The following is a 72089-nucleotide window of genomic DNA, read 5'->3' as shown; positions in this document are numbered from 1 at the left end:
AAGGAACATGCATTTCTACGATTGACAGCGCTAGGCATATTTTATTCCATCCTAATAATCATGATTTTTAGTTATCATAAAATGCTCAAACATTTTAACCAAAACTATATAATGTGAGACAAGTAGATCAACGCAATGACAATGTATCTCCATTTCTGTATTATAATTTTTTTTGTCGTTTAATTTGTTTGCCATATACACGGAAATTGTTTTGGTTTTGCCTCATTCTTTTAATATATATGTAAACACATGCACGTTTTTGGAATATTTTGGAATATTATATTTCCTACTTTCGTTATGACAGCAAATTATTTTTTATCATTCTTATGTCTATTTATCATGCTTTGTCACTGCATAGCCTTATTTTGTGAGCTTAACGAGTAACTCTTATGCTTTAGTTGATGTCCGTATTAGCAAAACATTACTCATAACAATGAATTACCACATGGAGTATGTCTTACATATCTGTCTTTTAATTACAGTGAACCATGAATTATACAACAAAGAAATATAAAATATTACTCATTTCTTAAGGCAATAATAACAAAAATCAGTTACAAATATCCCCGGAAATAAATAGATGTTCGTTAAGTGGCTAGTCCAAACTAAGCCACGATAAAAGCTTTTGTAAAATTTCAGTTTGTTTGTTCCGAAATGCCAAAAAATTAAACGAAACGAATGAAAGTTCGTTGTTATTACAATACCAAACTTTCTATATTCGGAGCCAAGTTTTTTATCGAACAACTCAATAGGTCATCCTGCTTTATTGCGTTTCAATAAATTTCTACTCTTATGTTGAAACGCAAACATAAGAAATGGGTTGCAAAAGTTATGATAGAAACATTTTTTTTTGTTTAACAAAGAAACATAAGTGTTAAGTCTAGCTTTGTTAATAGTCTTAAATGAAAAACAAATGTCGACAGGAAATCTAATCAATGCCTATCAAAATATTGTCCTAAGTTCACACTGGGTTAAACACTCATGTGCTTCCTACTTTGGTCTAACTGTAAAGCTCTTCTGTTCCCTTGTTTCACAACCTGAAAAACTCACGTTTTGACTACAAAAAAAGGAGAATAGAAAATCACACGGAACACTAAACGTGATAATGAAAGCTTAGATATAACTAAACTTTGAACGTCTACCATAATGTTACGATGTGAACTGAAGGAACCTAGTTGCAAAGAAAAGAGAATGTGTCTATTAAAAAAATCAGTAATTGCAAACAGCAGGCGCCTGTAATGTTAACTGATAATCACTTATAATTTTTAAGCTTCAGTAAAATGAGATTTTTCTTGTTTGGTGCTATAGTTAGTAAGGAATGTTCAACATCTGCTATGGAGTGATTTAGTGTATAATAATAATTTTCTAAGCTTTGTTATTTATACTAAATTCTTCCTTATTGGTCGTCTTTAGAGATGTCACGAAAATACCGTTTTGTTTCCGTGATGTATTATTTGTTTGTTTGTTTTTTAAATTTCGCGCAAAGCTACACAAGAGTTATCTGCGCAAGCCGTCCCTAATTTCGCAGCGTAAGACTAGAGGAAAAGCAGCTAGTCATCACCACCCATCGCAAACTCTTGAGGTACTCTGTTACCAACTAATAGTGGAATTGACTGTCACATTATAACGTTCCCATGGCTGAAAGGGTGAGCATGTTTGGTGCGACCGGGACTCGAACCCTTGACCCTTTGATTACGAGTCGAACGCCCTTAACCCACCTGGCCATGCCGGGCCTCCGTGATGTAATATCATAATTAACACTACTATGATAACAAAGCATTTGCTGACGGTTACTACGTTACAAATCTAGCTTCAACTAAGGGTTAATTAATATATGGAAGGACAGTCTGCCTCATGTTTCTGACATTCATGAAAGGCATTTTAGTGAAAGTGGAATACAAGAGATAAATAATATTTCTTATTAGCAACTCCTAATTGACAAATAAGTTGGATGTAATTAACATAATTAGCATTTAAAAATAACACATTTATCACTGACTAAAACACCAAAATTTATTATCAGACCTAAACATGTCGGTTGCTTTGTTGCATAGATACGTTTTCTTTTTTGAAGAAAAGGTTTTAAAAACATATGTTTAAATAGAAAGTAATCAGTTATGCTTATGTTTATAATATTAGAATTAATATATCCCCGCAACAAAAACATAAATACTGGAACATCTATCAAAGAAAATAGAGAATATACAAAATTATTGCACAAAATATTAAAATATTTGGTTGATCGTGTAATATTGATGTTATTATTTTTCGAAAGATTAAAAAACATTAGATTTTGTTCACTAAAACTAAATGTCTTCAACTGTTGGATATGGAAACAGAAATCACAGCCTTTAAAGGCAAAACCCTGAATTTTAAAAAATGAAATTGCAATCACTTACATTATAATTTATAAGCGTTTTGTATTAGTTTACAGTGATTATTTATATCACTATTTATAGAAATTTATGTAAATATATTTTATAAATTGATATTTGTTAGGTGTGTGCTTTATAACAGAGCATTGTTATATTTTGCCCTCTGTTTAATGTGGGATTTATAGCTTGAATTTTAGCGACGCAAGTCTGTAAAATTAACCGTAACCTAAAATGAGAATAATTTGTTAAGAAATTAAACAAAGTTCAATGAATTACAAATTTCCAACGTATAAGTATTAATTTTTTGTTTTCACTGAGAGGCAATTTATACATACTTGATACCAATAGCCAAAAATGAGCAAAAATTATATCTTTATTTGTTTAAAATTTTCACACAAAAAAAAACATCAAAGGGCAATTCTTGCGTAACAGTCACTAATTTTGTATTGATGGAAGGCAGCTAGTCAACAGTACCTGTCACCGATTCTTGGACGCTCTTATTAGACCGAACAGTGAAATCCGATTGTCACTCTTTTAAAACAACCACAGGCCCGAAGTGTGAAAACACGATCGAAGTCAAGAACCCTCAATTCATAGTCAAGGGTTTTTAAAATTCAGTCAAGCCTTGCGTAAATGACAAACTACTGAACAGAATAAGAATAACGCACCGTCTGTATAAACAGTCACATCAACATGAATTTATAATGACGTTAAGTGCTTTTTAAGTAATATATATTACCAAACCATTTTTCTGTCTTGGTTTGCGTTTAGGAGTGAGCTATTCAGATATATTAATAACATTGTCAGAACAAACAAAAAAGAAGTTTTTTTATAATTTAGACATTAAAGGATAAATATATGATATTTTATATTTAGATAACAAGAAAGGCCCGCCTTTCCAAAGTACTTTAGTTAGAGCGTGTCGTATCTTTATGATGAATTGATTTCTTGAATCAATGTATTTTTTCAAGCGTCATGGAGGTAAACGATAAATATTTTTCTTTTTAAATATTCATATCTGCATATTCTGAGTTTTTGAGAAGATATTTTAATGGCAGTAAAATAAACAACCTACGATTGAAGCAGCAATTTTTATATAATGATTTTGTTCACCCTAATGATTTCTACATACACCTTTAAAACAATTGAGCGTAAATATTATGACCCATCCAAAATGTTTCAACATTTATATATAGAACATCTACTAACTAATACAAAGATTGAGTGGATATTAGTGTATTATGTATTTGACCGAAATTGAGCCCAAAGTCAGTACTGGAATCAGCTTCCAATAAACATGACATTGATTCCTTTGAAAATAACACAGAAACGTAGAGCCGAATCATAACTGAATATATCTTTGATAAAATGTATTATAATTTAATATAAGAAAACTCATTATAAATGTTAGTTTTCTATTTTTATAATATAATGTCATGCGTAAGTAAAAGAATCGCAAATATTCAATGCTAAGTCTTATTAAGAAGTGAACGCATATATTTTTATCGAAAATAAATTATTATAAAATGTTTTATTCTTTTGTACCTATTTATATCCGTTATTGTTCTAAACTACGAGTTCTAATAATAATTATTTACACACTATATGTTTATATGCACTATTTCATAACTTTTAAGTCCAATGCATTCGTATTTATATTTACAGCAAAGATATTAAGATTATGTGCTGATGTCATTAATTTTAAATTACCGATCACAATTCACGCAGTAATATGAATTGACTGCTACTGTTAAAACGCCTCCAAAGCTGGAGTGTGAATAATATTTTGAGGTATTAAAATAATAACAAAACGGAATGAATAAATAAAGAATATTATAAAGTTAAATAAATGATGGTGTGTTATTAATTTTTTAATTATAACTCTAATTTGTAAATAGCTTAAATAAATTTATAATTATTGCAAACTGACTTGCTTAACCTAGTTCAGGCAATAATAGTTGTTTTTCATGAGAATGTATTATATATTTAAATAATGCCTAGACCACTATTATATCTATCATATTCCTGATAATTCTTGGTATTGAGAAAAAAAAAATCTTTTTCGGAACCGTATGTAGCAAATGTATTGTGGATGACATACCATAACGCATATCAATTTGCTTTCACTCAGTTTTGTTTTCTGTTTTACTTTAAGCACAACACTACACAATGTGTTATCTGTGTTCTTGTTTATAGCGAGTATCAAAACCAACATCTTTATCAATGAACCACCAAGTGTATTCTTAGAAATACTATTCTAGGCTTCCCCCTGTTGTTGTACAACTCACTCAGGTAACAATAACTCTTTTTCTTTATTTGTTTCACGCAAATTGAATTCCATATAAAATAATAATATTTAATTAATAATTTAATAATCAATGTTAAAAGGCTAAAATGGAATAAACAATATTATGCTCTTAATTCTCAAGCTAAAAATGTGACAAGTAAATAGCTTCAGCAAGTTTATAAATAAATACAGTTTATTTGTTTAATCTGCATCATGCATTAACAGGTATTGTTTTTACGTGTTACGTTTTAACTTGGACGAGTCTACGATTTATTATGTTATGTACGTTGCGTATTATGATTTAAATTACCGAAAATTTTAATTTTAATTTAGAAGTTAATTGAATTTCGATATGCATCATATTTATGATATTTGCCAACAAGATTGATACACACAATTTTCTTTATTAAAACAAATATATTTAAATGTACAAACAACAGTATAATTTATAATAATGGTTATTACAAAAAGTGGTTTATATACAAGAGATTCAAAAACTTACAAACTATACTGAGTTTTCTATTTGGCCTAGAACTGAATATTTTATCGATGGTCCACGACGAGCAAATTAATTCTAAGTTGATGTGTTTACATCGCGTTTAAGCTAACTCACTGTCTTTCCTTGGTTGACCTCACACAGCTTACAAGCTGACTTTTTACCGATGAGGATATTTAATATCCTCGTAGAAATACTAACTTCTGAAGTTAATTCACTGAAGTTTGTAATGTTCGAAATCTATAAACGTTCCTGGTCAAATTCTGTAGCTTTCCGATTTATAAGCGTTAACCACAAACAGAACTTTGAGGCTTGTAGTATGCTGATTGTAGCTAACCAAAAAATATTGTTGTGTCTCTCAGCACGTCGATTTATATACTTTAAGGCGAAATTCTCGTATATTCAACTATGTTCAAAGTCACGCTAGTGTTTTAGTAAATCATATATTGTAAATTCTTGCTCTCGAGAATCTTCTACAAATTTAGAGAACAAGCGGGACTTATGCAATAAATATTTAACAATATACGCCACATGCATCAATAGTGAAACAAAGGTTATGCATTAAAATAAATGTATAGCAGTAAATGTGTTGAATTATCATAAAAATCGAAGATATATGTAGTGTCTAGATCGTTTCAATGTCTACTGTACTCGAGCTATCTTGATAAATCTTGATTTAATCAAAAGGCTTTCATGACACAGTGTATGGCACCTGTGGTGTGGATGACATGTTAAAATACATTCATCTTTGATTTTACTCACTGGTTTTTAGAATTGGATATAATCATTAAATCAGTACTTTAGAACATTTCCCCCTCTATATATTTATATATATACATATATATCTGTCTCTGTGTGTTATTTTTACTTCTTAGTTCACAAACGTTTGGTTCAAATGCCAAAACCTTTGAGAAATGTGTGTGTGTGTTTTCTTATAGCAAAGTCACATTGGGATATCTTCTGTATCTACCGAGGAGAATCGAACCTGTGATTTTAGCGTCTTAAATCGTAGACTTACCGCTGTTCCAGCGGAGGACATTGAGAAATGAATTTAGTGCAATACCATTTGGAAGCTTCTTCTAGGAATGTCATACAATATTAGATAGTTGAAGTTGCCAAAGAAACAAAACCACTTAAACTTTCTTTAGTATGCAATACTGATTGAACAAAATTTTGGCACAGTGACTGCGAACTAAGAATTAAATTGCAGTAAGGCAATAGAAGGCCTGGCATGGCTAAGCGCGTAAGGCGTGCGACTCGTAATCCGAGGGTCGCGGGTTCGCATACCCGTTGCGTCAAACATGCTCGCTCTCCCAGCCATGGGGGCGTTATAATGTGACGGTTAATCTCACTATTCGTTGGTACATGAGTAGCCCAAGAGTTGGCGGGGGGTGGTGATGACTAGCTGCCTTCCCTTTGGTCTTACACTACTAAATTAGGGACGTCTCGGTGCAGTGGGCTAACAACCTACTCACTTAAATACCTGTTGAAGAATCCGCAAGCGATTGCGGCCTCATGTTTTTTGATGGAATCTAATGGTGATAACTAACTAAGGCAATAGAAATAAAGAGTATTTAAAATAAAAGTTGAGATATCTAATTATATTAATTAATTATTTTTAACAATTTGGTCAGAAAGTCAGATTAATAAGAATATTAGAAAATTAATCGGATAAATTTAGATCCTTGTTATATTCAACTCAAACTATTATTTCCTTTCCAGAGGGTAATAAACGAAAGTGGAGAGGTTAACGTAAAAACTGGCCCATCAGTGAGACTGAAAATAAAAAAGGATAACATTTGGGAAATTTAGGACGAGTTATTAAGTTAAATACTTTTTTTTCTTATTATGGAACAGTTAGCCGAAAGATAGTTCTAAGTGAGAAGCTTAAAAGTTTCCTTAAAATGTATTGGATGTGGAAATTAAATGCTTTCTTTTGTATTATTAATTTTAAACATGATTATTTACAATAAATTTCTGTTTGTTTTCAAGGAATTACCTAGAAAAGTACAGGAAATTAAAATGCGTGTTTTTCTTTGAAAAGAAACATTTTTAATCCGTTTGTTTTCGACCATTTTGTAGCTATATCTATCTTTATTTTGTGTATGATTGAACGGCAATTATGTAAAAACGCTGTATTATCTTACAACTAATAAAAATATTGTCAAATTTATGCACCGTAAAATTAAAAGGGAAATATTACATTTACTTCATAAAATTAGTACAACAACATAAAGTCCAAAAATAGTTTCAGGTCAAGCTCACAAATAAATTTTTCACACGTAATATAACTTCTAGGAAGATTGCTAGTTTATATTTATTTGTATCTTGTAATATTGCCTATAAAAAACTTAAATGGCGATATATGCAATATTTTATGACTCCATTTGTTCCAATACGTGTCTCATGTGAACAACAAATATTCATCTTGAACATATTCTATTGAACAAAAGCCTGTACTGAAAAATTTTATTCTAGATATGTATTTACGTTTCTGATATCCTGTTTCCCAGAGGATGCACGTATTATTTCCTGAAATTCTTAGTATATAAAATGTTGTTGAAAAGGTTTCTTAAAAGCGTTTTTTTAAGTTAAGAATGTATAGTAGCTCTTACCTCTTCTAGAACGTTAATATGAATCATATATTGTTTTATTCCCCTGCTCAGACGATTTACATTTCATATACTTTCTCCGAGGCTTGCGATTGGAAATTTTTACATCGAAATTTTACCAGGCGTTTGTACAAGAGACACACAGCTTTGTGTGGCTGGATGAGTTAAAATAATAAAACAACAGCAACATCGAAATAATGTACAGTACAGCAACAGTCAGATCATAGTTAAAGTAGTCAAATTGATCAAAAGGAGATTTGTGAATTGTTGTTATGTGAACATGGATAGTTGGCATTTTAATATTATTAAGTATTTTCTGATACAGGGTCAAACTCAACGTGTCCTTCGTGGTAGTTCATCCTTACCCCGTTTTGTTGGCAGTAGGCAACTTATGAAACTTTACTAAAATGCATTCTGCTTGCAAGTAACTTTGACTATTTACAACCTGATTTATGTTTAATTATATCCAAAGCATAATATAAATAACTAAACAAGTTGTTTTTATATTGCGCTTATTAATAAAACAACAATAATGACAGATCAGGTAATGTGTAACTTTTATAGAAATACTACTTTTGTCCATTCCAATCCTGCTTTTTCCCCAGAAGCTTAGCAGTAAGTCTGAAAGATTATGACCCTAAATAATGGGTTTCGATACTCGTGGTGACCAGCGCACAGATTAACTTTTCATTATGGCCAGCATAGTTGTATCATTAGTCCAGTAATTTTAAAGCTAAACCATTAAATGTGTCTCATATACAAAAGTATATCTATATTACAAATGTCTGTTCAGTTATTTAAACCTGAAAACTTCAACTATATATTACATTAGCACATTTAACTGTCTAACATACCACAATATCGGCCTGATTACAAAATAAGGAAGACATCAACTGATTTCTAAAAAAAAACTACCTTGATAACATTTGGCAATAATATCTATATTAAACATCCTCTGATCTCTTATGAGTGAGTTTCTTCCCACAATAGTCACTTTAGTGGTATTTTCCAACAGCTACAGTAGGTTGCTTTAGAGTTTTTGTTTTGCATCAACAGAGAATTAGTTCTCGTTAGGCCTTGAATGCTACAGGACAAGTTAACCACACAGATTCCCACACTGTGCTACGTGCTTTCCTCTGTAGGAGGTTCGATAGCACTTCCTTAGCAAGCAAACAACTACCTCTTTCTCTTGTTGACTTCCATAAACCAACACTAAGAACTTATTCAAAATAACTCTACACTCGGTTGTGATGTCCAGTAAGTTTCTTAGCGTAAACGTTGTTTTGACTATATTTTTAAATAACGCTAATTTCACAATGTTGCCCGTTTTATACTTCACATAATTTGTTGTTATTATTAGGTACTTATCGCCCAATTTACAATTTAGCTTTTAACTACCAATCTTTTACTGTAACCAATAATATCCATAACCAAAACCTTATTGAAGATACTAAACAAATAACTGTAATAGGTGGGACTGTTGTACGGTGTAAAAATTAATAATGTTTTCCTTTTTCAGGTAACTAGTCTGACTTGTGCTATAAATCAGATTGTTACATGGTAAAATGGTTACTTCCAATTTTATGAAACTAGGAAAACGAACTGGGACAAAAGCGTTTATAATTCGTTATTCATAGGCTTGATAAAACAGAAAGCAAGACGAAAGCACTGATGAACCATGAAGCTAGTTAACCCAAAAGATGTTATGATACAATAAACAAAACTAAAAAGTTTCTTTGTGAAAAACAATTGTTAGACTAATAAAGAAGGTGCAACAGATGGAAATTACCGGAAGGCTTTGGTATGAATTGTGGATTCTGTGTTGTTGTCCTCTCATTGGAAGTATAAGTAAAATAAAGCTAAGGTAACTGTAGTTGGATTTTGGAACTTTAAAATTCTTCTGATAATTGTCAGTTAATAATCTGGCATCATTCTTCAAGTTCCTATCACAAGTACTCTCTTTACCTATTCTCCTTTTCCCCATGTAAGATATCGTATTAATATCAGCCAAAAAGAAATGCTCACTGCTTGGAATAACATGAAATCCTACCCATGAGTAAAAGAGATTTTCATTGCAACTTTTCTTACTGATATAAACAGGACATATAAAATTTGTTTTGATCCCATTGATTTAAAAAAAATGAATTAAATTATATCAAAGTCATTAGTAATGATAGAGATTATACTATTGATATAATTAAACATTTAATAGAAAAAAACAATTCAAATTTAATTAAGCAATGTACTATATTTAACACTTTATGTGAAAAAAGGAAATAGTATAGTGATATTAACATATGTAAACTATATAACTAGTCAAGTGATATTAACATATGTAAACTATATAACTAGTCACGTGATATTAAAATATGTAAACTATATACCTGGTCAAATTACCAACTTATGTAGGAAACTTTTTTTCGATTTTTAAACTATTTCAAAAAATTAAAACAATACTTCCTGTCACTATATGTAAAAGCATATATATCACATTATATGTGAATGTGACAAAAATGTATTTGCCAAACTAATTGTAATTTGACAAACTGCATCATAAGATATAAATATTATATAAGTGATAAAAATATGTTAATTTATCCGAACACATTATAAAAAACAAGTAATTGATAAAGTAGTATAAAACAATAATTTTAAATGAATCCAACACAGTAAATGAGTTTGATATCAAAAAATATACTGAAATTTTGTATTTTAAATGTAAATTAAATACTTATGTGTCAAAATACAGATGAATGATTGGCTGGCGATAGTGATCAATTTTGGATGGAAATATTTACTTCATATGTGCAGTATTCATGTCACAGTGAGACCAACCATTCTTTTATAAAAACCAGCTGTTCACGTAGATTTTTACTGGTGGTGTCGGAAGTAACTAAAACACGAACAGCTCTTGTTAATGTAGAAAAAGTAGTGTGAAGTGTAAACTTTGTTTTGCCTGTTTATTAAAATTAATTATGTTTTAATTATAAATTAGGCTTAGTTGATTTAATGAGGCACGAATTGTGCACGGATGAATCATTAGATGACATAATATAAGAGTAAGCTAACCACAAATATCTCCTTCGTTACATAAGTTGGACAGCAAATTAGTCTGCCCTGATTTAAGCTCAGTCAGAAATTTTAAAACTACTACTTCACCACACAACAAGTTGAATTACATGAACTACTACAGCTAGTAGCAATCTGATTTACCACAAGTGTCTGCTAAATTATAAACCATCAACCGTTACAACACATGATTAACTACGCACATCTGCTTAACCTCTTAAAATTAAAAATAGTGTAAAACATATTCAGTTAACCACAAATTACGATTTTATTATAAAAATCCAACGACATAAACTACTTCGGCATATAACAATCTTGCTTATTACAAATGTCTATTGAGTTACTTAAACCTGAGAACGTAAACCATATATTACATTAGCACATTTAACAGTCTAGGTTATCACAAATATCGGCCTCATTACTTAACAAGGAAGTAATCAACTAATTAAACATATCATAGCTGATATTATTGTATCTCTATCCCCTTACACAATTTAAACATCTACGTTGATTCTATTTGTTTCTTTTAAACTAACGCTTTGACAAAGCAACCATTTTAATTTCGAAATATCCTTCATTGTTGGCCCGGCATGGCCGAGCGTGTTAAGGCGTGCGACACGTAATCTGAGGGTCACGGGTTTGCATCCCTGTCGCACGAAACATGCTCGCCCTTTCAGCCGTGAGGGCGTTATAATGTGACTATCAATCACACTATTCGTTGGTAAAAGAGTAGACCAAGAGTTGGCGGTCGGTGGTGATGACTAGCTGCCTTCCCTCTAGTCTTACACTGCTAAATTAGGGACGGCTAGCACAGATAGCCCTCGGGTAGCTTTGTGCGATATTCAATAAACAAAAAGAAACTTACACTGCTAAATTAGGGATGGCTAGCACAGATATTCCAGGAGTTGCTTTGTGCGAAATTCAAAACAAACAAATAAAACAAACCTTCGTTGTTAATTGTGAAAATCACAAGCTATTATCGTCATCCTCGCTCATGATAATTATATATAGTAATAATTATTTGGCTTTTTCATCAAAATAATGACGTCTAAAATCTTACTCATTAAGGGATATTTTTGTAATTTTTGAGAGCTTTTCTTAATAATTATAAATTAGTAACTCAGTTGATCATATGATCTAAAATATTCTGTTTTTATTTATTTTTCATCGACCCACCGCGAAAGTGGTTTCTTTTATCAGTGACAGCTGTTTTCACATTTGTTCCCACAAAGTCGGAAAATGAGACACATTGATTAATACTTTTTCATAAGATATTTATAATTTGTTATTTAAAAATAAAGAAAACGAAATTTTTAGTTAACTACATATAAATAAAATGACTGCTATGATTAAGGAATAATAACAGTTATATTTTTACATTTGCCATCTGTGCATGACGGACAATACAAAATACACACCAATTAATATTTGACGTATTTCTACTTGCCTAAATTCAAGTGATAACACAATACAGTAATGACTACATTAGATATCAGTGAAAATGCGTACACATGTAGCCTTGTCAGAATAACCAAATATAATATTTACGACACAGTTAAATTTTTTTTTGTTAAAAGAGGGTTCCGACGACATGTAAATGAAGTCAGTACTGTATCTATTGTACTCGATTCGTTATCGTTTCTTTTCACTTCCCAGCATTTCTTACAAGGTGTACAGGTAAAAATATAAACAATTTGTTCACAAACCATCTTCAGGTGTATTTTAAGGCGGTCATGGAGCAAAGAATAAAATATAGGATTCAGAGAACAATTAAGAAGTTTCATAACCACAAATGTATAACGTACGACCAAGTCTGAGACTTTGGGTTCTTGAACAACTGTTCCTAGCCACAGATTGTACAAGCTAGTTGGTGCTCTGCAGACGAAGAACAGGACAATGAGAGAAATTAAAATCTTAACAACACGTTTCTTCTTGAGCTGCTGGATACCATACTGTTGAGTGGACATGGACTGTAAATCTCCTATTGGTTTCCTAACCCATAGAAAGTATGAAAGATACGTGTATAAGAACATGATGATAAAGAAGAGCGGAAGGAACATGATTGCTGGGAAGATGAAGGTATAGTATTTGATACTGTCTGTATCCATGTATTCTTCTGTTTGTGTACAGTACCCCGGAAGGTCTTTAGAGAACGCAGTTTCTGCTAAAGCTTTCAGCTGAAGCGGCGACCAGTTTAAGTCAGTTGTTTGACTATTTTGTTTCTCAGGAACGTGGTAAGAAAATATGAAAGCCACTGGAATACTTAGTGCTAGTGATGTTGCCCAAATAATGACGACAACGAATGCCAATATATTTTTACTTTCCAATGATTTCCAGTGTAAAGCCTTCGTGATGGCGACGTATCTGCCAATTGCTATACAACACAAAGTCAAACCATTAGCCATAGAAGACATGTTCTGAATAATGGGGATAGTTTTGCATGCTGAAGATCCATACACCCATCGCATATCTGCTACGATATTGCCAACTTCTGCTGGCAACACCATCACGGTTTGTAATATGTCACTAATGGCCAAAGACAAAATAAAGAAACATGAAACTGTCCTAGTTTTTCTAAAAGACCAAGCGACAGATGCACTAGTTCCATTGCCTAGCAACGATGTAACAAATAAAATGCTGAGTATCATGACAAATAATACTTTCCATGTTACTGGGAAAGAAAGGACCGCCCATTTGGGATCCTCACACTTTGAACCTCGACTTTGCTTTCCAGTAAACACTAAAAACTCGAACATTGTCTCAAGGAATTCATCGGGAAATGAATCATTGAATAAATTCAAAAAATTTCCACAGTGCTCTAGGTCTGAAACATTGAGCAAAGCTAAAGAAGATGTAATCATGAAATCAAAAAATCCATCTTCTTCGTTTAGTTGACGTCTTTCCCAAGGAAAAGTTGAATGAGCAGCTTCTCTTACCATTTTGGTGTGAAATCTGTGCCAGGTTTCGCATTCACTACGAAGTCCAGGATTATATATACATATATATATATATAACAGATCAAGATAATCTAACAATACTACTTTGTTACCGTAGAGATACTGGATAGCATTTGGATGATAAGCTCCTTCAATACGTTGAACAAGCTGTTGACTTGTTTAAATCAGGTTTATTCAGATATAAGCATGAAGGGTTGTAGTCTAGCCAAGTGGCAAACCTCGATAGCATGGTAAACACTTCCTACTTATCTGTTCGGTAATTTCACTTGTGTAGAACACATTTAAAGTTCTCTCGATAACGATTTATCAAAGTTAGCTTCAAATTGTTCTTCAAAATAGCCGGATTTATTAAAACAGGAAGAAAAAGAAACTTTTTAGCAAGAGTAAAAACTAAATACCAAATTTTGTACTTGAGTTAACACTATTAAAAATCGATGAACTCGCTGTTCAATTACATTCTTAAAGGTATAACATATGAAAAATGAGGATAAATTTAAAATTGAATACACATAAGAAAGATTTTCAGCTTTGGTTTTTTATTATACAGGCCTGCGATTGTTTTATTCTATTGATATGTTTACGTGTTCTACACTAATTCGTGTACACTGAATCGATAAATGATATCCATTTTCTTCATCACGTTCATATTTTTCACAAAATGTCAAATGTACTTTAACATAAGTAAATTATTTTCATTGAAATCGGGTTACATTTAATATGTTGGCAATCGCTAGCTACACAGTTCTCGTGACCAATCGCAACATGGGAGTCTTATAGGTCGTTCTAGAATTCAAACATAACAAACATCATAATAAAAACATTTTACTGTAGTACGTGAAATAGTAATTTGATCATAGTGAGAGTTTTTTTTTCTTCTTGATTTGTAGAAAAATATCTTTACATTATAGAAAAAAAAAGAATATTATTTTTAAATCTGCATAACTGAATTATGTAAAATTCGTAATTAAACGTATAACAGCTTTTATGAAGTTTAAATTTGTAGTCCTGTGTTATTTGCTGATAGTTGGAATATGAAAATCAGCATGGAAATTATATTGATTAGTAATGTGGGTTAATTCTACTTCTTAATTAAACAAACTTTGTGACAATCTTGTAGAAGTGCTTAATTTATAACAGCAAATGCTGTTGACATACATGTTTAAAAGGTAGCTTCAAAATATTAATTACAACAAATAGGTTAAAAATGTGCGTTCGCTTTTCTTTTTATTTCTTGACTTATGAATTGTTTTTGCCGCCAGAGGACGCTACTGCCAACCGCTAAAGTGAAAAGTTTTGTGTGTTTATTGTTAAACACAAAATTACTAAATGGGTTATCTGTGCTTTATCCACCATCAGATATCAAAACCCATATCTTAATGTAATAAACCTCAATATTTTCCACTCTTACTATTATGTCGTTCGGTACTTTCTGTTTGTCACATGCCGCTATCGTATCCTTACTGGAAGTGATGTAAAATTTATATTCATAAAACACAATGACATAAACAATCTTTTTTTTAATCAAAATACAATAAAATTGTTAATCTAAAAACTATCTACATATAAAAGATAAAATAAATGTAATTGTGTTGTTAGTAGAAAAATTAGACAATAAAAATAACTGGGAAAATTAAACAGGTTGAATTGTTTGAAATTCGCGCAAAGCCTCTCGAGGACTATCTGCGCTAGCCGTTCCTAATTTAGCAGTGTAACATTAGAGGGAAGGCAACTAGTCATCACCACCCACCGCCAACTCTTTCACCAACGAATAGTTGGATTGATCGTCACATAATACCGCCCTCACGGCTTAAGAGCGAGTACGTTTGGTGCGAGTGGGATTCAAACCCGCGACACTCGGATTACGAGTCGAGTGCTTACCACCTAGCCATGCCGAGCCTGAACAAAAATAATTATGGTCGTTTTATCTTTATTAAAACCAAACTTGTTTCGTGCCATAGACAACAAATGGAAGTATTTATTTACAGCAATGTTAATATATTTCATTTTTTTACATAAAGGTTGTTCATGTTTCGTATTTGAAGAGAAATAAAAAGGTTGTCTGAAGAAAAGTGAATGAAAGTAAAATAAACTCAGGTAATGCTGAAAGCAACTGTACATCAGAAGAAACATAAAAGAAGAAGAGATAAAGTTAATATTTAGTTAATTTAGAAATATCACCTACGTTGATAGAATGAATGCAGGAAAGTATACTCGTGATGTGACGTGTGATATTATAAATCTATTTGGGCATTTAATGCTCCAAGGATTTGCTATGGAAGTTCATAGTCAGTTGCTTTATAATCGAGATAATGGGCGAGTAAAATTTTTAATGTACTATTTTGAAAGCCTGTATATAGAGAACTTATATATGTATATATAGCCCAACGTATTTTATTTTGTTTAACGTATTAATAATTACGGCTTTCTATACAGCTGGGTTTAAAAGGTACTCGAAAAGAGAAGAATAAATTAAATTACCACAGCAGAGAGTGTGCTCAGAAGTTTAGCATTTGAAAACTTTAATGATAACTCAGCTTTGATACGCCGAAATAGATATTTTTTTTAGATAACTCGATAAAACGATCCCTGAGCTCATACGAAATAATTCTTAGAGTTAAATTTAATTTGTGTTAGACGTTACCCAAGAAATTATTCATAAGAAAATATCACTTCCTGCTTGTACTAATATCCTCAGAGGTATTGTTGCATCTCTAAACAAATTCTGCTACTTTTATCTTTATTGTTATCTCCATGTTATGGCATGTTTTAAAAATAGCCTTTTCAACCAAAGTGTTGGAAGGTCTTAATTAATGACAAGTATTCAAGAACACTTAATATTTCTCAATACGGTCACAGAATTATCATGTGTTTTAGAAATTTTTTTTTTACCATATTGAATAGAAGGATTGTCTGTGGAGTTACAATCCCCCCTCTATAAGGGTGAGCATATTTGATGTAACGGGGATTCGAACCCGCGACATCAAATTGCGAGTCGAACACCCTAATCACTTGACCATGCTGAGCCTCTCATATGTGAGTGCAATGTAAGAAATGACAGTCAGTTTCGTTATTTGGTTGCAGAAGGCAACGGGCGCCATCCTATCCAAAGTGAAAATGAGGAGCTACATTTGAACCCTGATAAGAGTCTCTGACTTGGTTGTCTACTCCATTTCCACATAAAGAGTTGTTCAACTACGAAATACTAATGCATAGGCAAGCTTTTAAATTGGAATCGTTTTCAAATTATATATATAGTTTTGTTTATTTCACTCTTAATTTAAGTTTCATTTGTGATGAATTATTCATGTCCAGTTATATTTTTGCATACAAATTTATGATATATTGCATATATATTTATGATACCTAATATTTATCTATGCTGGCAATAATTTATTTGATGAAAAAAAACTTTGCTTGTCTAGTTAGCCTCATATCATTCATCGCATAACTCATGATTGAAAGCTTCTATAATTGATAGTGAGGTTTATATAGATATATATGCATAAAAAATTTGCCATTTTATTCTGTATGTAAATGCTTATCATGAAACCTGTAATACCTTATGCATTTTTAAAATTCTTCTATAAGCATAAAAGACCTCGCTGAACGAACGTGGCCGGGCATGGCCAGGTGGTTAAAGCGTTTGAATGAGAGTCGCAGGTTCGAATCCCCATCGCACCAAACATGCTTGCCCTTTGAGCCGTGATAGCGTTATAATGTAACGGTCAATCCCACTATTCGTTGGTAAAAGGATAGCCCAAAAGTTGGAGGTGGGTGGTGATGACTATCTGCCTTCCCTCTAGTCTTACACTGTTAAATTAGGGACGGCTAGGGCAGATAGTCCTCGAGTAGCTTTGCGCCAAATTTAAAAACAAACAAACAAACTGAAAGAATTTAACTACTATTCCGTCTAGTTTGTGCACACCAGCGATGAAACAGCTTAACAAAATCAGTAGAAATAACTTCGTAGGAATACAAAACATGAGCTACAAAATTCGTTTAACAAACATCTTACATGGTTTAAATTGAAACTGTGCTAGATTTGAGAAGGAATATTATTTCATGTTCGAAAGATAAACTGACAGCAATCACGATGTAAGAACAAACAGAGTATTTATATTATACATTCTTATCATGACACTTGAGCTAATAAGTAACGTTTGGACTACGTATTCTCTTCATGACATTGTGTGTGTGTCAGAAATATTGTTATTAACAATTTCTTAAATATGATCCTAAGATTGGTATATTACGAACTGTTTAATGCATTAAATAATGTTCTTTTGACGTTTCTGGATCGAGGATATGCTACTTAATTCTTCACAGTAATAATCTGATCGTTGACGTTCCTTCAGTCATAGTTTACTATTTGATACCTCATAGCCATACTAGACTACTTGTTGTTCTTTCAAACATAATGTGCTATTTGACATCCCTCGGACAACGATGCACGACATGGTATTTTCTCAGTCTTTGACATTCCTAGGACAACGAAGCACGACGTGATATTTTTTCAGTCATAATGTATCTCTCGATATCCCGCGTAATAATACACTACTTGCTGTCCATTCAGTCACGATGTGCTACTGCCACTCTCTTATTATGCTGTTAAAAAGAAAGGTTATTTATTCTAAAATATTGCTTATTTGTTTGAAGTTGAGCACAAAGCTACAAAATGGGCTACCTGTATTCTGCCCACTACAGGTATCGAAACTTTGTTTCTTGTGTTGTAAGTCCGTCAATATACCACTGCGCCAATGTAGTCTCAAGATCAATTACAATATTAAATACAAAAGATATGTTTGATGAGGAATCTAGTTTTTTAGAAGATAAAATATTGGAGACGGCTTGAATTATGATGAAGAAAATGTTGTTAGGAATATGCAACATATTCATAATGTTATGTCATCATGAGATAAAATAGTTTACAAAGGTACAGGAACATATATACATATACATTTCAGGGATAAATGGTAAATCACAGTGCAAAGTTGTGCAGTTGAAACTAATACATTAAAAAACAACACAACATTAGATTGTAGTTTCCCATGCAACCCAGAAATGCGTTTAAAAATAATCAACACTTGGAGAAACCTTGCCATTAAACATAAACTTTCTGATGATGGCATAATATTGTAGAAACGTTGTACATTTATAATAAGGTTTTCTGCATTTACCATTAAAGCCACCTCCAACTTCTTATTTTGCAAAATATTACATTTGATATTTTATACAGAAGTTACTACTAAATTATAATTACCCCCTTCATGAAGAATTTTAGGTTAGCTTAAGTCTTATTTTAAAACGTTTTATTTGTTGTTAAGCTTAAAGGTATCGGAACCAGCTTCAAATTTACTGCTGAGCCACCGAAGAGTTTGAAAACTTTCTTAGTGAGTTTCAGTAGTTGATCTTCAGAAAATAATAAATCATTTTACTCTGTATGCTATATAAACAATGCTTATTGTAGTTGAAGTTTTGTTTGTTTGTTTGTTTGGGAATTTCTCACAAAGCTACTCGAGGGCTATCTGTGCTAGCCGTCCCTAATTTAGCAGTGTAAGACTAGAGGGAAGGCAGCTAGTCATTACCACCCACCGCCAACTCTTGGGCTACTTTTTTACCAACGAATAGTGGGATTGACCGTCACATTATACACCCCCACGGCTGGGAGGGCGAACATGTTTAGCGCGACGGGGGCGCAAACCCGCGACTCTCGGATTACGAGTCGCACGCCTTACGCGCTTGGCCATGCCAGGCCTTGTAGTTGAAGTCTCTAAAAAAATCCGTTTGGGTCATAGTTGCTAGAAAGAATTAAATAGCTTCTTTGTTTTTTCAGAATACCAAAATTATAAGTATGTTTAGCAAGAAAAGAATGCATAAGTTTCGATATCGTTTATTGTTTTTCAATTTTGCTTAAAGTGACACGAGGGTTATCTGCGCTAGCCATCCCTAATTAAGCAGTGTAAGACAAGAAGAAAAGCAGTTAGTCATTACCACCCACTGACAACTCTTGAGCTACTCGTACGCCAACGAATGGTGGGATTCACTTTATATCGTCCTCAAGGATGAAAGGATGAGCATGTTTGGGGTGAGGAGGATTCAAACCTGCGACCTTCAGATCACGAGTCGAATGTTTTAACCACCTGTCCATGCTGGGCCTCAATATTTTTTATCTTAGTTATATTTCTATACCAAATGCATGGAAATATCAAAATTGTAATAAAATATTTTGACAACATTTCTTTCAAATTTATAGAAACTAAAATATTACGCATAGATGGAATTTATTTCTCTCTTTTTAAGACCAACAAGGTAATGTTATTTGCAAGAAGAAACTGTAAATTAAAAAAAAAAATCAAGCAAAATACTGAGGAAAGAACTATTAATGTTGATGTTAATAATGCTAAGAAATGTCTTCATATCGGTATTAATAGACAGTATCAAAAACATAGTATGACTGCTTTAAGCGCAAGTGTATCATAAAGAAATACAGCAGATCTGGAATAAGATACTCATTATAAATGTAAATCACTCAAAACTAAATAGTAGAAGATCGAGGCGACATCTTGTACAAGTCGGAAAAAAACAGCTCGAGTTTCAATGATTTAATTTCTTCTGTCGTATATTAACAACACACTAGACACAACACATCGTCTTAATTTTAAAATAATAGCTCTTGGCTCAATACACAAGTTATTTTTCCTTTGTTCAATTAAATGGTTTGAAAAAACATGGTCATTTTGAAACGTCGACACAACATGATGTCCAGAAATAGTAACAGAGTTTGAAAATTGATTCAGTTTATCTTAAGTATTGAACAAGATTAATCAATATTACAAGATTAAATAAGGATCTTTAACTTGAATAAACGTATCGCTCCCCCGTCGCGTATTGTATTCTTTATATATTTTCTAGTGGTTATTATCAAGCCAGGATTATCGCCAAAAGACAAATACAATATCAAACTTGCTGAAGAGATGGTATTGTGATAATTAGAAGCGACTCAGACAAGAACTTTGACAGTACATAATAATAATACCTTTCACGAACAAACTGAATACAGAACTTTTCCTGCTAGTCGGAGGTTTCTCTTATCTTTTACTTAAGTTTGCATAAAAGTAAAGTAAGATGTAAATAACCTGCATAAGTATAGGGGCTCACATGAGGATATATTTCTATAATGCAATGTAATTTTTGTCCTAAATGTTATGGTAAAACGAAATAGTTCCAGAGGTATACTACACTAACACCTTATATCTGTCGTAAATGTGCTAAGTATATAAATGCATTCAAAAGTTGTCTTTATATTAATACAAGGTTATTAAAAATCGTTAATTTAAAAAAGGGTGAGAATAGCAAACGTCGTACAAGTTGAATCAAAATGCAAGTGTCATATTTTCAAGCCTACAACTAAGGACTTTACAAAAAGTAAACAACCAGGCAATGAATACTGTTTACATTATTTTGTGAAGCTACGAGTCCATGTTTTGATTCCCTGTTCACAGTACTTATCAATTTTAGTATAGTCAAAATATGGATTTGTAGCTAGAGAAAATAATATATAAAATACTTTTAGCTTTCTTTGTTTTTCTTTTTTTTAAAAAAGAGTTCATAGTTGTGACTTAAAAATATAATCTATGCATTTTGATTAATCTATTTCTATAGCTTCTCGACGATCTCTATTTCTCCTTTTTAAGTGTATACTTTTTACTAATCTTCTTTATTTACATTTATGGAGAATAAGTTTTAAGCTACATATGTACATATACATTCAGTTGAATGTTACTTATTCTTCAATAGTTGACTGTCACATTGCTTTTTTTCACCCAAGCACCATACTGACATTATTCAAAATAAATAAGAAATGTACTTCAAATAAAAAACACATGTACTGGTATATGCAGTAGTACCATATACAAGGTAAGTAAATACTGAATACGCACTCACGATTTCAGTTAAGCTTAAGAAACATAGAAAAAATCACCACCATTGTCTGAGAAGGAGAATATACTACATTAATCATCTGGTGTTAAATATTTCCAGAAATATAGTGACGAAAATCCAAATAAAAACAGCAAACTCAAGTAACAATGAACAACAGCAACTCGAGTAACGACATGCAACAGGAAAATCGGGAATCTTTCACCTGATAGGTTTTGATGTATGTCTTTTTTGGTTTTGCATTTTCGCGCAAAGCTACTCAAGGGCTATCTGCGCTAGACGTCCCTAATTTAGCAGTGTAAGACTAGAGGGAGGCAGCTAGTCATCACCACCGACCGCCAACTCTTGGGCTATTCTTTTACCAACGAATAATGGAATTGACCGTCACATTATAACGCCCCCACGACTGAAAGGGAGAGCATGTTTGGTGCGACCGGGATTCGAATAAAATAAAACTTCGTGTTTTATAAGGTAGTTACCTACCGAGCCAGGTGGCTTTGTGTATGAGGTTTAGTGTGAATTCACGTTTAACACGCTTCGAGTAAAAGTCAGACGCTTATAAGAACATCGCATAGACTTGTGATGCAATCATGAACATTCGTTCTTTTCATATAATGTGCCTGTATAAATTTTTGTGCAAAATACCGAGGCACTAGTACTGTAGACTTGTGAAACAATAAGACGTACAACATGAACAAACAGGCAAATTTTGATTTTTTTGTCTAAAAGTCGTGAAACCACTAATTTTGTTTATTATCAATGTTTGCGTGGTCAGAACAATTAAAAAGGAAGGTTGTTTAAAGAATAAGTATGTTTTTGATGTGGTTTTTGCCCGAATGTTATATTAGACATCCGAGTAAATTAATGCACGATCCCTATTATGAACCACTATCGTGGTTTATGACAATTGGAATTTTAAACTAAACATCACCTTATGTGATACAAGGGTTTAATATTCAGGTCAAGTTCCTCAGCTCTCAGGCCTGGCCGCTCATAGTTTTGAAATAATCACCTTTGGGGCACTAGCAACTAAGCACCCCCCGCCGTTGAAAATACTTTGTCCAACAATCTGAATAGAATAACAGGATTGACTGTTATCTGCATACCATATTCGCAACTAAAAGTACTTAAAGTGATAGACCCGGCACGGTGAGGTGGTTAAGGAGCTTGATTCGTAATCCGAGAGTCCCGGGTTCGAATCCCTGTCACGCCGAACATGCTAGCTCTTTCAGTCGTGGGGGAGTTATAATATCACAGTCAATCCAACTATTCGTTGTTAAAAGAATAGCGCAAGAGTTGACGGTGAGTACTGATGACTAGCTGCCTTTCCTCCTATATTATAATGCTAAATTAGGGACGGCTAGCGCAGATAACCCTCGTGTAGCTTTGCGCGAATTTCAAAAGCAAACAAACTTAACTTGATATTGATCAAGTCCTGATTAACAGAGAAAGAAATCAAAATACGTAATAATAGTGGTGTTATTGTGTCATCTTTCTAGTGATTTCAAACGTTTTTACATAAGAAACATGTTTTTGCTTGTATTGTATTCAGATCTTTCTGGTTTCCATTCTAAGAATGCCGAAAAGTTTCCGTAACTTGTAGCACGATTAATATATTTAAATAAAGAAGCTATAATTGATAGTGCATTCAGTTTTGGATCGTCCTTTCATCATTCTCTTTATTTATTAAAATTATTAAAAGAGAAGTTTAATATTGTCGATATATCAGCTACTTAATTGAATAATCATTTCGTTACCAAAATTTCAAACCAGAAAATCAATCAGTTACATTATTTGTATAACTTAATATCTGATAATACATTTTATTTCTCCTGAAATATTATATGTCCAAGACATGAAGAGGAAGTGAAAATACCTACATAACTTGCTAATAAATCATCAGCTATAGCTTTATTTTAATCGCTTGTATATATATGTATGCACAAAATATAGTCATGTCGGATATTGTTTTTAAGCATTTGTTCCTTTCGTTGGTAATAAAAAAAACTGATTCAATTAATATTCTTTAAACTTTTACCAGAATTAATTTGTGTTGTATTCACAATCCATCTGGATTTCAGATACAAAAGTTCTATGAAGACATCTCAATGCCGGTAACTTAATAACGATTTCATAATTAATGTTTGCAGATTTTCTTTTATTGTTTAACATTTTATACATGTGTTATTGAATATGCGTACGTATTAAATCACTTATTATAAACACTACAAACGGATGATTTAGAGAAACAGTTGTGAGATACGGAGTTACAGTCAGACAACATGCTTGTATACCTAACAGTTAATGTCTATATTTTTCCAAGTGCGTATTTTAAAGATCGTTTTCTTGACTTTTTGTGTAACGTTTGGTTTTCACGGCTTAAGTTCTTTATTCTACAAGATGGAAAAATTATCACGTAAACGCAAGCCATATTTTGCCAAAGATAAATCGATCAATTAAAAACTCAACTTGCTTGTGACCTTAGAATTAGTGAATCCATCTTAAAAGGTTGAAAAAAATAAAGAAAACTTCGTGCTGTGCCTAGAAGATATGTTTACCAAAGGGTTTGACATAAGATATTTATTATTTTTTATTCCTTTTGAGCCTAGTCGTAGTTTCTATTGATATTACAGAACTCACACAAAACAATAAATAACTCAACATGAAGCTATGACAAACATAATTTTTCAAAAAATCAGTAGTGAAATAATGCAAAAATGAGTGTTTTAATATATTTCAGTTAATAAAAAATAATTAATCACTACAACATCTATCACATTTTAACGTGTATCTGTCTTCTATATCTCATCAACTAACCCACTCATCCACTCGTTTTAAAAAAATATATCCTGCATGAAACCATATTTGTTAAAGTGGCGTGGATAACAAAAGTTTGGGAAAAGCTGACTTAAGTAATTATTCTATCTTAGCTCGCAAAAACTGCAAAACAGAATACAAAGATTGTAAGTTATTCTTTATCCTATAGAAAAATGGTATAATTAATACGGAATAGTAATTACTTACATTATGTTGTTATAGAAACCGTACTCTATACTTACCTACTATAATAGGTTTATAAATTTCTGGAGCTATTCATTTGAAAATACGGGTTTTTAGTTCTGTGCAGTATAAACCACAATCGCTTGAGAAACATGTAACAAATGTATATACAAAATCCAAAGACTATTTCCGTTTATACATATAGTTTTTAGGAAGTTTTGCAATTTCTCGTATTATTTAAGTTACAGTTGTGAAATCAATATCTCTGTAACAGTTTTAAATAAAACATTTAACTCGTAATTTTTTATTGTGCACTGTGTGTACAAGTGTATTAAGTAACTTAATATAACACCAACGCCTCGTGCAATTCGATTCAGAATGTGAAAGATGTTTGTTTTGGTTTGTTTTGAATTTCGCGCAAAGCTACTCGAGGGCTATCTGCGCTAGCCGTCCCTAATTTAGCAGTGTAACACTAGAGGGAAGGCAGCTAGCCATCACCACCTACCGCCAACTCTTGGGCTACTCTTTTACCAACGAATAGGGGGGAGTGACCGTAACAGTCTAACGCCCCCACGGCTGAAAGGGCGAGCATGTTTGGCGCGACGGAGATGCGAACCCGCGATCCTCAGATTACGAGTCGCACGCCTTAACACGCTTGGCCATACCGGGCCATGAAAGATGTATGTCGACTTTACGTTTGATAAATACCCTTAAAACTCACGAGTTAAGGGAAGGAAGAAATAGGTAAAATGTTATATTTAGATGGTAATAAATTCAACTTAACAAATGTATAAATCAATAATTTTTTGAGACGTAAAAAAGTGTGTTGTAAGTTAGGCTATGTAAGTGAAGTTTATATTTTTAATAATATTTATCTCATTTTAAATTGAAAAGTCTAAAATTTATTAACTCTCACTAATGAATTTCTTATCACGGAATATATTATTTCTACTGGTGAATAAAGTTATGTGCATGTTTTATATTGTTCTTTATAACATAGAAATTTACAAAACCAAACGAACAGAAGAACCAGCCCGCTCGCTTACTAGTAAACACATTTTTGAAATACATAACTCAATAATGTCATTCACAGGTATCACAGGACAATTATCTCACATGCTGCATACATAAAATGTTAAATAGACGCCAGTTGGGTTAAGTCTGCCCTATGACGTCTTTTATTTACAATTATTTAGATAATATCATTTTATAAACGTTACGTCATGAGAATTTATTAGTTATTAACGTATATATTTATAATTACCTGGAAAAAAGGCAAACAGTCAGGAAGACTTATGACAAAAGCTGCTATAGTCGATTTGAAAAAGTGGTATGTACACACACGCACAGTACTTTGCAAAAGTATTAGGGAAAAAAAAATTATATGTTAGGCTACTTTCATAGAAGGTAAATCACGGGTGAAACATCAAATTGTTATTAATTTTTATATTTAGTACAACAGTAATTCAGTAGAAGTGCTTGAGTTCAACAAACAGTTAATATTTTATGTGTCTCTCAGGCATTTTTGCAACATATTTAGTCAAAGTATTCTTTGGAATCTTATTCTAAATGTCTCTAATACATTCCCATAAAGTATATTTGGAAGAAACTATTCATTTGTCAAGTTTTTGATCTATCAAATCACATATTTTTACAATTGATTTACATCATTTGTATGACTCCAGCAGCTTATTTCTCAGCTAAAAATTTTTACATATATTTGATAAATGTTTGGGGTTATTATATTCTTGGTAGTAGAATACTTTACCAATAATACACAAATCTCTGGGTAACAATAACGGATCAGTATCTGGTGGTACTTGTACATGTCCATTATTCTATCTATTTTGCAAATACCTCTTCTTGTTTCAACAGAAAAACACCCTCAAACAACCACACTACCTCTCACATATTTCACTGTAGGCACAATGCTTTAAGGTAGCTTTCGCTTTTCTTCCGTCGGAGGTACAACCTACATTTTGAACCAAATATTTTAAATTTGAACTCTCCTGTATATAATACCCTTTTGGTAGTTTTTAACAAATTTCACACTCTTGACAGTATCTGGAGATCGAAGAAAAAGTTTTTAAACAGCTACACTACCAAATACTCCATTTTCATTTAATCTTCTTGTTACTATCGATCTAGATACTTTTCTTTAATTTGATACGTGGTTGTTTACCTAATATTTGAAACAGTAGTAGTCTTCCTTCTCTCCTGAATGTTGCATAAACGAAGATACTAAACATCAGTATCAGTGAGTTTAGGTAATATTTTGAAATCTCTCTGACTCAGTCTTACGATCTAGGATGTACTTGACAGAGTTTGGAAAGCATTTCAAGTCTGTATCAGTTTGTGAGAGTGTCCAACCAGCATTCACGGTGCTGCGATCTCTTTTCTCTCTTGACAGTTATTTAGGCTTTTGAAGCCGTGACAACAAAACATGATACATAATGTTAAAACCATTTTTATAAAGGTATATTCGTGGCTTATTTTATTATAGGGAAGCCACATCTGGTTATCTACTGTGTCCACCGAGGAGAATCGAGCCCTTGATTTTAGCGTTGTAAATATGTAAACTTACTGCTGTCCCAGCGGGGGACATTTATTTGTGAACTGCTATTAAATTGATTTCTTCTAGCATATACCGACACCATATGCTTGCTCTTTGCACAGTTCTTTCTATATAATTAAGATATTGCACAGAGTTCCATGAAAATTATTTCAGACCCTAAATCTGATAATATGAAACGGTAAGAATGACAAAATATTCTCTTATCCTAACTCTTTTTCACAGAACATATATATGTACGAGAGTTATGAAATAACGCATACAAAAAAGAAAAATCTGTACTGTCAAATAGCTTAATATATATATATATGTATATCCTTAATAATAAAAATAAAGTATAATAGTTTCAGTCTCAACTTCCAGTCTGTTATTAAATTAATTAGTTCCCACTCATCAGCCATTTGTTTCAGTCTGCAATTCTCCTACAAAACTGGTTGTGTTATATATTCAAAACAAATGTGACAAAACTGAAATAATGGAGAGGTTCGACTTCCAGAACAGTCTGTCAGAAATAATAATCAGTGATGACGAGAAAACCCATTTGTAGAAAAAAAATATGTAAAAACGGCTGGTTTGGGTTGAGAAAATGTTTTATATAGAGGAGCGAAGAAAGTTTGACCTTCTTCGGTCATCGTCAGGTTCACAAAGAAAGAAAGAGGTAAATGACCGACAGCTGACCACATGTTTGAAGGGGGTTGTGTAACTGAGTGTAGGAATGTAGAGGGAGTGCTTAGATGTTTGATTATATTTATTAATATAGGTATAAAGATGTTCATTTGTATTGATTTATTTTGGGCTTGAGTTGTTGTATACGTAAGGCTTCTTTAATTTTACGTTTGTTTATGTTTGTTTTTTTATTAAGTATTTGGGTGTTTTCTATGGTTATATTGTGTTTATTTTATTTACAGTGTCGAAAACGTGTGAAGGTGACTTTTTGTGTTCTTTGAATCTGATTTTCATTTTTCTAGTTGTCTCTCCAATATAAAAGTCGTGGCAGTTATCACATTATATTTTATAAATAATGTTGGTGTGGTGTTTGTCAGTGTAGTTTTTACACATTATAAACCTATATTGGAGAAACAAGTACACGCCCATCTAAGCACGCCCTCTACATTCCTATATTCAGTTACACAACCCCTTTCAAACCTGTGGTCAGCTCTCGGTCAATTACCTCTTTCTTTCTTTGTGAACCTGAAGATGACCGAAGAAGGTCGAAACGTTGTTTGCTCCTCTACATAAAACATTTTTTCAACCCAAACTAGCCGTGTTTATACATATAGTCTGTCAAAAAATATTCAAAATCTCTCAATAAGATGTCACACAATTAAAAAATCAAAGCTTACAAATTTTGAATGAATCAAACAAGAGAGTTTTCAACAGGTGTCCTCCCAAATTTAGTAGAAGGACATTAAAATTTGATAAAATATTTTGAAAGAATAAATGCAGTGTTATAGCTCTGTAATTTTCGAATTGCTTTGCCAGCCAGAATGAGTTTAAAAATTTTTTTTCTGGTATTGAGAAACCGTTTCTTTTATACATTTTCTTACACTGAAAGTACTATGAAGTAATAGTTTGAGAATTGGATAGAATTGGCTGAATTGTTCCGAGTTTCTCACACTGAAGTAAGTACGCTGTCATCGAACAAATTTCTTTGCCAATTTATTTTAAAGTAGAAATTGGTGGTCATATCATGGACATGTTGTAGACTATATTTCTGAACACATTAAATTTTTTGATTGAAATGTTTTGTAATACTAAAAAAAATGACCCTAACAAAAAAACTTAACTGACTCCACTGTGGTTAAAAACTTGCTGAGGGCAGTAAAAATGCTATAAGATATTTTACCGTTTTAAAGGACGTCTACACAAAAGTGATGGTACTTACTGCCAACTTACAACGCTGTAATGTCAAAAAGAGACATGATAAGTAGTAAATTCAATAAGAAGCAAGATAATAAAAAAAGTAATTCTTCGGGAAGTAACAATGTAAACATTTCTGTTGTGCCACAAGTTATAACAATAACAACAGCGTGTGTTTTCGGTAATATAAAATTTCATCTTGTACAAACTGTACTGATCTGACATAGGAGTAGAGCGAGACGTTTTGACAAGTAACAAATATAACTATGCCAATAAACGTTTCATGTTTTAAAACAGCATTTTTCAAACTGTAGTCTGTGAATCATAAGGAAGTCTGTGTGTCATGTTTGATATTTCACATATGTCATTGTAAGATTCTGTCTTATGTCTGTATATGAGTATATATAAGGGTGAGAAAAGTGCTGAGGTAGTATGTTCCTACTGCGCAGATGGTCTATTTTGATAGGGTAGAAACGGTAAAGCAAAATTATCCCTGAATAACGCCTTAGCTAGCCATAGGATACCCACATGATCTACAGAAATAGGATTTTTTCCCATATTATTAGACGTTGTTGATATTTTCTTAGGTAAATTTGATATTCACTTATGCTTTATTTCATAAGTCATACTTCGTCTTTAGAATACATAATACAGTTTGATACACGACAAAAGTAGGCAAGGATTTACTTTTATACGTTTCTTTCTATCTGTGTAAAATGTTCTAATAATCATTTCACATATGAAAATACAACATTTATAACTAATGGTTAAAGAACTTTGAGGATTTCAGGATTTATTAGTTAAATTCCACGACGAAACGTCTAGTCGTATTCCATTTAACGATCTCGCATCATAACAACGAACCTAGAAAACACTAATTGTATTGCGAAAGTCTCTTTCATTCAGGTTTAATGTTCAAAGCACTCTCTTTCCCTCTGCACACCTTCCACAAGCTATTCAGTTAATGAGGACGTCGCTTTATTCCAGTATTTCTTTCAAGAGTTAGACAGCAAAGAAATACGTAGACAACTTATGCAACATCTCTTTGTACAAGAAAGAATCAATGCCAATTTAATTATTGCTGAATGACTTGTTTAGGTCTCTTTCTAGATAGTACTGATGCTTCCATTGTTCGATATTCCTTTATTTTTGAATGTCATTAAGTACAATATATACTCTATTTTAAAAATTATAAGTTTCTGATCAAAACATATGTTTATTATCTGACGACTTTGGAAAGGACCATTGTTACCTATTCAAAAATCAATCAAGTTTTGATGGCAGTAAACAATGCCAAAACGTAATTCTGATATATTCCATTCCAATGAGGCTATAAATCATCTGTAATTGTCACAAAACTTGCTGATTTGCATATATACAATTGTTTTACAATAAGTAATCAATAGTAACCCAATGCTGTAATAATGGCTATTAGTTCTAGAAGTGTAAATGCTCAGAAGAGTTACCCACTGTTACATGTGATTGATAATTTTAAAAGTGTAGGTGTCTAAAATGGTTGTTTTAATACAGATGGCTGATATTTCTGAAAGGGTAAGCGTTCTAAATAACTACCCAATTTAATCAATAGCGATGGCTATTTATTCCAGTTGCAGAACGATAAGTATTCGAAATGGTTACCGAGACTAATAATGATGATGAATAATGGTTCTAGAAATGCAAATATTCAGAATAGTTACTCAATTTGATATCAATGACTGGTGAATCTAGAAGAAAAAATGGAAATGCTCATATAGAGTACTGAATTTAACATATATAATATGAAATATAAAAGGGTTACAGTGCTTTATAATTGTAATTTGCAGCTCTATACTGTACAATATTCAAACTATATTCAGTGTAATACAGAATACGAAGGAGTTCACAAGAGTTGATGTTCAAAATCATTATGAAGTTCAATATTGATTTTAATGGTTTTTACAGATGTAACGAACAAAATTTTATTCAGTTTGATTTTAATAATTAAAATGTTCTAGAAAGGTAAATATTAAAAACAGTTCCCTATTTATACACTATTTAAATACGAATGACGCAAGGTCCTAGAAGAATTAAAAATATTTACCCAAATTAATGCCACGGACTAGTTGGTTTAAAACTGTTCAAAGAGGTTACCCAATTGGGTTAACCTAATTATTAGTGAGGACTTTTGGATTTAGAAGATAAATGACTAAAATTTTACTATAATTTAATAACACAAACAGTCATACGCCATTTAAATTTATGGTAACAGTTCATCATTTATTTGAGTTTCATTCAAATTCATATCATACTTACAACCTCAATAAATTGTACAAAAAACAGTAGTTATTCGAATAATTGTAGATTTTTATATATCTCTTGTGCACAAATATATAAGTAAAGGCAAATAAAGGGGGCTTAACTTGAGCACCAGGTAACAATTCCAGATGTTGCACAGACAGACGCTGACCCATTAAGTGGAGGATGGCTGTTTTGTATAAAATGGAATAGAGCTGATCATATTAGTCGTCTTCTGAATGTATACCATTATGTGCCTAGACCTTTGCTTTTCCTAGCTACAACATGCAGTACTTTGTTTACTAGCAGTGTCATGCTCTCCAAATGTCAGACTTTTCATGGTTTCCGCTTTCACTTCACTTGTGTAGATATTTACTGGAGGTCGATATTTTTTCAGTCGAGTTGTGTACTATTTGTTAAAGGGGTTTCTTTTATGAGTTTGTCAGCTTTCTTGTTTCACTTTAACCCTGCAGAAACCTGCGGATAATGATCTTATCAAGCAGTTCTGTTTTTTCTATGCAACTGGAGAACAATCAGTCTGAATTTTTATGCAGGAAGACAAAGTTATGTAAGACGGTCTCCTTCGATGAAACGTTCATACTCGTGTTTTATTAAATATGACGTGCTTCTAACTAGCAAGATGTTTATATAACTATTTTTCATGCGACCTCGTCTAAGATTGAATAATCAAAACTCGAATTTGTTTGTTTCTTTAAGAACAACTTTAATTGCAGGAAAACACATTAGTTTTTAGTGCTTCATTTGAATGTAAAGACTTTTAAATTTAACACAAATATTAGTCTATGTTTTCATTTTAGATAGTTGAGGACTTTTTTTTCACATTACTTGAAAATAATAGGGAAATACAATGTTTAAAAATTACCTTTGTGAGGCAGGCAAAAATTAATGTTTTATACAGTTATCTAATAAGAACGTCTTTGATGATATGCATTACGAATTTTTAGTTTATATGTGTATATACACAACACGATTTGAAGATTGTTTGTTTGTCAATGAGGAAACTTAGCTGGGCAGCAACTGTCTGTAATAGAGAAACGAGTGTAGAGAATGGCCTTTCGTTTTCACTGTAGAGTTGGCTTATAAAATTGTTCTCACAGTGTTTGTTTGTTTTTGAAATTTTGCGCAAAGCTACACGAGGACTATTTGCGCTAGCCGACTTTAATTTAGCAGTGTAAGATAAGAGGGAAGACATCTGGTTAACACCACCCACCACCAACGCTTGGGCTACTCTTTAACTAACGAATAGTGAGACTGATCGTCAAATAATGCCTCCACGTATGAAAGGGCGATCATGCTTGGTGTAATGTGGATTCGAACCCACGATCCTCAGGTTACGAGCCGAGCGCGTTAAATACCTGTCCTTACGGGGTCTAATTTGAAGAGCTGTCTTCGTACTACTTTCATTTATTCTGAAATAATACAGTGTATTCTTCATTAAAATTCATGAAAAATCAGTCACTCACAATACATGCTATCTGAAAGCTGCAATTATTTTTCATTTTAACCATTGTATCGCAGCACACCTGACAAAATTGTTTTTTTTTAAATTTTAAAATGTAAGATTGTTATCGTTTCGTTATAACGTACAATGGAACTATCGACGCTCTGGCATAGGTTGGAGCATTATTCTGTTATGTATATTGGACTTTTACAACGGATAAGCGAGCGGCAAAATTTGCAGTGTTTTCTGAATGCAGTCTTATGGTTATATCTGAAAAGCTTATCTTAACTGGTTTTTGCAAAATCTGTTTGAAAGATGTGACCTTTAAGTAATTTTGTCCCAGTTTAATTCTCCAGGTCTTTATTTTGAACATATATCCATTAACAAAATCTAGAACACGTTTCTTAGTTATTTATTAACAACACCAATTCGTCTGCACGCGCCTCCCAGTGGCACAGTGGTATCTCTGCGGACTTACACACTAAAAACCGGGTTTCGATACCCGTGGTGGGCAGAGTACAGATACCCCATTGAGTAGCTTTGTGGTTAATTCTAAACAAACAAAAAAAATCGTCTACACGCCACCTTTATTATAACTTGATAGTGGAATATTAAAGAATACAAGTTACAGATTTCACCAAATAACCCAGATTTTTACTGGCAAAATCCTTTTTATTCAAAGAAAAATTCTTTATTTAAATTACTGAGTAGTTTTCTATCTTCGATAGATAAATACGTACAGAAACAAATAATTAAATATACAGACTAATATAGAAAAGGTAACAAATGTAGTGTTTGAACCTTGTAGATTTGAAAAGCATTAGTGTTAACATTTCATTAGTTTAAATTTTTCTACAAATACCTAGTCCTTGGACTTCATAATGATTAATCTTCATTATTTGTTAAAAGATATTTAGAAATATTTACTCCCTTGATTTGTTTAGGGTTAATATAATCATTTAATTTATTGTTAAAAACGTACCTATAAATATCTTTTTTCTGTATTTAATAGGGTTCATTATTAAAAAATCCCTAAATATCCACTCCATTTAAAAAAAAAATGTCTAGTAAATTGTAAAATCCGCAATTCACTACATAGTTTGTATTAAAGCTTTAGCACAAACAACGAATACTCTGTATTCTTTTAAGCATTTTTAAATAAACCTCCAATATTTCTAGGTTTACAAGATACGTTTTCTGGCAATATCTGCTAGAAAACATCGTGAATTGTCACTTTCATTTCCGCACAAGACGGTATTCCAATGTAAAATATGTGTTACCTGCGCGCGCAGTGCGATCAGAGCTGCAGCAGTTCTAATGATGAGCTAGCTACCTCAAAGTTAGTCAGTAACAAGTTGCCAATCGAGAAGCATCTGGCCTGGCGCAACAACTAAGTCCCAAACTAAGTCGGAAACAGCAATTAAGTTTAGAAAATTCTTTAAAAATTATAGTTGTTTTTTTCTCTCTCGTGTACATAATAATTTCATTATTCTCCTAACAGTATCAGTGAAGAACTGCTTAAAAGCTTTTTGAGCTATTCTTTCTAGCTTCTCTTTTGATTCGTGCCAAATTCGGAAAATGGATCCCAGTAACTTTATAAATTACAGTAATATTTCTGATATCGGACGTCAACTGGAGGCCTTGGGTCCGGATTTGCAGATATTTTTAATCGTTTTGTATTCTCTAACTGCATTCCTAGCCTTAAGCGGGAATTTCACGGTCATTGTTGTCTTAACATTTGGAAAGAAGTCTTCCCGCGACTTAAGGGCGTACCTAATCAACCTGGCAACTTCTGACATCACCATGGCGACCTTTTCTATACCTTTTACATACACAGACTTCATGCTTGGGCGTTGGATCTTCGAACCGTTTTTCTGCCCAATTGTGATGTTCATGCAGCACTGTTCAGTTATAGTTAGTGTATTCACACTAACGGTAATTGGATTAGACAGGTCAGTTAATATTTTTTTCATTGAATTTCGCCAAACAGATGGGAAAAAATGTATAGCGTATAATGTATAAAATTAAAACAATGACTCTTTGTACATAAAACATTTATTAATCAGTTTTATTTTGTTAAAATTTTAGAACCGGGTCATAAGTTCAAGGGGCAAAATAATAAAATTTAAACCTGAAACTTTTTATTCATTATGGTAGAATAATTACTACCGCGTGTGTTTTCTTAGAATGTTTGCTAACACTAAAACGCGTATTCAATTGTTTTATTTCGTTTCTTCAATACAAATACAAGATATAAATAGTTACCAAATTGCCTAAAATTACGATAAACGTTTGTGCACGCACAAATAATTAAAATTTTACTGTATTAAAAACGTTCATATACTTTCACTTTAAATTTTCTGTAACTTTCTTATTTCAGTACAGTTTCTTTCCACTGATAATTTCTATATGAAACTTTATCTATAAAGATTTCTACTCGACTACAATTTGAAATTGTTATGACTTTATAACCAACGTCTCTTTTCTCCATTGTTCATTTCCATTTTTTTAAGATATTTCTTTTCTTGAAAACAAGAGCATAAAAGTTCTAGTAACAAGTATAAGTAAATAACGTCAAGAATAAAACGAAGAGGTGAAATATTGAAAGTGTATATTGTTTTTAATGATACCTATAGGAGAAGACACTCTATATATAATTAGAAATATCTGGAAAAACATCGTCTTAGAAATCCGCTAGCCTAACAAAATTCATAATGGATAAAAATGTCTAAAGAGTATAAAGAATTGATGTGGACGTTTTTACTTAAGGGTTGATGATGGAGTTAAAAACAAGTAAGTGCTTAAAACTCAATTAATTTAATCGTTTACTGTTTTTGTATTTAAGAAATATTTAAAATATATTTAATCTCCCTGAACTGTACATACACGTATGTTTACATGGAGGATAGAGCGTGCTTGTAACATATAGCCTTCTGACTGAGTCTTTTGCAATGGTCACTACGCTTTAGGTCTATCGTCAAAATATAATTATTACATAGAGAATAGCCGAACGTGACGATGACTATTGTAACGAAGTGGTTGTACCCCAAAATGGTTTAATATAACGTACATAAGCTCTATATAACGGTTCGTCCAGACACGTCAACTCAACGCTGATGTAAACTATGACCCCGTGTAATATATAAATTGCGGTCGATAAAGAGCGGGAGGAAGACCATATAAAGTGTTTGGATACATTTTTATGGCATGTATGTGTTAGTTAAGAACACTTGATAGGATAATGGCGATGCTTAAGGTATACGATTCAAAAGTAATTAACATCATTTGTAAGGCAGGGTTATGGAGAAGGTCAATAATCAGTATAATATCAAATTTCAGGTTCAATTATTTATTTTCATTACGATGTTTAATTATCATCAAAATGTGGTATTTGAAATACTACAGCAAACGCATAGCTTTAAAAATATTATAGAAATGGGAATGGATTTTTATTACAATGTTGAATTATCATAAAAATGATATCTTTAAAGTACTATAGCAAACGCGAAGCTTTATAATATATTATAGAAATAGGGATGGTTGTGACAGGCGTGTGTTAAAATGCTTTGTGACGTCTTCTTTTGCGAGGTGTGCGTAGAAAGTTTTCTGGGATGTGTTCTTTTGTGGAACGTGTGTTGAGCGTTCCATGTGGTCATTTTTCTAAATGTATGTGTTTGTTAAGAGCTCTGCATAGATTTTGTCATAATGGTGAGCTTGTATGAATAAATGTTCTTTTCATAACCTGCTACTGAAAAATGTATACTGATCTCTTTGTATAAAGTTTTATGTTTAGAATATATTGCACTAAATCTATTTGTTCGTTTATTGAAGATTTTGTATGTAGTAAAGATAATTAAAAATGATTTAAAAATAAAGTAGTGATCTTGCTATAAAAAGTAACGAAACAAGAATTAAAACCACCACTTGTTTATTGAAGATTTCGTGTGTAGTAAAGATGATTAAAAATGATTTAAAAATAGTGATCTTGCTATAAAAAGTAACAAAACAAGAATTAAAACCACCATCACAAAAGTTGTTAAATTGAATCCTTACTTTGACCAACGGACAAATGTGTAAAACAACCAAAATACGTATTAAATTGTATAAATTTGTGTTTGTGCTTTTAATTCTTGTTTATATTCGTTGGTAGAAGAGTAGCCCAAGAGTTGGCGGTGGATGGTGATGACTAGCTGCCTTCCCTCTAGTCTTACACTGCTAAATTAGGGACGGCTAGCACAGATAGCCCTCGAGTAGATTTACGCAAAATTCAAAACAAAGCAAAAAAATTCTTGTTTGTTTCATTTTTATTGCAGAATTCCCACTTTATTTTAAAAATTATATTTTTAATGCTCTTGTTTCTTTATTTTTTATGTTATTCCTTTTCTAAGTATATACTTTAATTTTAGAAACCGTCATGTTTTTATCCATCGATATTTAATTGAATTGGGTTGAAGAGATGTTTAAGTGGGTAGATGATATGTTTACCATTTTTATTATACCTCTATATATATATGTCTGTGTATGGCTGTGGTTGGGAGTTATATTAGTTACTTTAGATAATACTAGTGTAATTTGTTTACTGGGCTACCAATTAGTGCCTCTTTACCATAATGGGGTTGGCATAGTAACTTCAAGAGATAAGTTTATTTAACTTACTTAGCCCCAAATGGTAGTACTTTTTTTTCTTCCTATTTACTTTGGAGAGCAGTCAACTTCCCACAACTGTCTGCAGGTAGTGAAAGGTGATATCGGTGTGGGATGTTGTGGGCTTGAGAACTCAAATCTCACTCTCCTAATTTCTATTTCTACATCTATTATTTTCATTTCAACTTCTATTGTTATTCCTTTTCTATATTTTATTTTTTTATGTGAGACTGGCAAATAGAGGTAAAGACTGATAGACGGTGTATCCTCACCGTAATGTGGGTCCTACTTCCCAATCACCTCCAAAACCTAGGGTACAATTTATATCCCACATTATAGTTTGTACCCTGGGATCCTTTCAATTAAGGCAACGTTTTTTGTTTTTTATTTGCTTGATTTTGGTTCTAACAAATTAATATAGATATGGGTATACATGGATGTTTTATCGGAATACCAAAAGCGAATATCCCCAAACCAGTTAAGTCTGCTGGAGAAATGTTGTAGCGATAGTCAGAGTTGTCTAGATAGATAGAGGACGAAAAGTTGCTGTTTTAGACAGTTTGAATTGTTGTATCAGCTACATTAGCAATCTTATTTAGTACATCTGTGCTTAATATACCATAGCCAGTATAACTAATACTTTGAATAGTCGAATTTGTGCTTAGGAATTAGATAGGATGGTTTTTCGCGTATGAACTATCTAGAATCTTTGCCTACCCCAACTGTTAAGTACTAGTATACTTAAAATTATCTTCAATTGATGTGTGACTGTGAAATATTATGTATATAGTATTTTATTCAAATATGATTGTGAGAACTCTTCAGTACACGTTTTTCTGTTCAGAAATTGTGAGAGTTCGGTTTTCCATAATTACCTTTATAACTACATAAACTATCAGAGAAAACTGAAGGAATGTTTTCTCAAAGTGAATAATGCATTAAAACCATCACATTTGATGTTTATTCGCTGATAGCGCTATACAGAAATTGACGAGTTAATTATTTTGTTACGATAAACAAGCAACAAAATAAAACAACAACCAAATAATATAAAAATTAAATGAATGGTTTTTCATTAACCAGCGAAATAAACAGTATCCTTTTTTCCTTTTCCACCAGAAAGAGTAATTACACAATTGTGGTAGGTCAGTGTTTTCCTAGATATAGAATTTGTTTTGTCAATTTTTTATGATAAACAATAGCCTACTTAGCCTATTTCTCCTAAAAATAAAATAAGAACAGTAGACAATGCCCACTTATGGTAAAACATGTTTTTCCTGCATCTTGGGAACGTCTAATTCCAACTTTAAATATTTTTCTCCATTTTGATATCATCTAATGTCAAGTTGAAATATTTTTTAAACCTTGATATAGTTTTACCTCAACTAAAATGTTTGTATAACACTAAATACGTCTGACAAGCCTGATGTGGATACGTACAAAAGTAAAAATCAGTCTCGCTGTTCTGTAACGAACATCCGTGTATATGTCGGGTACTGCTGATTAATTACCATGTTTCTGATGATCTGTTTTGGAATTAGGACCAAACGAAGGCAGTCAGTCAATAGCATCAATTGTTACAAATGCTTTGTTCGGCTTTGAACTAAGTTGTAGAATCGACAACCCCTCTCATAAAGCATCCAAATTAATATCGTGGTTCGTTTTAAGGACCGTATTGAATGAAACCTTAGAACTTTTGAATTGCAACTCGGCATTTAAAAACTGATTTAAAAATTTTCAAATTATGTGACGATTAATAAAGTGGGAGCATGAAACATATATTTCTTAATCTTTAGAATGTAGTACCTGCAAATATCTTATAAAAGAAAAATAATCAAATAACTATATAGATGTATGTTTTCATACATGCAATTGTATTTGTAGCGTGCAACTTTACTAATTTTAGACCACTAATAATGCTTATGTTATAAATAACGTGAAGATTAAAGCAATTTATTCAGTTTTAGTGCATAGGAAACTGATGTATCTATTTGATAAACCCACATATCTATTCAGTATATCGCATTTAATAATGCTAAAATAGCCATAATTACTTAGTTAACTCAGTTAATAATGTTAAATAACTCGTATTCACGTGTTAAAATCACTTAATAATGTTACACTTAGAGTTGATCGAGAGGAAAACGTGTTAATGCTAAAATCCAGGCTCCGATTCCTTTTAATATACATAGTGCATATAACCCATTGTGTAGCTTTACACTAAGTAAACAACAACCGTTTTAAAATTACTTTCTAAACCACCATAATGTTTCTTAGAATGTCATACATTTAACTGTAAACAAATATCAGAGGTCATAGTTTCAATGATTTCGTTCATCTTCTTTATGGTAACAAAATATTAATGTTCAGCGATCTCACCTTGTTCCAATAATTATGTTATCGTACTTTTATGATTATTTCTTAACCTGCAATTATTTTATTCATTTACTAAAATATTTTATTTACGTAGCTTTCAATTTAGTATTTAACTAACTGTATATTAAGGTATCAAACTATAATTCAGTGAAATTTTCTTAATTTCTGCAATTATTTTATTCATTTACTAAAATATTTTATTTACGTAGCTTTCAATTTAGTATTTAACTAACTATATATTAAGGTATCAAACTATAATTCAGTGAAATTTTCTTAAACATGTAAAATTTACTTATTTTCTCTTAACATTCTATTAAGAAAAGAATAATTGAAATTAATACACTGCTTAAAATGTAGGCACGTATTTAATAACATTTAGTTAATTATACTAAATAATTAAATATTATTGTATAACTTAGGATGAAGTGGACCAAAAACGTTTTCATAATTTGTTTATAACCGTGAATAAAAGACTTCAATGTGATGACTGTTTTCATTTAGACAGATATCTAGAAGAGACATTCCAAGAAGCTGAGTAATATGTCACTTGTTGTGCCACAGATCCTAATAGACATTCAAACAAAGCCTTACTTTTTTATTCAAGTCAAACAACAATAGTATTTTCGAATCAGCTCAACAGATAACGCTCAAGATCCGTATAAAAATAAAAGTATATATAAAAGGAAACACCAGGAGATCCCTATATTAATCTCATGAGAAATGATGTCCAGATTAGCTTCAGTGAAAACCGACTATTTCCAGATATTATCCAGCTCTTCGGAAAATGTTTGTTTGTTTTTTTTCCAATGATACTTCTCTCACGCGTTCTTTATTACGAATAATGATTGTGGTTTTATTGTTCTTGCTACACGTATCAGGGTTTGCTTGTACGATCGGAGCTACATGATACATACAAACAACGTGTTATTGCAAAAGGAACAAATACAGAAAATATAAAAGTGTCAAGCTGCGTTAAGTACATTGTTTTAACCAAAATCACTTTTAAATCTAACACATCCTAAAGACATTAACTAATCTATGTTTATTTCTCCGAATACCACTCTAAATATTGTAAAATGGCCTAGCCTAATTGTGTTTAACCAAAAGTTATTCTAGGCCCTACGTATCCTAAAATAGCCTTTCCGAAAGTCCTTCTGTAATATATCCTAAAATAATCTAACCTAACTTAACCGAAAGTAATTCTCAAACTTACCTGAAAGCTACTATAGACTCTAACGTATCATAAAATAACCTAATCTAACGTAATAGAAATTGACTCTGCACTCTAGCTTATCATAAACTAACGTAAATTACTTAACCAACAGTTATTATCTAAATTATCATAAAGTAACCTAACCTAAATTAGTTAAAGATTGTTTTAAACTTTAATTTACCTAACATAAAATAACTAATGTGAAAGTCATTCTAATGTTATCCTTACCCTAAAGTAACATCACGTTTTTTTGAAACACTTTCCCAAACCTATCCATTTCTAGCTTAACGTAAATTAATAACCTAAAGTGACTCGTCAAACTAACGCTAAAACCATGGATGCATTATTACGACTCTCAGGTCCAGCATGACCAGGTGGGTTAAGGCGTTATAATGTAACGACCAATCCCACTATTCGTTGGAAAAGAGTAGCCCAAGAGTTGGTGGTGGGCAGTGATGACTAACTGCCTTTATTCTTGTCTTACACTGCCATATTAGGGACGGCTAGCGCAGACAGCCCTTGAGTAGCTTTGCGCGAAATTCAAAAACAAACAAACAGTTATGACTGTCAATTCTATTTTTGATTAGACTAGTTCAAAGTTGGCGGACGACGATGCAAACTAGCTGCTGCCTCCCCTCTTGTTGGTCACTTGTATCACAGATCATTGTCGAATAGCCTTGCAAAAAATCTAACAAACAAACAAATAATTGTTAGAAAACAGCAAGCAATCGTCCTACATAGATTATTGAGGTGGTTTAGTTATGATACGTAAACCTGTTTGACAGTCGTTTTCTTTTAAAGAAAGTGTTCTACACACATGTTCTACCTTTAGGATTCTCGAGGAACAACACTATGTAGATTCATTACTATTCGTTAGTTAAAGTGTTAAAACTATTATATTGATTTCTGCTACTTACTGTTGATTTCAAAGAACAACTATACATTATATAAATGTAATAGTAGTATTCCTTCGTTGAAGTATAAACCACTGTTGTGCTTTTTGTACATGTTTTGAGAAAAATCGATACGTGGTAACGGAGTATTTAATTAAGATATGTCCAGATTAGATCATTCGCTTGCTTAACTTAATAACTGTTTTGGCCTGCAATATTTACACCTTATGATTTATAAATTGTAAATCCTTTAATTAGTTATTTAAAATATAGTATATAATTAGATATAAATTACAGCATCCGCTCTATAATTGACTGTAGCAGGTTCATTATTTTAGTTTCCAGTTATTATCGTTGTTTTATATTCGTTTTAATAAAACAGTTTTTTCATAGATCACAGTAAACATAATTTGAAACGCTTCATCGTTAAAGTTGCTGTAAACTTGTTATTAACGGTGAATATTTTGTGTGTGGATAATCACACCGAGGAAGGAGTTATTATGGAATTGAATTATGGTACAAGATTTTGGTGTAGAAAATAGAATGTTTTGACCTTTAATCCTTCCGTCTTAATATTTTATTTGGTAACTTTGGTGATGTTTCATGCTGAGGCATGTTTTTCGCTCAATTTTAGTCTAAATAGCTATTTTTTTTATATTTCTTCCAAAACGATGTTTTGGGAAGGTTGTAGCCTTCAGGTAAAATAAAACTAGAACGTTGAAATTAATTAAACTGAGTTTAATGTAAATGGAAAGTATATTGAACTGTTCCCAGTGCAACAATGAAGAGTGTTGTTAATTTTTTCGCGCGAAGCTACACTAGGGCTATCTGCGCTATCCGTCCTCAATTTGTAGAATGATATACTAGAGTGAAGGTAGCTAGTCAACACCACCTACAACCAGCTCTTGGGTTAGTTGTTTACCAATGACTAGTGAGATTGACCGTCACGTCCCCTAATGTGACGGCAGTATGTCTGCGCACTTGCAACGCTAAAATCAGACTTTCATTTTCTCGCGTTGGACACAGCAAATCGCTCAAATACAAACACTCATACTTGAGCATCACATTGTAATGCTCCAACGGCTGAAAGGACGAGCATATTTGATGACGAGAATTCGAACTCACAACTCTCAGATAACAAGTTGAGGCAAGAAAATAACTGATGTGTCATTCTGTTTTGTTCTAGAACAATTAAAATCGAATGCGTCAGACAAAAAGAGACATAAGAAAACAGACAGCAATAAGAAACACGTAAGCAGAAAGAGGTAAAGTAACACATACAAGACGAGGGAGACGGGCTAATATACAAAGAAAATGAGATACGTAGATTCACAGGCAGATAAACAAAAAACACACGAGAAGAAGAAAATGAGTTGACACAGAACGAAAAGGAGACACTAGAGGAACAAACACAGGAACATAAAGGAAGGAAACACTCAAACACTGAATACGGAATAGACACGAAAAACGAACAGAAAAACGAAAATATACGGTCACAACAACAAGGCATATGAAAGGTGAAAATGCACTTAAAAATATGTACAGGTACATAGGAGGAGAAAATAGTTGACACTAAGAGGAAAATATAAAGCACATATGCTCAGGAACAAAAACTATGACACAAAATACATATAGTATCGAAGTTGTTTGATAAATGGAATTAAAACTGTTATGTTACCAACTAACCAAGTTTGTCTCAAAAATACATTCTTATGATATTCAATAATCCTTCTATCTTGCTCAGAAATTATAATAATATGTCAACTCGTTTTCTATACAAAATATTTTCTAATCCTGTCACGTTTCCAAGAAATGTACTTTATGAGTAGCAGAATTTGTTTACTATAAATTCTGCTACCTTCCATAGAGATAGTGGATTTTTCATAGAACACTTTATTTCTTTACCTAGAAACAGAATAATGTCTACAAAAACACAAAAGAAATGAAATGGTAAAGTGTTGTCAAATAAAGCTTTGCAAGAGACTAAAAATCTAGACTTTCTGTACGTAATATTAGGAGAGTTTAAGTAGATTACGGATAAAATAATTTCTTTACTGTTGGACTGAAACATGAGAATGTCGGAACTCAGCTGCATACATTGATGAAATTTTAAATCCAGTGAGAAAGCATGGATGAGATTGTAAGAACTCATGAGAATGTACTAAGTAAGACAACACAGAGGTTTCAAGTTACTTAGCACTCGATTTTTTTCTGATTTTTGTTTTATTTAGTTTTGTTCTTGTTGTTGTTATAATGATTGAACATTCGCCCATATTTGTATTTGTCTCTGTTCTGATTCTGTTGTTGTAATTTTATTGTCCACTATCTTTTAAACTATTTGGTGTAATATTACCAATAGAACAAAATATTATAGATGGTATACCTACCATGGTGGTAACACTCATGCACGGGAACGGAAATTGATACTCAGGTGAAGACAGAAGAACAAAGACAAAGCACCAGAGGGAAATACGTAGAAAAAGGTTGAATAATTCTACCCTTTCAGTGATAACTTATCGAATTTACAAACATTCGTATAGAAAATAATGTTAAAACAATTTTAGTCGATAGCTCTTTAACAACATCAATATCATTAAAGATATTTTAAAAGTTGAATAAAAAGTATTAGATTTCAAATATTTTATGTTGCAAGTTAAATATCATATTATCTCCAATTCAGTTTTAACTGAGATTGGAAACTCTCTGTAGTTTTTAATGAGGCAAGAGATTTTAAACCATGATAAAACTAAATAAAAATTACTTTAAAATGTTTTTAGGTGTATCAAATGACAACGAAGGATGGTATTTTAAGAAGTATCTCGCTTATTGAGCTCGAATATCTAAACAACTGGTAGAAATAATAAATACATTATAACTAAATGTTCTAAGCTTCTAATCAAAATTTACAGTTGTGGGTAAGCTAGAAAAAAATAAAGAGAAAAAAACAGAAATAAAGTATCTCGAAATGGAAGGAACTTTTAAGTTATATAGTAGTGGGTACTGTTGAATGATGGTCTTTCTCCTAAGCTGATTCATAGAGTTCTCTAATCATTTAAATATAAGGTGTCGTTCACGTTCAACATTCCAATTACAATGTTTTTTTCGTTTTCTTTCTGCTTAGCAGAAACCTATTTCCCTGCTTACAAATTTAAGCGGTTCCCATTCACTCTTTTACACTATCCTCCTCTTATTACTACACCTATGAAAGGTAGTGAAAATATTGCTACTCTGTATTGATTATTGCTTTTACTTGAATTTTGTAGCCAAATTTCGCCAAAATATTCTCCAAATATTAGAAAACAAACTTATGCAGTTTAATATAGATTTTTATTTGCTTGATACTTTCCAAAAATACCTAAATTATAATATTACACATAAATACTTTAATTTTGACTTGACCACTTTTGAACTAAGCAAAATGTAATATATTGTTTTAAGAGTATACTTAAAATAGTGGACAGTCAGAGAAATAATTCTGTCTTTGTGTTGAGAGAAAACATTTTGTGTCTTATTTATGGGGTTTCGTTTGTTTTGAATTTCGCGCAAATCTTCACAAGAGCTATCGCAGATAGCTTTCGTGCAGCTTTGCGCAAAATTTGAAACAAACAAACCATGTACAAAAAAAATTTTCTTTTGTTCAATTTTTAATGGTTCTCAATGTGACGAGTTATTTTTGCGTGTTGTTAAAAATTATTCATGTCTGTTCTAGGTTTTTCTTACACATTTCTATCCCCAGCTCATGCTTCACAAAGCTCTGCCACCGTCACATTGCATATCATATCTCGTAAACGTTTCTTGCCATCAGACGTTTATAATAAACACAGAAATCTTATCGTGTCTTTGGTGCCATCTATACAGTTCGATGGGAAATGACGTTTTAGTTCTTATAGATACAGACGACAGATACCATTTTGTTAGTAGTTCAAAGTATATTGAAGTGGATCTCGCAGCAAGAGCACATATGAACTAAAACCAGTGGCTAGAAGATCATTTAGAAAGTCATGATGTATAATTTTCTTTCTCTCTTTCCTTCACCATTACTTTGGATGGTTCTCTGAAAACAAGTTTGAGTCTAAGTTGGTCGATATATTCTTCAAACATGCAAATTTTAAAGGATTTTTACTGAATGATTTTTTTTCAGATTCAAATCTTTTCAAAAAACGATTTCATATTCTCTATTAGAAAAGTAAATATTTATTTACAGGACGGAAATTCTGATATGGGCTCCAAAAGAAAGGTCAAGTACTTTACTCTGAGTTATGTTTCTTATGCGTTTTAATGTTTAATCATAATGTCTGAAAAAATCGTAGATATTATACTTTTGTTATTATTAACATATAATGTTTGAAAAGTTTGATACGTAATTTGTAAATTATTCCATGGAGATAGGACGCTAGTGGCAATTCAAAAATCTCATGACAAATTCTTCCATGGAGATAGGAAGCTAGTGGCAACTCCAAAATCTTATGATACGTTGTTTCACACAAAGTAAATATGCTATTCTTAAATATAGTTCTAGTGACTAACATATAGTCCCTGTTAGATATTTATCACTTTATCTCTTGGAACAGAAGTCAGCCATGACCAACATAATAAGAAAGCATTATTTCTTCTTGTGTCATTACTAATTATGACATAGACACACGTACTTCCATAGTTGTGCGGAATTGTCGACAAGATGCTTAGCTTTTCCCAATCAATAAACAAGAGGTCTTCAGAAAGATGATACGTGGCCAAGTCTAAACATAATACAATGAGTCTGGTAGAGTCTTCGATGGATATATATGTTTACACGAACCTTGTACCTTATGCAAAGTAATAAAGCTATAGCTGAGTATTTCATAGATTCTGTTGACTATCTTCCTCCATGTTATAAAAGCTAAGTCCTTTGTATTTCTAGAATATTTTACTTTAACGCCGTTATACGAGGGCGCGCCACCTACTTTGTTATTAAACTATACAAAACTATAAATTACCATCAAACTATACAGGACGTTATGTAAATTACAATCAAGCCATTTTGGACACTATTTAAACTTGCTATCAAACCTCACATGACATTGTGTAACTCACTTGAATGTGTTATGGATCCTCCCCAAAAAACTGTTTATCTAGTAATTACCTTTTGTCGACCTTCTAGTCATTTATATGTACCAAACGAGACATAATTTTTTAAGATGTTAGCGAGGATTATTACAAGGATGGGGTTCTTCTAATGATATATGAAGCAGAGGATAATCGTAACATCAATTAGCCTATCTACAGACATCAGGAAGAACAACTTAGCACGAGAATAACCAGGAAATAAACTGGATATCTTTTAGCTTGTTAAAGTCCAGATTGCTGATTTTCCGCACTTTAACACTTCAGATTCCCATTTGGATATCTTTCTTTCTTTCTCTGTAGGTATAATATTTATATTTATATTCTAGTCGTATAAGACTGTAATGTTTCAATTTACAAATTTTACTGTAGTACCAAAAAACACATGACTAGTAACCTTTTTAGTGAAAATAAAATTAATACTTATTTACTAGTTTGTTGCACTAGTATCTTTGTTGCTTTTAAGTTTCAATAGAGAAAAATTCGCTTAAAGCTAATTCCTGTTAGCTTTGACTACATACTTTTGATTGTTATAAAATACTCCTTAAAAATACTTTTTTTCTTTTAATTTTAATATTTTTCTATTCCAGCTCTTTATTATTTATTTTCTTGATTATACCAGTTTCTTGGATTTATTAAAGCCTTAATGGTACCAAAGGTGATAACAATACTATAATGTTCACATAGATTTACAGAAACTTGATGTAAAAATAGACATTATCTTAAGTGTTTCAAAACATAGTATGAGTCAATAAATATTTATGGGGTTTGAGTTATTTTTAATTTACCATAGAGTAACATAAATTAATTTGGGTGAGTCAATAATATTATGGCATTGCGCCTAATTTATTATCTGATATCATACTGAGGACCAGTTATGTAATAATTGTATTACAGATTTCTTTTCTTTCCACCAAAGGTATAATTTAAAATATAATCTGTGATGTAGTCGCCTGATGCATTCCTTGATTCGCTGCACCCTCCACTTGAACTGCAGTTTCACCTATTTACATAATTTAATTTAGGTTTCAATATTCTAAGTTAAAAAGAACTGAAAAGAAAACAATTGTTATGTACACATAACCATTATAAGCGACGTTCCTGTATTACTTTGGTTTGCTAATGAAAGCTGTGCTGACGAGTTTTGAATATCAGAAACTGGAATTCACAGCAGAGGGTACGGGAAACCAAGGAACATCTTAGGCCTCTCCGTTACCGACTGTATTTTCAGTTTTACTTTTGGTGGAATGGAAATAAGTCTGTTATGTAACAAGAACAGTAAAGCTTAGCACCGATATACAGATTACAAATATAGCAGAAGAAGAAATCAAGACAACCTGATTTCAATAGCATCAAATAAGACGTTGTAACACAAGAAATGTATATCGTTTATAGATTGAAAAATATCGAAATTCATTTTTCTGCAAATTCTATCCATTTGCAGATATTAATTTGCCATTATCTTTATTATGATTTACTGATGAATTAGGAAAATATTAATTGTAGTCATGTTATTCTACAAGTAAGACTGACAGTAAGAGAAAGAAGACTAAATTTTCATGTATAACTGGTTCCTATTTTATTCTTACAGCATAGATAAACACTAACTTCTAAAATTAACGTTGTGTTGTTACCTCCAATCATAACAGCAAGTTATTGGTTTCATTACTTGTTATTGTAAAATGTTCACATTTTGCTAACAATAAGAAATACTATTTTATCGAAACAACAGACTCATCCTACGTTTCTTTTCATTTTCTGTTAGATAAAAGATGCTTTCGGCAAACACATTAAGAATACTTTAAAACATGAAACAAAATAGGCATTTTAATATTTGTTTGTTTTTGAATTTCGCACAAATCTACGACAGAGCTATCTGCACTAGCTGTACCTAATTTGGCAGTGTAAGATTAAAGGGAAGACAGCTAGTTATACCACCCCCCGCCAATACTTAGGCTACTCTTTTACCAATAAATAGTTGAATTCACCGTCACGTTATAACGTACCCACGGCTGAAAGAGCGAGCATGTTTGGTGTGACGGGGATTCGAACCCGCGACATTTGGATTACGAGTCGAGTACCTTAACCACCTGGCCATGCCCGACCTATTTTAATGAAATAGCATCAGTATTTAATAAGTTAATTTTTTTACTGTAAATGAAGCAAAACTATAAGCCTCTTATGTTTTATACATAAATAAATCTTATTTAAAGAAAAGAATTGTCCACAAAAGCCTTAACAGCATGACTTATTTTCCAGATAACATTCCTAATATCCTGGAGCCAAACGTATGTTATATTTCTTTCAATATCTCTTTAACGTATTTGAACTATTATTATAAATAACAATACAGAAGAATACAATGAAATCTTAAAGGTCATGAACACCCCTCTACTCCCTCGTTTCTATTTCTTTTTTATTACCTGGAAGAACGTTTTGATAATTTTTATATTAACTAATTCATTACTGAAACATTTATAAATTCTGATATTTTCATGCCTATTGGTACTAAATATTTTTGCTGACTTATTATTAAACTTCTTGTAAAGGCAAAAATGTTTTAAAAATATATATATATTCAACTTTTTGACAGTAACGAAAAATCCCAAACTCTCTTATTATCAACCCAAATATCTTTGTTATCAGGTGCATTTATAATTATAGTTTTATGTTTACATGCTAGAGGTGCATCGACCATAGATCACTCTCATATCTTCCAAAAATGGAGATTCATCATCTTCTCTTTGTCGCTGCGTGTATCAAAGAACAGTGGATCATCCCTAATTCGGAGTTAACAACCACGGGGAGAAAACTGGCCGACAGCAACAACCTATTTTACTTTCAATTGATAATTGTTAATTATTATGTTGTATACTTTTAATTTTTACTTTTATTAAACACCTGGTATAGAGAGTAAATACAACTGTTTTAATGTTATTGCTTCTACTGCTATTTTACGGTTGAAGAGTTTGGTACCGATCTTGGAGCATATTATCCTCAAGGTGTTTCTAGCTATGATATCCAATTCAATTTGATTTAACATATGTTATTACCTTATTCTTTTGTGCTCCTCCCACTTCCATATAGATCGTTATCTGATGAGCTTTCAAGTCTCTAAAACGTTTCACTCATGTTCTTTGGAAACATTTGTAATCAGTTTTATGATAAGGAACAAGGAATCTGTAAAGAGTATGAGTGTATCTTCCTCTTATGATAGTTATTGTTATTAATCCACACTTTCTGCTCTAAATGAACTTAATTATCCACTTTTGGTCACTGACCATTCAAAAACAAAATACCCATGCAGTCACGTCGTTTTTGACTGAGTCATCCGTTGCTATTGTCAGTGTTAGCCTTTTTTCATTTATACATGTGTCCATTTAATAACTTTGGCTGTGTTGACCAATCCTATTGTTTCATTAACGTTTTGATGTAAGTCTTCACGAAGTTTATCTTTATGCCGTTTGCCTCGACTTACTCAATATTCCTTTCGTTTCCATTTGAATATATTTCGACTACATCTTTTTGTGGCCTCAGTTGGATGATATGATCAGTTTCAGTTTCTGTATTATTGCTTAACCTGTCATATCTCTAAAGGAATAATACAACACGAAATATGGTGGTAATTGCTCTGAGTAGTTCTAGGCTGGCTAGAGTACATTCTTTTTTTTATTTTCTCGACACTCTCTTATGTTTTACGCAGGATGATTTTGATCATTTCCTATATTACTACATACAGGCATAAAGGCTTGACACTTCCCCTTTAAAGATAATAGCTTCTATTTCATTTGAAGGAATACAGTAGGCGTAGTTCACACCTGCGTAAAATTCTCCCTCTCTCTTTCTGCTTTTGTTATTGACCAGAGTTACTGACGAGACAACAGTTGCTATTTTAAAATACATTCTCCAACAATACTGCTAAAAATACGCAGATGTATATATTTTATTTCACTCCTAAATTCTTATAAACAATATTTGTCATTAATTTTATATTTACGTAGGATTAACTAAGGTTGTTTAAGAATTAACTGATATAAATATTATGTAGAGAATACACACTCAGTTTGTTGTCAGTAAGTAATTTCTTTATAATGAAACAAATACAAGCAGGTTTTTAGGATTTTTCTTTTGTGTTTGTGTGAGAAATTAGAAGAATGTTTTTTGAAAATCATTTTATTAACTATTTTAAAAGTTGCTCAATGAAGATTTTATTTAAATATTTCATTTCCACGTGTTTTGAACATCACACGAAGAGTAGATTTTTCAAGATGTCCTTATTCTGTTCAGAACTAAATGCAAAGTTATATTAATTGTGATGTCTGCATTGTTTCAATCTTTAAATATTTTCATAGTTCATGAGTAAAAGTGTTGTGAATTTTATAGTTCATAATTAATGGGTTAATTTTGTAGAGTAACAAAGATTATGTTGTGTTGAATTGAAATCAGTTGAGTACTAAGTGACAGTTTTAAGATTTGCGCCTTCAGCTATTAATCTCTTATGCGGAAGCCAACTTCCTCCCAAAAGGTGTAAAATAACCCCTTTAATGAAGTTAACAACGGATTTCTGGCTGTATATTGTCCTACTGATTTCTCATATTATGCTTTTCCTAGTTACACAATGTAGTACGTTGCTCTACAACAGTCTTTGAATGTCTATGAGTGTCTTTTATGGTTATCGCTTCCAATTTACTAATCCACAGAAGGCTTATACCGTGCCAGTAGAGTTACGTTGCACTTCATAAAAGGGCTTCTCCTGCGAATCTGTCAGTTTCCCAGTTTAAATTTGCTCCTGTATGATATGGTACATATATCCAGCTTTGCTTTATGTCATCTATCTAGGATCTAACCAACCCTTTAAATTTTTAGTACTGTCTGTAAATTAGTCGTAAATTTTATGTTCGTTTGAATTCAACATTAAGATCAAATTTTCATTTACAGTAATATTAGATAAATATACGCTGTTTGAAACATATTACACTACAATATATTATTTTTAACTGCCAACAATGGCAATTAGGTGAACCTTTTTGGTGGCAAGATTTTCTATTATTCGTGAAAATATTTCTTTTTCGTTTTCTTTAGAGAAATTTAATACGAGGCTGGAATCAAACCAAATCCGTCTTATGGTTAAAATCTCAAAACACTCAGTCCGTTTTTATTGTGCTTTTCCGAATAGCATTGGGAATCAGAGAAGAAAACCTGCATTCTTGCCTTTGAAAACTTTATATAAAAGAGTTGGAAATAACTGAATTAATTTTTTAGGTTTAAGCTATTTTTTTCTCGAAAGTTCTCTTTCATAGTATTGTGTGAAATAGCAAACAGCGAAAAATGAGATATTGCAAATAAGCACATGTGCATTTAAAATGTTTTGGTGAACAATCTTCCATTATTAATGTTCGAACAATCCTGCATGTAAAAATGGTTATGAAAAAAAGGTTAATTGTTAGTTGCTAATCGCAAGATTAGGAGAATCCATCCTTTTGAAATTAGACGTATCTAGTCAAAAATTATTCCTCAGAATCTGTGTATATACTCATAATCCAAAGTGTCAAGTAAATACAGCTAAACCCAATAATGGACATGTTCTAGAATCTATCATTCCTCAATCCAGTTTATTATATTCTCAAACGTCGACTATGTAGAAGAATTAACCTTTACAAATACAGATCCAGTTCTATTTAGTAAGATATGAAAATATTGTTTTTAAAATGGAGACAGCATTCTGCTTAAAGCTATACATCTGAACTTGTTTTTCGCTTAATTAGATTTTGCAAAATCAAGAAACAATATCTCTGAAACCATAGCAACAAACAGTATCTATCTGAAACTAACATTATGAATCACACAGTTACTGCTGTAAAAAAAATGTTTTTTTTTCCTGCAGGGTATGTGCACTGACAACATTATTTTTTAAACTGGTGTTCAACTGTGGAGAGCGATTTGATTAATAATAATCGTAAGAAATACCTACACACATTTTTTTTTCTATATTAAACCTTATATTTCTTATTTTGAGAAATGTGTTCAAAAATTTGATGCGCCTTTTAATAAATTTAACAGTGTTTATTAATGTGACCTTACCCTATGTAATTAAAATGTTGTAAGCAGCTTAGAACATTTTTAATTTACCTGTAAACAAACGTGTAAAATAGCACAGCATAATTTCCTGTAAAATTATGTCAAAATATTATACATTCAAATGCTCACCTGTAATTGCAGCAGTAACAAATGTTACTTCACCTCACTGGTTCCTGTAAACTTAGTTAAGAAAATAATAATAAGCTTCAAACTGTTCTGCAAATAACCGAGTAAAATTTCATTACCACTCAAAATTTTCTTCTAAATGTATACATGGTTTGAATTTCACGCAAAGCTACTCAAGGTCTATCTGCACTATCCGTTCCTCATTAAGGAGTGTAAGACTAGAGGGAAGGCAGCTAGTCATCACCACCCACCACCAACTCTGGGGCTACTCCTTTACCAACGAATATTGGGATTGATCGTAATATTATAACGCCCACACGGCTCAAAGAGCGAGCATGTTTGGTGCAACAGGGATTCGAACCCGCAATTCTCAGATTACGAGCCGAACTCCTTAATCCAAATGGCCAATAAGTAAACAATAAAATTAGATATCTTTACATAAAGCACTTGGATATTATACAGAACTGAAGGCTTGTACTTATAGTTATTTCACCCTTTTTGTATTTTCTAAAGATGTGGTTACTGTGACGATACAAACCTCACATTAGTTATGCTGCTAAATCAGTTCTGCAGACTACTTACAGATATGACAGATACGCCTAACAATAAATTGTATAACATATATAGTTTTACAAGTTATTCCTTATCTTTCTACTTACACATGTTATGAAACAAAACATTTAGAATTAGGAGTTAATTAGATGTAGAGATATATCAAATTTGTGATGTTTGCCAACAAGATTGATACACACAGTTTTCCTTCTTAATACGGCTCGGCATAGCCAGGTGGTTAGAGAGTTGGACTTGGAATCTGAGGGTCGCGGGTTTAAATCCCTGTCACATCAAACATGCTCGCCCACTCAGCCACGGGAACGTTATAATGTGACGGTAGATCCAAATATTCGTTGCTATCCCTTTAGTCTTACGCTGCTAAATTATGGACGGATAGCGCAGATAGCACTCATGTAGTTTTGCGCGAAATTCAAAATCAAACAAATCTTCTTAATACAAATATATTTTAATGTACAAACAACGATACCATTTTAAATAAGGGTTAATATAAACAATCGCTTTCCCTTTGAACTTGGCAGGGGTTTAGTTGAGAGAGAGAGAAGTCTGAAGAATTCTCTCCCCAATAGGGGGTGGTCAGGAACATTGTGGTTCCTCTTCGTCCTAGTTCATGGAAGATTACTTAAATTTACGTGGAAGTTTTCTTGTAATTTGATTTGGCTTGTTTAAAGTGAAGAAGTGAGGTGAATATAAACAATTATTAAAAATAATGATTTATATACAGAAGTTTTACACACTATATTAAGTTTTTATCTGGTTTGGTTTGTTTTGAATTTCGAGCAAAGCTACACGTGGGCAACCTGCGCTAGCTCTCCCTAATTAAGCAGTGTAAAACTAGAAAGATGGCAGCTGGTCATCACCACCCACCCCAACTCTTGGTCTACGTCTTTAACAACAACAATTACTTGGAATGACCGTCCTCATGGCTGAAAGGCTGAGCATGTTTGGTATGAAGGGGATTCGAACTCGCGACCCTCAAATTACGAGTCGAGTGCCTTAACCACCTGGTCATTTCGGGCCTCTGGTACGGAACTTTCATGACATCTTATCAAGGGTTCACGATGAGCGAATTACTTTCGGATTGATATATGTGAAATTCACTTAACGGGGAGCGAGCCAGCTTTTCGTGTATCAGACGTGAGTTTTTCACTGCTGATGTTATATAATGTATTCCCAAAAGTATAACGTCCGATATTAATACGAATTTAAGCGGTTTGTAATGTTCGAAATCTATAAACATTCCTAATAAGATATCTGTAGTTTCCCAATTAATGAGCGTTAATTACAGTTATAACTTACGATGTTTATAGTATACCACTTGTAAGAAACTAGCAATATATATCTTGTCTCTTGATGAGTTGTGTTGATTAATTTTATTAGCCTGAGAGGAGAGTCTAGAAATTTTAGTTAAGGCAAAAATGCTGGCTTTACATACATTTATATATTGTTGATTCATATTCTCGAAAACTTCTACATATTTAGTGAATAGGCGGAAATTTCGCAATACGCATATAACAGTATCAGGTACACACATTTCTAAACAGGTATTTAACTGAAAAAACATTAATATTAAACTAAATATGCAATAATAGTAAATCTGCCGCAAAAGTCTCTTTTTAGACTAATGATGTTGTTTAGATACGTTTTATTTCATTGTGACTTAATTATAGCTGTAACTAAAAGCTATGACAAGAAATCAAAGATACGCCAGTTTTGTAACAGCAGCTTATCACAAAAATGTTTATTGCTAAATAACATAATTAAATATAAGATAATTTATTACTTAAGACATTTAAAGACCACATTTTGTCATTTAATTTTTTTACTTAGATACTACGCCATAATGTATCCTCTTGGACTGCAGTGGACAAAATCTAAGGAAACAGTAGTCATAGCTGCTATCTGGGGAGTTGCTTGTGGAGTGTCTAGTGTTCAGTTGATATATGGACGAGCAGAAGTTTTCTACTTGCAAGGCCAGATGTTTTATGATTGCAAGGAAGTAATGGGTGAATTCGACAGTCAGGTATGGCTAAATATTGCAACAGCCATTTAACTCTTATTTTCTCTACACCAGTTAAAATATTGTATCGTATCTATATTTATCATTTTCTTCCCGTAACACCATTGTGTTTCTACGAGCAAAAAAAATTGAGTTATCTTTAATTAGAAATTTATATTGTAGTTAATGTGGGCTCTTTTTGATGTAAATTTTTTGTGTTTTGCACAAGAAAAGTATCTAACTAAGATGTCAATTTGTTTAGCATGATAGGTGTAATGCATGATAACTTTTTATAACATCCGTATTTTAGTTAAATTTTAGTTCTTAGGATATACTAGTAAAATTCTTAGTACAATAGAAGATTTATGGTAGTGAATACAACAAAGAAATTCATTATTACCTGAAACAAGATACCACAGAATTAAAGTGTAGACATGAAAGTTTTGAAAGGGTTTTGATATTTTAACAAAGTGAAATAGTTGACAAAAACTTACACACGGAAAGCAGTGATGTTACGTGACGCAAGTAACTAGTATTTATGTTTTGTAAATACATTAAACTCCATTTTTAATTACCATTTTTGATATAAGAATTAACTTGCACTTTTAGCTTATTATATAGACTCAAAACTAAGATGGAACTTGTGAGATATCTTTGAAATTACTGTCGAACATTATCGATAACATAGAAGGTACTAACTGATGAAAATAGGTCCGGCATGGCCAGGTTGTTTAAGGCGTACGACTCGTAATCTGAGGGTCGCGCGTTCGCATCCCGATCGCACCAAACATGCTCGCCCTTTGAGCTGTGGGGGCGTTATAATGTGTAGTCAATCCCACTATTCGATAGAAAAAGAGTAGTCTAAGAGTTGGCGGTGGGTGGTGATGACTAGCTGCCTTCTCTCTAGTCTTACACTGCTAAATTAGGGACGGCTAGCGCAAATAGCCCTCGAGTAGCTTTGCGTGAAATTCAAAAAGAAACAAACAAACTGATTAAAATATTCATTATAATTACGTAAAAGCTTTTTCTACAGTGCATGCTTGTATTTAATTATACTTCACATAAGACATTATGTTATGCTTATTATTTTTAACGCTACATCATTCAGTCTCTTAGACTGTTGTGAATAAAAGTAGTATTTCAACAACACTATAGCTGCCACATTAATGCTGTCTATGCATTTTTTTATTTCTTAGAATTTGTATCAGATACCTGAGAGTATATTTGTTTTACTTGTACAATCTTCATCTTTTTTTCAGCTGTACACGGTTGTTGTATTCGCTATGACGTTTTTACTTCCTTTGCTGGTTTTATCCTATGCGTATGCTACCATAGGCTTAAAAATGTGGAAGCACAGTGCTCCAGGGAACGCTCATAACATGCGAGACAGCCAACAATATCAATCTAAGACCAAGGTAAGGTCTACTGTGTAATAACTTCGTCTGGTTTATGTACTTGAACAAGGATGTATATATTTGTTATATAGGAAAATAAGTTGAATTTATAATATATACGTATATATATTTATATATATCTTTTTATTTTAATTAACATTGCACACTTAATCGTTTTCTTGACTGACAACATGAATATTTTTTAACATCTCTTATTAGACTTAGTTAGGATTATTCGCCTGAATAACGAAGTATTTCTTGAAATACTTAGTCATTTAAACTGCTCTGTGAAATTAGCCTCTCGGATAAATATGCAAACAGATGTCTCCCTCAGTAATGAAATTTTAACAGTAACTAAGAGAGAAAATATGCTTTATTCTAATGTTGAATATCTGACGTAAATCATTTTTATTATAACATATTTGTAGTAATATTACCTTCACACTTACTTTCAGCTGGTCTTTTTCATACCAAAGCTATGATAAAATAAAATACGTTAAAATGAGAAAGACCAAATGCTTTTTTGATACAGAATTAGTAGGTAATGGTTTTGAAATTATATACAAAAAATAATATTGATGGCGTATTTTTCATAGTGGAAGCATTGAAGTTAGTTGCTAGAAATCTAATATTACTTCTTGTTACTGTATGAACAATAATGTCGTATAAAAAGATGTTTTCTATTTCAGTTGAGGTAGATAAAAAAAAACAAAAACAACTTAATTACGTTCTAGTTTTAGCCAGACAATACACTTAGTCTTATTGACTGAAAGTTTCTGAATTTGGTGATCAACACACATACATCGAAGCGAAAACTTCTCATTTCAATGAAGGTTTATGAACACAGCAGTCTATATTTTTCAGGTTATCAAGATGTTGGCTGTTGTTGTCCTGCTTTTTGCTGTTTGCTGGCTTCCGATTCATATTTTCAACATGTTAATATATTTCAAGGAAGACTTCACTGTTGTTAGCAGCCAGGGAGAATACTTAGCTTTTGTTGTTTCCTTCTTTTGTTGCCATTGGTTTTCCATGGCCAACAGCTTCGTGAATCCGATCATTTACTGTTTCATGAGTGAGAATTTCAAGGTAACAAAATATACATTTTTTTACTAGTAGTCTAAACAACCAGCTGTTTCTTGTAGAGGTGAGAAATCTGATATTAGGTTTTACTTGCTAGTATTTAGTATAAAGACAATAATAAGATATAATATTCACTTACAGTAGTTAAAGTATGTGTACATACCTAGCATCACTTTTGAGAATATTTACTATATTAAGTTAAAGTATAAAATAAGTTTTATAAAATTACCATGAGCAAGTCAATATATACCCTCAGTAGTGCTTTGTTTAATCCAGTCTTATAGTTTACACATTCAGTCACTTTAACTTCTTTTATTGTTCTTTCGTAATTGACTAATCAAGGGTTGCATATTATCTTTTTATATGTATGTACTAGTAAAAGTTCCCAGCTTCGTTCTATTTGAATATGCTAGTGTATGTATTCTGAACCAATTTTAGCAAAAACATATAACCAAATACTTTTGTTGCTAAGCAACATGACATAAAAACCACTGTTTGAACGCATTTATATCACAACGCACTGACTTTTCTATATATTAAAATTTATTATATAAGAAACCACTTCTTTTTTACACGCGTGCACTAACCCATATGCTTGTCTATCTGTATTTCTATTAGTAATGTAAGAAAACGCTGATCTTCTATGTGTTTTTCTGTTGATTTGCCTCATTATGAGTAATATCCAGGTGCACATTCTCAAGGTCCACTTAAAATGGGTTCAAAATTTCAGGTTTATAGGGTCTTTCCTCTTAGGTCTAGGGCAATCACATTTACTTTTCTATAGTGGTTTGTTGATAGCTTGCCTCATAATAAGATGCGCACATGCACATGGAATAATGATACTCACTTGCACATCCTCATGGTTCACTTAGTAGATGTGCAAAATTTAAGGTTTCTAGATTCGTTCTTCTTAGTTACGGCGGTCACACATTCGTTTCTACGTGTGTTTTAGCTTACTTCACAAAATATGCACTCGCGCACGTAGATGAATGAGTAATGATACCCAACTTCACACCCTCAGGGCCAACTTAGCTTGTGTGCAAAGTTTTAGAGTTCTACGTTCTTTTCTTTAGGATTTATAACACACAAATATGACCATCAGACACACCCATTTATATATGTAACTACATTCGACTCTATGTTTTCCAAATTGTTATTTATTATTATACCGGTTTCAAAGCACAGGGTACTCTGCAGTATAAGATCTATAAAATGCAGAAAATATCTCAACACGTTTTGAAAAGTAAAAATATTGAAGTCTAAAGATCTATAGTTTAAACAAAAATTAACTATACAAGTTTGTTTAAAACGAATCCTTAAATGAAAATCAACAATAAAATATTTTGACGTTAACGACAAAATTGCAATAGACTACACAAAATACACATATTACAGATATTAATGTTATTTAAAAAGCTTTATTTAGTTTATCCTAAATGACATTAATCCTTCATGTACGAGCAAAAATTCCAGGCTCACTATCAGTAGCCCTCTCCTTCCAGAGGCTTAGCGGTGAATCTACGGACTTGTAACATAAACAATCGGGATTCAATACTTGTGGGGGTACATTACAAATTGTAAATTGTGTAGTTTTCTGCTTTACAATAAATAAACTATTTTATTAGCAACTCACTTCTTAACGACTTTCCGTTCAAATTCTGTCCTGGTAGGGGAGCTGTATGTTTATGGGCTTACAACTATAAAATTAATCGTTCGAATCTTTACTACAGACACAACAGATAGCCCATTATGGCTTTATGAAAACCACAAACATTCCAATTCAGGGAAGTGTTTTTAAATTAGTCGTTTCTTCTTTTCATTAAAATTCCGAGAAAAGAAAATCTTAAAAGAGGGTCATTCAATCCGTTAAATTAATTGGAATTACAGAAATAAAAATGTGTACTTAATTAGGAGAAAAAATGTTTCGAATTTGTAATATGATACCTACATCTATTAACTCTTAGACTCAGGTTAGTAGTTTTTCAACACGCAATTCTTCGAGTGGAACTTTTAAAAGAGAAATTGCATTTTGGGAATTACAATTAAAAGAATTTCTCGACATCAATAATTTCTGTACTTCTGATCCATGGCCAGGTGATTAGAGCGCTCGACTCGCAATATGAGGGTCGCGGGTTTGAATCTTTGCTACACCAAACATGCTCGCCCTTTCAGCCGTGGGAGAGTTGTAATGTTACATTCAAGCCCACTATTCGTTGGTAAAAGAGTAGCCCATGAGTTAGTGGTGAGTAGTGGTGACTAGATGCCTCCGCTCTAGTGTTAAACTGCAAATTAGGAATGTGTAACGCAGGTAATTCTCGTGTAGCTTTAAACAGAAATAAAGCGTTTTACTTTCATGGAAACATATTACTAGCATGTAAGCCATTTATTTAACTGAATCATTAGACACAGTGAGAAGCAGTTAGTAATTGAATTAGTGAGCCATTTTAATCTAAAATAATGCGAAGTAGTTTCATATTTTTAGGTACCTGAATTACAAAATATTTACTGCCTTTGATATATATACCTTCATATCTAAGTACTTTCAAAACAATATACAATAAATTACTCAGCGGTTCAGTAATTTTATTACTGCTTTCCACAGTAAGTGGGAGATTAACATATCTAACTGGTTTGGGGGGGGACTAACATATCTAACTGGTTGGGCAACTAAAGATATTCTGATCTTTTGCTCTCTAAAATATTCTTTCAAATTTTACTGTTGTACAACTTGGATAAAATATGTAGTTTTCCCAATCTATTATCACTCTAATTTAACATGTAAAGGTGTTTTATAAAAGGAAAACTATTAAATATATATATATATATATGTTGGAGTAGAAAACAGTTTTGTGCCATTTTATAAATACAACTCCTGTTTCTTCTTTCACAGGTGTTCACAGCATTATTTTTCACAACAACGAACAAATAACAGAATAAGCAATTGTAGAAATACTTGAAAGTTTTTTTTGAAATTATTCTGTTTTGTTCAACTGCTATATCGTTAAAACATCGTTAGTTTTTCTATGACTGAACCTAAAAACTCGAAAATAGGCCTTTAGCCATTCTATAAGATTAAAAACAAGGATGCATTTTTTAAAGTGGAGTTAAACTCATAATTACAGAAACGAGAGAAACTAAAATCATAAATATAGAAGGCTGGACTAGTAGATAGTCAATTTGAATAGGAAATCAAATATGATGGACATGTGATAAACTGTATAGGGTTGTATAACGATGACTTACGACGCTACAAGCTACTGGATACAGCGCCTTTTATTTCTAGGTTATCTTAAATACTCGCGGCACTTGAAATTCTTCAAGACAAGATACGAGTAAATTAATCTATGAGACCTTAGAGGCGTGATCAAATACATCAGTCGAAAGGATTTAACTTCTGAATATAAAACTCTAATTAGATCCAACATCAGGTAAGTTTGTTTGTTTCTTTGAATTTCGCACAAAGCTACTCGAGGGTTATCTGTGCAAGCCATCCCTAATTTAGCAGTGTAAGACTAGAGAGAAGGCAGCTAGTCATCACCACCCACCGCCAACTCTTGGGCTCCTCTTTTACCAACTAAGAGTGGGATGACAATCGTATTATAACGCTCCCACGGGTAAAAGGGCGAGAATGTTTGGTGCGATAGGAATTCGAACCCGCGACCCTCAGATTATGAGTCGAACGCCTTAACCCACCTGGGCATGACAGGCCGATTTTTCTTTTCATCGGAGCCTCTCGAGTTGATAAATTCTGTATGTTGCATATCTGAAAACTAACTTGTGCGATATGCAGTATCAAGAAATATGTATGTAAGTGTAAATGATTTTTCTTTCAAGTATTTTCTAAAGGGCACAGTGTAAAAAGGATTTATAGTAGTGGTAAATTTATGCGTGCATAAAAAGCGTAATTGATGTTATAGCGACACTTAAAATGTTAAGATAATAAACAATGGAAAAAGCCTCGTGATTTCTACGATTTTTATTAAACTCTTATCAGCGTAGCACGTAAAGGTCTTCAGCTAAAACGCTAGTACCCGTAATATTAGAAGAAATATTGATTTTCACATTAATCATGAGTTTATTTATTTTTTTCTTATATTTACACACACGAACATCTTATTATAATATTCACTTTTCATTTCTGGCTAACATTATCCGTCCTCCATTAAATAGGTGATTTCATTACGAACAAATGTAAACATTTCTGATTAGATAGTCTTCTATAAATAATAAGTCGTTTTTCCCTCTACCTTAAATAATCATTTCTGGTCAAACCGCGCTGTGTTTGTTTTGCTTACGCGAACAATAAATCAGAAAACTAAACGAAGCAGAAGCCATTTGCTTTCATGTAATACTTTAAAAAAGCACAATAAGTAACCTTGTTGACTAGCTGCAGTGATAACACAGTCCTGTTAACGTCTGGGCGGCATGATGAAAGGTGGAAATAAAGCTTTCGTACTTGTATGTAACATTGCACGTGAACGCTTAAGGATAGATTTGGTAATTGATTTCAGGGGACTGTTTGTTTATACTTAATAACTAAGCTATACTACGGGATATATGTGCTCTTCCCACCACAGTTATCGAAACTCGGTACTAACGTTTCAATTCCGCAGACATACTGTGGTGTCACGAGAAATCCATGCAGTGTTTTCAGCTATTAGGATCAGTTAGTAAAACACCTGTTCTTATTAATTCCTTATAGCTCAAACAGCCTAAATTTTGCAAAATGAGTTCTGATTAATGATATCCGTGCTATGGCTGTCAGTGTGCTGCGTTTATTATTTTATTAAATAGCTTTTTTTTTTTACAAACATTTCCAGAGAAATAATAAACTAAAACCAATAAATACTGTTAACGTATTGTTCTCTGCTTAATCATGGTCGAATTTACATCAATACTTGTGTATAAATGTAGTTGTTTATTAGCGCTGAAAATGAGATTAATTTCTGAAATTGATGTTTACTGGCTGTAAAATATAATGGTTTATATATACATATACTACTTAATTTGTAATTGGTAAATTATACTTAAAACATAATATACTGCACGATTGTACTACTATTTTAACGGTTAGTACACAATTCGATTAGCAGTCATTCATAATAATATGACAAGAGATCTTTACACGCTATAAGGTTTATTACCATTTTATCTGTTCAGAGTTTGCTCAGTGCATAGTGGAGTATTTTACACGCTTCATAAATAAACAACCTTAAGCTCCAAAGCAAAATCTTTAATTATTTATTGTTCAAACTTTCCGTTTAATTACTTACTGGCTTTTGGCGTTTCAAACCCTAACATTAAATGCTTAGTGTTGCATATCAAATAAGTTGGTTGGTTGTTTAGTGTCTATTGATGCAGATATCCCAGTTGCTTTGTGCCAATTCACCCTTGACATTGGTCAGTGTCATTGGTGAACACATGTTTAAAATAGTGCCATCGATCGCAAGGTAAAAATAATAACGAAGTGTTTTCTGGAAACAGATATGCTGCTGAGAAAATAAATTAAAATACTATTTGTGCACATCCCTAATTTGAAATATTTATGAGAAATGTGTGAAAATCATCTTACAATCTGTGTAATTTTTGTTATTGTTATTGTACCTAATTGTTGTGTCCATCTCGACATCTTAGTATTACTAAATCATTTAAACCATTATTATTGCCACAATAATACTTAAAAAAAGGTGCAAGTTATCAAAAATTGCATAATCTTCAGCTTCGTAATGGTGTAAAATTTCTAAGTCTCTGAGACAATTAAGTTAACATCTTAGTACTTATCTTGATATCACTTACATCATACCCACGCAGATAGCTCTCGTGTAGCTTTGCACAAAATTCAAAACACTTAAAATCAAGCTGATTCATTAATTCATTTATAGCTGAGCCTCGTGAGCATTTGTAACTTTTGATAAAAGTATAAAATACAATCGTTACAAAACATAATTAAACGTTTTTCATCTGCATTTAAAGGCGATATTTCTGTTAGGTAATTTACCTGTGTTAATTGTATTTTTATCACCGTAAGTGAACTGGGCGTGGTTACCTTGACGTGATTGTAGCTGCAGAGATCATGACTCTCCTACTTACTACTACTGACGTAGAACGTGCGTCGCTTTATGAAGTTATTGTTGCATTGTGAGATAGATAATAAAATTCCACTAGTCAGTTAGAGAATAAACAATTCTTAAGTTTACTTTTCAACTTTTATGTATACCCACGTAGATGGTATTCTACACCCATCAAATTAACAGTACACAGAAAAAATATATATTATATGTACGTATATATATATACATACATATATAACTTTCCTTCATCGAATGAGTTTTTTAAAGGTTTTTACTTTATGTTCACAAACACATTGTAATTACCCTTTGGGGACCTTCGTTCAGAGCAGTTTGAAATTAGTATTCTTATGTATTTGTGGTACATTTTGTCGGAAATGAAAAGAAACATTATTCTTTTTTTATGGAATTTGTACGTAGAAAAAAAAAACTATCAAACTGGTAATGTTACCGTAACTGTTTCGTCCACCACGCCTACTTAAGGAATTCATTATTGTTCTATGTACATCATAAAAACAAAGTGCAATGCCACAAACAAAACCTTCTTTAAAAACATGCTAACAGCGATGTGGAAAGTATAGCTATAAATAATTGTAAAATAGTCAGATTCCTCTTTGAGTGCTTGTATTACTATAGTTTCTTAAACGCTTCACTTAGTTTATTTACGTGATGAAATTAGCATTAGATTTGGCTGTTACATGTACTTTAAGTATATATTCTTTAGCTTAAGTACAAGCAGAATTATATTTTTAAAAATTTTCTTACACTCCATAATGTGCTTTATGGTCTAAGACGCCTCATATATTGTGATGTGACGTAAAAATATTTATGTACAAAATTATCTGATATGTTATTTAATATTGATGGGTGTGAAATGAAAACAAAAACAAATTATTAGACTTTGTTCCAAATATTCAATTAATAAATTTTCGTCATCTACAATGTTCGTTCGGTCTCTACTGAAATAATTCTTTAAAGCGAGGTAACCATTTACACATGGCTTTGGTTTGTTTTTGAATTTCGAGCAAAGTTACACCAAGTCTACCTGCCAATTGAGTAATATAAGACAAGAGGGTAGACAGCTAGCCATCACCATCATCCCCCGTCACCTCTTGGGTTGCTTTTTTACCAATAAATAATGGGTTTAGCCGTCACATAGTGCCCCGACTATTGAAAGGGCGAGCATGTTTGGTGTGACGGGTATACGATTCGAATGCCTTATCACCTGGCCAGATGGTTTTGGGGTAAATACAAAATAATTGTCAATAAGAAGGGATTTTATTAATTTGACGTTTGAAACCAATCCTAAAAACTTTATTAATTAGACGTTTGTAACTAACCCTGAATGATACCTCTTTGTCTCTTCTAGGCAAGAGCACTGCATAGCCCCAATAATTTACATTGGATTAACTGAGTGAATTTAACTCTTGGAATTTTTAAAATTATTTGTTCTGTGTTGCAATATATTTATTATTATATTTACTCGTATAATTTCAATTAATTAGTTCAGTTTCTTATGCTATGTTAGTTGCTATTATTTAAGATATCTCTATTACTTTAACTAATTATATTATATAATCTATCTGTGTGTGTGTTTTTCTCATAGCAAAGCCACATGGGCTATCTAGTGAGTCAACCGAGGAAAATTGAGCCCTGATTTTAGTGTTGTAAATCCGTAAACTTACCGATATACCAGTGTGGTACGACCAGATTATTCTCTCTGGATGCTGTGTTTATTTGTTACATGTATAAGATCGTCTACGTACCCATGCGTAAAAGATGAAAAATTAAATAAGAAATTATTTGTTATTTAGAATTACCTCTTGTCTGATCGAATAGTGGAGTTTGAATGTCATTTAAAATAATGTAGTGTTTAAATATATAATAGGTCTAATTCTAATGTATTATTGCAAGTATAACCTACTTGTACTGTTTTAATTCGCTTTGTTTCAGTGAAGTGCACTGTTTCTTGTTCAACTTAACTTTACGTATCGAAGCCCAGCCAGCCTCATGACCTTTAGTATTTGGATGATAACATCGGTGATAATGATCTGTATCAGATTTAGTATAACTAAAATTAGATTAACATTCTTCTGGTCAGAAACATGTATTGTATTTTAATGTATTTGGTGTTGTACTTGATACAGCTTGGATGTTTTATCTCTATTATTAACATTTATCTTCTGATGTTTATCATTAAGGTGATAGAAACTAAGTGATCAGAATTTAAAAGGTTTAACCCATTTTTAGTATTAGTTAGTTAGTTATCACCATTAGATTCCATCTAGGAACATAGGGCCGCAATCGCTTGCGGATTCTTCAACAAGTATTTAAGTGAGTAGGTTGTTAGCCCACTGCACCGAGCCGTCCCTAATTTAGCAGTGTAAGACTAGAGGGAAGGCAGCTAGTCATCACCACCCACCGCCAATTTTTGGGCTACTCCTTTACCAACGAATAGTGGGATTGACCGTCACATTATAACGCACCCCACGGCTGGGAGGGCGAGCATGTTTGGTGCGACGCGGGCGCGAACCCACGACTCTCGAATTACGAGTCGCACGCCTTACGCGCTTGACCATGCCAGACCATTTTTAAAATAGTCACTCCTAAAATCCTCAGTAAACTAGACTCACTATTTTCCCCCAAGTTTGTCGGAATGCTTATCTTCAAAATGGCTTCAATTTTTTTAAATTCCGATTTTATTATACTATTACCCACAACAAATGCTAACTTGATAAACGTTTTTTGGAGAGAAAACAACGTTTCGGCAAATGTATATCATATTTCAGTAAAATCATTATTTTTCGCCAAGTTGATATACATATATCAAAAACTAATCTTTTAAAATAGGGTGAAGAGAAGCGAGAAGCAAAAGTTTCTGAGTACTTGAGGTTCTCATTCACGCTAAAAATATTTTTTTTCAGAATTTCAGAGATTTTTTAAACCTAAACCCTTGTCACAATTTTGATATTATTTGAGCTTTTATGGAAATTAAATTTTGCTTAGATTTGATGTCTAAAGGCCGGGCTTCCTGAAGTTTGTCAAATCTCTAGGGTAAGACATCATTATTGCTCTCTAGAATCGATCATGGGAAGTGACAGTCGATTATCAAAAAAACAACAAGAAAAAATGTGAGGAGAAGAAACCAGTTCATCTGCTCCTCTACTGATATAAATCAATGCCCGCTGCAAACGACGTAACCCAAGACGTACCTTCAGTTGTTTCTGTTTTGCTGAATGTGCATGGTTAGGCTTTCCTTGCCCGGGTTACAGCAGATAAAGGCCAGTTACTTTGTTGTATTTGTTATATTACTTCCAGAAGAGCTGTGTCCTAGCTATTTTGATACTGGTGACTCGTTTCCTTTTAAACAACCTGCATCCTTTTGCCAGTTACACACTAGCTCAATATGGTTGTTGGGAGGGGCTCAGCTCGTAATCTGCAGATCGCGGGTTCAACTACCCATATACTCATTGTTTCAGCAGTGGGGGCACTTTAATGGGACTCAATCCAATTATTAATTGTTAAAATAATTGCCCAATAGCTTGTGGCGGGTAGTGTTCACTAGCCGTCTTCCATCTAGTCTATCACTGCTAAATTAGGGACAGCTAGTGCATATAATCCTCCAGTAGCGATCTATCCTCGAAATTCAAAACAAATCAAAGCTCAAAAAAAATGTCTAGAAATATGAGATACCTTTGCAACAACTTTAAGCAAAGGTTCTTACTCGTTCAGCAAAATTCAGTTAAATAACCAAAACCTGAAAACACAATGTTCTACTAGTGTTTTCTTGACAGGAATGATCACTTTAAATCTATCAGTATGTAAGAACTATATGGTGTGAATGTTCCAAAGTGTAACTAAACTTCATTTGATTTATTTTCGTATTTACTTAGTATTGAAATATTTTTGTATTTCTTACTGGAACATTCAGCGGGTGTTGTTGTTTAGCGTGAACGTATAAAATGGGCTATCTATGTTCCGTTCATCTCGTGGAATCTAATACCAAACCTTTGTGTTGTGCATCTTTTAAACTTATCGCAGATTCACGATGATGGAACTTTTATTGTTCACCGTTTGTCGCAAAGCTGTTAAGGCTACTTGCTGCGGTTCAGATTTCGAAATGTCGACCAGAAGGAAGAAAACTGGGCGGTATCACTCACTACCAACTATTGGTTACTCTTTAATAATGAATTGCGAGACTGGTTGTAACATTATATCGCCCACAAAAGAAAGGGCTATCATGTTGGATATAGGCTTTCCATTAATCGAATAGTTGGGTTTGATTTAACGGTCAGCGTTATATAATACATCCACAGCTTCAAAATGTAAGTGTGCGATGATTTTGGTTAAAAATAAAAAGACTGATCTGCATTCGATCCAGCTGGTCTGACTTGAAAGTAACAGTGTACTAGAGTGTTTATTAGTCAATTGTGATACTGTTCAATATTTGACAGCTATAGATTTATAAAACGAAAACAGTTGTTAGATAATAACTCAGTGGTAATTTTGTGTTAAATATTTGATAATTTTTATGTACACGAAAATAAATCAGAGTAAACACGTAGCGTTTTTTCTTACTATGTGAATGAAAAGCTGTATTTATTAAATAATCAAATGCTAGCATGATAACCAAATTTACAACTCTGTTTTCAATCAATAAACATATTAAATATTTTATTTCACTAATTTAGGGTTTCATATTTCTAACAATTGTCGTCTATATTTTGTATTTAAGTGATAAGATATAAAATTCAGCAGAGCATTTTTAAAGTAGAAAATAGTACCATTGATTATTTAGCTAATCAGCATTAACGTCGACTGACATATGCTGCTGTAAGCCTTCACATTATCTAATCCCAATTTTGAAGCAGTGGAATGACGCGCGTCTCATATTAGAATTAATAATACGAGGACCAATTGTTATATTCACAATATTTATTTATCACAACCTCGATCGAGGTTTTCTGGTAGCATTATCTACTTTCATCACAGAAATATACTAAACCCTCAATGTAACTCAGTTATTGTCACTAAAAGCAAAAACATATCCATAAAATTTGACTTCATCCTTTGGGAGTTACGTTACCAGTGGTCTATCTAGTCTTTCTTTACATACAGAACGTTCTGTAACTTATGTTTAGAAAAATCGATGTTACATTGAGACAAGAAAATTGAAATATTACATTTACAACAGAACTATTCGAAACTTTTTTTTATTTTATAAATGAAGTTAAACTATTCTTTATGTGAGCTTTCAAATATTACTTTTCCATCCTGCTTTCAGCTTGCTTGTTTTTAATGCAAGACAACTTTGGACTATATGTTGTGTTCATTACGCGAAATCGAACCTCGTATTTTAGCATTATAAGTCAGTTTTCTTACTGCTTTTCCGTTAGAGGACCTTGTTTATTGGATAGCAGCTATTTTCCTTAGGATGCAAAAATATCAAGTGAAAATGATTTTAACTATACATAACTGTCCTCCCACTGTTCAAGTATGATGATCAAGTAATTAGATATATTAAAGCTCTTACATGATATCTATATATGTGTGTGTATATGATCATATTTCATAGTACTTTGAAGACAAATGTCATAAATAATATAGTTTAAAGTATAAGTGTATTTGTAAAAGTGACTCAGCAATAAAAGCTGTGTAACAAGAGCATCATCACCCAAGGTACTTGTTTTGTGAATAAATTATTTTAAACTACGAGTAGTTCAGTGCAATTGTAAAATAGCTTTTCAATTTAAATTATAATGTCTTAGTTAGATATTCAAAGTCAAACGCTGTTAACACTTGACTATTGCTGTTTCTTATCTTAGGCTGATTTGAAACAAATCTGTTTTATCTGTTATACGTGGAGAACAAAAACAGTCACGAGACTGAACGTCCACTTCACTCGAAGCCGTCATACCAGTTCCTTCCGCACAACAACTGACGTCCTCGTAACAGCTAATAACTGCAACAGGGTGAATGTTCCTCCCCCCTCCTCTGATTAAGATGAAGTCATTTTCCTGTTCCTTGTCTGAAAAAAATCTTCTAATTTCCTCGAAGAAGCTTCTTGAACTTGATTTGATTCTTTCTTCTCAGGCGTTTAAACTCACTGTCAAATGTTTTATTTGATGATCGTTCGAACGTGTATTATATTTGAAATGTATTTCTCAATAGGTAAATTTTACGAGTTTAGTGAATATAGGAAATTATACAACCCCATTTTTTACTGTACTTACTTTGTAAAATTCCTTGTCTTATTCTGTATTGAAAACTGATTTTATTTGGAAAAATTGATTATAATATTAATGTTAATAATCACCGCACTACAAAAATAAATAATGTGATTTAAACTAATTGTGACAATGTTCAGTACATTGTTATATTCAATGTTGAAACGTACAGCGTTATTCCTATAATGATTTGCTATAAAATACTACACAATTTTAAGAATGTAGCTATATACTGAAAATACATTATAGAGATATTTTGTTAAAATCATCAACACTATTTTATATGTATTGATGATATAAGACAAATAGTAAAGCGAACGATGAGTTGAAGTTAACAAATTATTTTTAGCATTAGTTTAATTTATAAGAAAAAATACTTCGTTAAAATATCTGTGTTTTAGCAAATGAAAGATACGTGTGGTAAATATGTTTGAATATTCATGTGTACTACATATAGTTACTTACGGAATAATATATTGGTTTACGTGTGTCTTTCGTAAAAATATGTGACCATGTCAAATTCGAAGAGTCAATAGTACATAATAAAGTCTAGGAATTTTGCGCCAATAGTTCATGGCTGCGTAAAGAACTTTTGTGCCAGTAATATGCGAAGTGATCTGTCCGAAGTGTCAGTAAGTTACAGTGCCATTTGGACCTTTTTAACAATAGACGTTATGGAGTTAATTTTTTCACTTCGAATCTTAGGATCTCTAGAGTGTATCTCATCAATATTCAATGTCAAATGTCACATATTCATGGACTACTATTTATAGAATTTATAGTTTTCAATGATCATTGCAGAAGATGTACTATCGTGTATTTTAAGTTAGATATAAAACAGGGTTTTATAATGTAACGAATAAGAGGCGAAGTAATCTCAGTTCACTTCATTATCAGCTTAGAGATTCACATCAGCTACTGTAGAAAACAGACACCGTGTACGTGCAGGATGGATATTCTGTTGTTATATTCGGATTAGTCATTACGTGTAAAACCAAAACTATTGTTTTCGTGCTGGTATGCATAGATTTCAACCCTTATAAAACATTTGATGGTTGAGATATATTAAGCTCTTGGTATATAAACCTTAACCACGTATTGGACCCACTGTTGCTCTTTTATGGAAACAACTAATTATTAAAGTTTAATATCATATGGTGTTGAAAAAATAGATATCAAAATACAGCACTATTCTTTTAACGTTGTGATGCTCTCGTCCTAAAGTTTTAACATGCATGGAATAAAATGTACAATTTTATTACCAGGAACTTGTGACCACATGCGCATAAATATTTCTAAAGCTTAACTATGTTATAATAATATATTAGTTGGATGAAGCAAGAATTTTGTGATGCACCATTCTCATTTTATATATTATCCACATATCATTTCTTTTGTTCGTCAATCAAATAGTGT

The 72089-nt window shown here is 32.3% G+C and overlaps 2 protein-coding genes across 2 annotated transcripts; one reads left to right on the top strand and one right to left on the bottom strand.

Moving 5' to 3' along the window:
* Positions 1-2568: 2568 nt before the first annotated feature.
* On the bottom strand, positions 2569-13778 carry LOC143228370 (RYamide receptor-like). Its single transcript, XM_076459636.1, has 2 exons — positions 12645-13778; positions 2569-2601 (listed from the first exon to the last, which is right to left on the bottom strand). Exons 1-2 carry the CDS (start codon positions 13776-13778, stop codon positions 2569-2571), a joined length of 1167 nt encoding a protein of 388 aa, XP_076315751.1.
* Positions 13779-34210: 20432 nt separating this feature from the next.
* LOC143228367 (QRFP-like peptide receptor) lies at positions 34211-70448 on the top strand. The gene is made up of 5 exons (XM_076459635.1): positions 34211-34854; positions 55736-55928; positions 57164-57319; positions 58163-58384; positions 70272-70448. The coding sequence occupies exons 1-5, from the start codon at positions 34481-34483 to the stop codon at positions 70446-70448; spliced, it is 1122 nt and encodes a 373-aa protein (XP_076315750.1). The 5' UTR covers positions 34211-34480.
* Positions 70449-72089: the final 1641 nt, after the last annotated feature.

The sequence above is a fragment of the Tachypleus tridentatus genome, chromosome 10, assembly GCF_004210375.1.
Source record: "Tachypleus tridentatus isolate NWPU-2018 chromosome 10, ASM421037v1, whole genome shotgun sequence".
In the NCBI taxonomy this organism is placed as follows: Eukaryota; Metazoa; Arthropoda; class Merostomata; order Xiphosura; family Limulidae; genus Tachypleus; species Tachypleus tridentatus.
The sequence above is the reverse complement of the archived record's forward strand: the minus strand, read 5'-3'. Positions and strand labels throughout refer to the sequence as shown.

Bases quoted from the DNA above. Each gene is read 5' to 3' on its own strand.
- LOC143228367 (XM_076459635.1), top strand. From the start codon at position 34,481: ATGGATCCCAGTAACTTTATAAATTACAGTAATATTTCTGATATCGGA. The intron at 55,929-57,163 runs GTATGGCTAAAT...TCTTTTTTTCAG, and splicing joins TGGGTGAATTCGACAGTCAG to CTGTACACGGTTGTTGTATT. The intron at 57,320-58,162 runs GTAAGGTCTACT...TATATTTTTCAG, and splicing joins AATATCAATCTAAGACCAAG to GTTATCAAGATGTTGGCTGT.
- LOC143228370 (XM_076459636.1), bottom strand. From the start codon at position 13,778: ATGGTAAGAGAAGCTGCTCATTCAACTTTTCCTTGGGAAAGACGTCAA. The intron at 2,602-12,644 runs GTACGTTATACA...TTCTCATTTTAG, and splicing joins CCAAAGTCTCAGACTTGGTC to GTTACGGTTAATTTTACAGA.